A 60948-nucleotide genomic window follows, 5' to 3' on the forward strand; every position below is an offset into this window, starting at 1 on the left:
ACACCCACCAGACACCCACTAGACACCCACTAGACACCCACTAGACACCCACCAACACCCACCAGACACCCACCAACTCCCACCAGACACCCACCAACACCCACCAGACACCCACCAGACACCCACTAGACACCCACTAGACACCCACCAACACCCACCAGACACCCACCAGACACCCACCAGACACCCACTAGACACCCACCAGACACCCACCAACACCCACCAGACACCCACCAACTCCCACCAGACACCCACCAACACCCACCAGACACCCACCAACTCCCACCAGACACCCACCAGACACCCACCAGACACCCACTAGACACCCACTAGACACCCACCAACACCCACCAGACACCCACCAACACCCACCAGACACCCACCAACACCCACCAGACACCCACCAACACCCACCAACACCCACCAACACCCACCAGACACCCACAAGACACCCACCAACACCCACCAGACACCCACCAACACCCACCAACACCCACCAACACCCACCAGACACCCACCAACACCCACCAACACCCACCAACACCCACCAGACTCCAACCAACACCCACTAGACACCCACCAGACACCCACCAGACACCCACCAACACCCACAAACACCCACCAGACACCCACCAGACACCCACTAGACACCCACCAACACCCACCAGACACCCACTAACTCCCACCAGACACCCACCAACACCCACCAGACACCCACCAACACCCACCAACACCCACCAACACCCACCAGACACCCACCAGACACCCACCAACACCCACCAGACACCCACCAGACACCCACCAGACACCCACCAGACACCCACCAGACACCCACTAGACACCCACCAACACCCAGCAACACCCACCAGACACCCACCAACTCCCACCAACTCCCACCAGACACCCACCAACACCCACCAGACACCCACCAACACCCACCAACACCCACCAACACCCACCAGACACCCACCAGACACCCACCAACACCAACCAGACACCCACCAGACACCCACCAGACACCCACCAGACACCCACCAGACACCCACTAGACACCCACCAACACCCACCAACACCCACCAGACTCCAACCAACCCCCACCAGACACCCACCAGACACCCACCAACCCCTACCAGACACCCACCAGACACCCACCAGACACCCACCAACACCCACCAGACACCCACCAACACTCACGAGACACCCACCAACACCCACCAACACCCACCAGACACCCACCAGACACCCACCAACACCCACCAGACACCCACCAGACACCCACCAGACACCCACCAACACCCACCAACACCCACCAGACACCCACCAACACCCACCAGACACCCACCAACCCCACCAGACACCCACCAGACACCCACCAGACACCCACCAACACCCACCAACACCCACCAGACACCCACCAGACACCCACCAGACTCCCACCAACACCCACCAGACACCCACCAACACCCACCAACACCCACCAGACACCCACCAGACACCCACCAGACACCCACCAGACACCCACCAACACCCACCAACACCCACCAGACTCCCACCAGACACCCACCAGACACCCACCAACTCCCACCAGACACTCACCAGACACCCACCAACACCCACCAACACCCACCAAACACCCACCAACACCCACCAACACCCACCAGACACCCACCAACCCCTACCAGACACCCACCAGACACCCACCAGACACCCACCAGACACCCACCAACCCCCACCAGACACCCACAAGACACCCACAAGACACCCACCAACCCCTACCAGACACCCACCAGACACCCACCAACACCCACCAACACCCACCAACACCCACCAGACACCCACCAACACCCACCAGACACCCACCAGACACCCACCAACACCCACCAGACACCCACCAACACCCACCAGACACCCACCAACACCCACCAACACCCACCAACACCCACCAACACCCACCAGACACCCACCAACACCCACCAACACCCACCAACACCCTCCAGACACCCACCAGACACCCACCAGACACCCACCAGACACCCACTAGACACCCACTAGACACCCACCAACACCCACCAACACCCACCAGACACCCACCAACTCCCACCAGACACCCACCAACACCCACCAGACACCCACCAGACACCCACCAACTCCCACCAGACACCCACCAACACCCACCAGACACCCACCAACACCCACCAGACACCCACCAACACCCACCAGACACCCACCAGACACCCACCAGACACCCACTAGACACCCACTAGACACCCACCAACACCCACCAACACCCACCAGACACCCACCAACTCCCACCAGACACCCACCAACACCCACCAGACACCCACCAGACACCCACTAGACACCCACCAACACCCACCAGACACCCACCAGACACCCACTAGACACCCACCAACACCCACCAGACACCCACCAACTCCCACCAGACACCCACCAACACCCACCAGACACCCACCAACTCCCACCAGACACCCACCAGACACCCACCAGACACCCACCAGACACCCACTAGACACCCACTAGACACCCACCAACACCCACCAACACCCACCAGACACCCACCAACACCCACCAGACACCCACCAACACCCACCAGACACCCACCAACACCCACCAACACCCACCAACACCCACCAACACCCACCAGACACCCACAAGACACCCACCAACACCCACCAACACCCACCAGACACCCACCAACACCCACCAACACCCACCAACACCCACCAACACCCACCAACACCCACCAGACACCCACCAACACCCACCAACACCCACCAGACTCCAACCAACACCCACTAGACACCCACCAGACACCCACCAGACACCCACCAACACCCACCAACACCCACCAACACCCACCAGACACCCACCAGACACCCACCAACACCCACCAACACCCACCAGACACCCACTAACTCCCACCAGACACCCACCAACACCCACCAGACACCCACCAACACCCACCAACACCCACCAGACACCCACCAGACACCCACCAACACCCACCAGACACCCACCAGACACCCACCAGACACCCACCAGACACCCACCAGACACCCACCAGACACCCACCAGACACCCACCAGACACCCACCAGACACCCACTAGACACCCACCAACACCCACCAACACCCACCAGACACCCACCAACTCCCACCAGACACCCACCAACACCCACCAGACACCCACCAACACCCACCAACACCCACCAACACCCACCAGACACCCACCAGACACCCACCAACACCCACCAGACACCCACCAGACACCCACCAGACACCCACCAGACACCCACCAGACACCCACCAGACTCCAACCAACCCCCACCAGACACCCACCAGACACCCACCAACCCCTACCAGACACCCACCAGACACCCACCAGACACCCACCAACACCCACCAGACACCCACCAACACCCACCAGACACCCACCAGACACCCACCAGACACCCACCAACACCCACCAACACCCACCAGACACCCACCAGACTCCCACCAGACTCCAACCAGATACCCACCAACACCCAACAACACCCACCAACACCCACCAACACCCACCAGACACACACCAACACCCACCAGACACCCACCAACACCCACCAACACCCACCAACACCCACCAGACTCCCACCAGACACACACCAACACCGACCAGACACCCACCAAACTCCCACCAGACACCCACCAACACCCACCAACACCCACCAACACCCACCAGACTCCCACCAGACTCCCACCAGACACCCACCAGACACCCACCAGACACCCACCAGACACCCACCAACACCCACCAACACCCACCAGACTCCCACCAGACACCCACCAGACACCCACCAGACTCCCACCAACACCCACCAACACCCACCAACACCCACCAACACCCACCAGACACCCACCAGACTCCCACCAGACACCCACCAGACACCCACCAACACCCACCAACACCCACCAACACCCACCAGACACCCACCAGACTCCCACCAGACACACACCAACACCCACCAGACACCCACCAACACCCACCAACACCCACCAGACACCCACCAGACTCCCACCAGACACACACCAACACCCACCAGACACCCACCAACACCCACCAACACCCACCAGACACCCACCAGACACCCACCAGACTCCAACCAGACACCCACCAGACACCCACCAACACCCACCAGACACCCACCAGACACCCACCAGACACCCACCAACACCCACCAGACACCCACCAGACACCCACCAGACACCCACCAACTCCCACCAACACCCACCAGACACCCACCAACACCCACCAGACACCCACCAACCCCACCAGACACCCACCAGACACCCACCAGACACCCACCAACACCCACCAGACACCCACCAGACACCCACCAGACTCCCACCAACACCCACCAACACCCACCAGACACCCACCAGACACCCACCAACACCCACCAACACCCACCAGACACCCACCAGACACCCACCAGACACCCACCAACTCCCACCAGACACTCACCAGACACCCACCAACACCCACCAACACCCACCACTCCCACCAGATACCCACCAACCCCCACCAGACACCCACCAGACACCCACCAGACACCCACCAGACACCCACCAACCCCCACCAGACACCCACCAGACACCCACCAGACACCCACCAACCCCTACCAGACACCCACCAGACACCCACCAGACACCCACCAACACCCACCAACACCCACCAACACCCACCAGACACCCACCAGACACCCACCAACACCCACCAGACACCCACTAACTCCCCCCAGACACCCACCAACACCCACCAACACCCACCAGACACCCACCAGACACCCACCAACACCCACCAACACCCACCAACACCCACCAACTCCCACCAGACACCCACCAACACCCACCAGACACCCACCAACACCCACCAACACCCACCAGACACCCACCAGACTCCAACCAACCCCCACCAGACACCCACCAGACACCCACCAGACACCCACCAGACACCCACCAACACCCACCAGACACCCACCAACCCCTACCAGACACCCACCAGACACCCACCAGACACCCACCAGACACCCACCAGACACCCACCAGACACCCACCAACACCCACCAGACACCCACCAGACACCCACCAACACCCACCAGACACCCACCAGACACCCACCAGACACCCACCAACCCCCACCAGACACCCACCAGACACCCACCAACCCCTACCAGACACCCACCAGACACCCATCAGACACCCACCAGACACCCACCAGACACCCACCAACACCCACCAACACCCACCAACACCCACCAGACACCCACCAACCCCCACCAGACACCCACCAGACACCCACCAACCCCCACCAGACACCCACCAACCCCCACCAGACACCCACCAACACCCACCAGACACCCACCAACACCCACCAACACCCACCAACACCCACCAGACACCCACCAACACCCACCAGACACCCACCAGACACCCACCAACACCCACCAGACACCCACCAACTCCCACCAGACACCCACCAACACCCACCAGACTCCCACCAACCCCCACCAGACACCCACCAGACACCCACCAGACACCCACCAACACCCACCAACACCCACCAGACACCCACCAACACCCACCAACACCCACCAGACTCCCACCAACCCCCACCAGACACCCACCAACACCCACCAACACCCACCAGACACCCACCAGACACCCACCAGACACCCACCAACTCCCACCAACACCCACCAACACCCACCAACACCCACCAACACCCACCAGACTCCCACCAACCCCCACCAGACACCCACCAACACCCACCAGACACCCACCAACCCCTACCAGACACCCACCAGACACCCACCAGACACCCACCAACACCCACCAGACACCCACCAGACACCCACCAACACCCACCAACACCCACCAGACACCCACCAGACACCCACCAGACACCCACCAACCCCTACCAGACACCCACCAGACACCCACCAGACACCCACCAGACACCCACCAGACACCCACCAACACCCACCAGACACCCACCAGACACCCACCAACCCCCACCAGACACCCACCAGACACCCACCAACCCCCACCAGACACCCACCAACCCCCACCAGACACCCACCAGACACCCACCAACACCCACCAGACACCCACCAGACACCCACCAACCCCCACCAGACACCCACCAGACACCCACCAGACACCCACCAACACCCACCAGACACCCACCAACCCCACCAGACACCCACCAGACACCCACCAACACCCACCAGACACCCACCAACCCCCACCAGACACCCACCAGACACCCACCAGACACCCACCAGACACCTACCAGACACCCACCAACACCCACCAGACACCCACCAGCCCCCACCAGACACCCACCAGACACCCACCAGACACCCACCAGACACCCACCAACACCCACCAGACACCCACCAGCCCCCACCAGACACCCACCAGACACCCACCAGACACCCACCAGACTCCCACCAGACACCCACCAACACCCACCAACCCCTACCAGACACCCACCAGACACCCACCAACACCCACCAGACACCCACCAACATCCACCAGACACCCACCAGACCCCACCCCCACCCACCCTTGACATGGCCTTAGTTGCGTTCGACTTCATTGAGAACGAGTGCGGATCGCTGAAAATCGGTGAGGATTGGCGAGTATCGGGTGAGGATCGGTGAGGATTGCCGAGGATTAGCGAGGGCCGGTGCGGTTAGGTGACGATTGGTTAGAATTATCGCGGATTGGTGAGCATTAGGAGGCGACACGGTGGCTAGGAGATGTTAACTACCTCGCCTGGTGTGCAGGAGGTCGTGGGTTCGATCCCAACCCTGACGCCTGCTGCTGTATATTTGGAGTCTGCGTGTCTCTCTCATCATCATCATCACGGTGGCTAGGAGATGTTAACTACCTCGCCTGGTGTGCATGTGGCCCTGGGTTCGATCCCGACCCCGATACCTGCGTATATTTGGCGTTTGCGGTGTCCCTCTCCCCGCGGTCGCGCGGATTTCCCCCCGGGCCCTCTGGTTTTTGCCCCCCACACATTTAGAACCAACGTGCGTTCAGATTGTATGGCTGCTGCTATAAATGTCCACGTGATAAGCCGCTTGCTGGGCCGTTCTCATTGCTGGCCAGCTCAGTGGGGCACTTACCTGGTAGAATAAAAATAAGTATAACCCGTAAAAACAAAGTTTTTCACTATAAATCCTTTATATGCGTGGCAGCGAACTTAATATAAAGGATTTAAAAAAAATATTCGCCTGTGGAGGACGCGGGGATCGATCCCGCGACCTTTGGCATGGGAAGCGAGGGCACTACCAACTGCGCTACTCCGCCAGGGCCTGTGGAGGGGTTACGCTCTGGGCTCCTACACTGTGACGTTCAGCCAAAGCCATGAATGAGTTCTATTTGAATATATATAAAATTAAATTTTTTTGCCTAAAAAGTGTAAAATTTTGGGAATTTTTTTTCACGAACATTAATTGTCTCGCACAACGAGTCTGTGTGGAAAATGTCAGCTCGATTGGATCACGGGAAGTGGGTTAAAAAACGACCGAAAGATTTGCACGGTCGTAAGCAAGCAAGCAAGCACGCAAGTAAGCAAGCACGCAAGTAAGCAAGCACGCAAGCAAGCAAGCAAGCACGCAAGCAAGCGAACTTAATATAAAGGATTTAAAAATGGTTTGGTTTAGTTTGGTGCGTTTCAGTGCGGGTCGCCCCACTCACCGAAGCCGGGCGGCTTCGGTCCAAAACGTCTGCCATGGCCTCCGCTGGAAGACACGACAGAGACGCGGATCAACGGGTGACACGGCCTCCCAACGTCCCTCATCTCCAAACTCCAAGATGAACAAGTATAACCAGTAAAAACAAAGTTTTTCACTATAAATCCTTTATATGCGTGGCGGCTAGAGTCCTCTCGTCCTCTGGGTTGAGATGGCTGCCACCTATGGGTCAGATGATTGCGTTGCACCATTAAGCAATTGGTAATTAAATATAATATTTTTGTCCTAAAAAGTGTAACATTTTGGAAAAAAAATTTCACGAACATTAATTGTCACGCACAACGAGTCTGTGTGGAAAATGTCAGCTCGATTGGATCACGGGAAATGGGTTAAAAAACGACCGAAAGATTTGCACGGTCCTAAGCAAGCAAGCAAGTGAACTTAATATAAAGGATTTTAAAAAAGCCACCGACACCTGCGAACCGGACCAACGCTGCCCCGATCCCTCCGCTGGCTCCGTCTGATCTCAGATCGCACGCAGCTTGGCCTACATTGTTCACCCTGCCTGCCTCTCCCCTCACTCTACTCCCCTCCACACACTCTCCTACCTCTCCCCTCTCATCTCACTCTACTCCCCTCCACGCACTCTCCTGCCTCTCCCCTCTCATCTCACTCCACTCCCCTCCACGCACTCTCCTGCCTCTCCCCTCTCATCTCACTCCACCCCCCTCCACACACTCTCCTGCCTCTCCCCTCTCATCTCACTCCACTCCCCTCCACGCACTCTCCTGCCTCTCCCCTCTCATCTCACTCCACTCCCCTCCACGCACTCTCCTGCCTCTCCCCTCTCATCTCACTCCACCCCCCTCCACACACTCTCCTGCCTCTCCCCTCTCATCTCACTCCACTCCCCTCCACGCACTCTCCTGCCTCTCCCCTCTCATCTCACTCCACCCCCCTCCACACACTCTCCTGCCTCTCCCCTCTCATCTCACTCCACTCCCCTCCACACACTCTCCTGCCTCTCCCCTCTCATCTCACTCTACTCCCCTCCACGCACTCTCCTGCCTCTCCCCTTTCATCTCACTCCACTCCACACACTCTCCTGCCTCTCCCCTCTCATCTCACTCTACTCCCCTCCACACACTCTCCTGCCTCTCTCCTCTCATCTCACTCTACTCCCCTCCACGCACTCTCCTACCTCCCATCTCACTCTACTCCCCTCCACGCACTCTCCTGCCTCTCCCCTCTCATCTCACTCTACTCCCCTCCACGCACTCTCCTGCCTCTCCCCTCTCATCTCACTCTACTCCCCTCCACGCACTCTCCTGCCTCTCCCCTCACTCTACTCCCCTCCACGCACTCTCCTGCCTCTCCCCTCTCATCTCACTCCACCCCCCCTCCACGCACTCTCCTGCCTCTCCCCTCTCATCTCACTCTACTCCCCTCCACGCACTCTCCTGCCTCTCCCCTTTCATCTCACTCCACTCCCCTCTGACTTTGAATCGGCTCCAACCGTCAACAAACTTTCTCTTAGCGGGAGTTCGCTCATTCTCCTCTGCTGCCCTCAATGTCTGAAACTCCCTTCCCCCAGCCCCCTCTCCCTCCTGTCGTCCGTGCTGCCGACGCCCTGTTCAAGGGGCAGGCTGCAGGCAGTCTTCCACTTTGCTCTGTGCTCGCACAGAGACTGCGTCAAGGGGCAGGCTGCAGGCAGTCTTCCACTTGCTCTGCTGCCTACGAGATGACCCCGGGGCCGCTGAACTCGACTGCGTCTCTGTGCGGGCACCGTGAGGTGCGGGGCCGGGAAGACGCTCGCACAGAGACGGCGAGTCGGCGGAGACGGGGAGAGACGCAGAGACAGGGAGACACAGAGACAGGGAGACAGAGAGACAGAGAGACAGGGAGACACAGAGACATGGAGACACACAGGGAGACACAGAGACATGGAGACACAGAGACATGGAGACACACAGGGAGACACAGAGACATGGAGACACAGAGACATGGAGACACACAGGGAGACACAGAGACATGGAGACACAGAGACAGAGATACACACAGGGAGACACAGAGACATGGAGACACAGAGACATGGAGACACAGAGACAGAGAGACACACAAGGAGACACAGAGACATGGAGACACACAGGGAGACACAGAGACATGGAGACACAGAGACATGGAGACACACAGGGAGACACAGAGACATGGAGACACAGAGACATGGAGACACAGAGACAGAGAGACACACAAGGAGACACAGAGACATGGAGACACAGAGACATGGAGACACAGAGACAGAGAGACACACAAGGAGACACAGAGACATGGAGACACAGAGACATGGAGACACACAGGGAGACACAGAGACATGGAGACACAGAGACATGGAGACACAGAGACAGAGAGACACACAAGGAGACACAGAGACATGGAGACACAGAGACATGGAGACACAGAGACAGAGAGACACACAAGGAGACACAGAGACATGGAGACACAGAGACATGGAGACACACAGGGAGACACAGAGACATGGAGACACAGAGACATGGAGACACAGAGACAGAGATACACACAGGGAGACACAGAGACATGGAGACACAGAGACATGGAGACACAGAGACAGAGAGACACACAAGGAGACACAGAGACAGAGAGACACACAAGGAGACACAGAGACATGGAGACACACAAGGAGACACAGAGACATGGAGACACAGAGACATGGAGACACACAGGGAGACACAGAGACATGGAGACACAGAGACATGGAGACACAGAGACATGGAGACACAGAGACACACAAGGAGACACAGAGACATGGAGACACAGAGACATGGAGACACAGAGACAGAGAGACACACAAGGAGACACAGAGACATGGAGACACAGAGACATGGAGACACAGAGACATGGAGACACAGAGACATGGAGACACAGAGACATGGAGACACAGAGACATGGAGACACAGAGACATGGAGACACACAAGGAGACACAGAGACATGGAGACACAGATACACACAGGGAGACACAGAGACACAGAGACAGGGAGACACACAGGGAGACACTGAGACAGGGAGACACACAGGGAGACACAGACACACACAGACACGCAGGGACACACACACACACAGAGAGAGAGAGTCTAAACGAACCGCTAATGATTATTCCACCGGGCAAGGAGACGAGGAGACGTGCACCCACCGGACACTGCAGCCCGGCACGCTGCCGCCGCTGCTACTGCTGCTGCTACCGGGGTGAGGCTGGGGGGGGGGGCCCTGAGCCCCTTACTCGAAGCGCGCCAACGTTGGCGGGAGACACGGCAGCGGCGGCGTCTTCGTCGGCGTCAGGGAGCGACAGGCAGGGAGGCAGGCAGGGAGGGAGGGATGGAGGCAGGGAGGGAGGGAGGACGCCTCCGCCCTCTGTGCCGGCTCCCCGGGTAACGACGCCGAGTCGGGGGGAGGGAGCGAGGAGGGGGCGTGCCACGTGACTCCCGGCCGCGACGTCGGACGTGCGGCGGCCACCTTGGGTAGGGGTGTGGGGAGGCCGCTTTGAGGGCGCTGGGTGCGTGGTGACGTCATCGCTCGCGCGCGCCGCGTCGATGACGAGCTCCGTGCGTGGTGACGTCGTCGCGCGCGCTCCCCGTGCGGCTCGGGTGCGTGTCGACGTCATCGCTCGCGAGCGCCGCGATGACGTCATGTCGCGCGATGACGTCATGTCGCGCGGCGAAGCCGGCGCGCGAGTTTGGTCGGGAGCGGGCCCGGAGCGAGAAGCGGAGGTGAGCGAATAGAGGGGAACGTGAATAGGGGGGGGCACACGGGGGGGGAGGGGGGGCACACGGGGGGGGAGGGGGGGCACACGGAAGGGGGAGGGGGGGCACACGGAAGGGGGAGGGGGGGCACACGGGGGGGAGAGGGGGGGCACACGGGGGGGAGAGGGGGGGCACACGGGGGGGAGAGGGGGGGCACACGGGGGGGAGAGGGGGGGCACACGGGGGGGAGAGGGGGGGCACACGGGGGGGGGAGGGGGGGCACACGGGGGGGGGGGGGGGGGCACACGGGGGGGGAGGGGGGGCACACGGGGGGGGAGGGGGGGCACACGGGGGGGGAGGGGGGGCACACGGGGGTGGGAGGGGGGCACACGGGGGTGGGAGGGGGGCACACGGGGGGGGGCACACGGGGTGGAGGCGGGCACACGGGGGGGGCACACGGGGTGGAGGGGGGCACACGGGGGGGGAGAGGGGGGCACACGGGGGGGGAGAGGGGTGCACACGGGGGGGGAGGGGGGCACACGAAGGGGGGGAGGGGGGCACACGGGGGGGGGGGGAGGGGGGCACACGGGGGGGGAGAGGGGTGCACACGGGGGGGGAGGGGGGCACACGAAGGGGGGGAGGGGGGCACACGGGGGGGGGGGAGGGGGGCACACGGGGGGGGAGGGGGGGCACACGGGGGTGGGAGGGGGGCACACGGGGGTGGGAGGGGGGCACACGGGGGGGGGCACACGGGGTGGAGGCGGGCACACGGGGGGGGGCACACGGGGTGGAGGGGGGCACACGGGGGGGGAGAGGGGGGCACACGGGGGGGGAGAGGGGTGCACACGGGGGGGGAGGGGGGCACACGAAGGGGGGGAGGGGGGCACACGGGGGGGGGGGGAGGGGGGCACACGGGGGGGGAGAGGGGTGCACACGGGGGGGGAGGGGGGCACACGAAGGGGGGGAGGGGGGCACACGGGGGGGGGGGGAGGGGGGCACACGGGGGGGGGGGAGGGGGGCACACGGGGGGGGGGAGGGGGGCACACGGGGGGGGGGGACGTGAATAGAGGGGGGCACACGCTCTTGGGGAGCGGTGGCTTGTCACGAACCCAGCAACCCGAGTTCGGGCATTACCCTAGGTTGACTCAGCCAAAAATGAGTACCTGGTGCGGTGCGTAAACATCACCACTGGGGATACAAAGACGGCCGGGCACCGTGCTGGCCACCCACCCCCACCCACCCCTCGTGTGCCGTGCCGGCCTTCATAGGTGCTCGCTAACAGCACTTGCCCCTACAGTCTGTTGGAGGCTACACGGGGGATCTTTGTCTTTGTGTGTCGTGCAGCCACCAGCCACCTCGTTAACCCTCAGCACCTGGGTCTGTCACGTGACCTCCTGCCACGTGATGCCCTTGCAGTGCACCTAGCCTGGCACAACCGCTGTGGTGAATGGTGGTGAGTGGTGGTGGTTGTTGTTGTGTGGGTGATACGCAAAGATGCAATGATCCCCCGTGTAGCCTTCACAGGCTGAAGGGGCAAGTGCTTGTTAGCGAGCAGCACCTATAAGGGCCGGCACTGCACACGAGGGGTGGGTGGCCAGCACCACGCCCGGCCGCCTTTGTCTCCCCAGCGGCGATATTGACACACCGCACCAGGTACTCGTTTGAAGCTGAGTCGACCTAGGGGAGGCCCGTGACCGGTTCAGATAATCGTCACTGGTGAGCGGGAATTGGACCCTGGTCGTCAGGTTCCTAGCGCGGCGCGCTACGCACACGCGTGACACACACACACGTGGCACACACACACGCGTGACGCACATGCGTGACACACGCGTGACGCACACACACGCGTGACACACACGCATGACACACGCATGACACACGCGTGACACACGCGTGACACACACGCATGACACACGCATGACACACGCGTGACACACACGCGTGACACACGCGTGACACACACACGCATGACACACGCGCGACACACACACACGCTACGCACACGCACGACACACGTGACACACACACGTGCGACACACACGCTTGACACACATGCATGACACACGCTTGACACATGCGTGACACACACGCATGATACACGCGTGACACACACACGTGACACACACACGCGCGACACACACGCGTGACACACACACGCATGACACACGCTTGACACATGCGTGACACACGCGTGACACACACGTGACACACACGCGCGCGACACACGCGTGACACACGCATGACACACGCTTGACACATGCGTGACACACACACGCATGACACACGCGTGACACACACACGTGACACACGCGCGCGACACGCACACGCGTGACGCACACACGTGACGCACACACGTGACGCACACACGCGACACACACACACGTGGCACACACACACGTGACACACGTGTGACACAGACACGCTACGCACACACGTGACACACACACGCGTGACACACACACGCGTGACACGTTCAGGGAGCGGTTAGCGCGACGACGCAAGTGACCCCGTGTGTCCGATTCTCTCGCCGCCAACATCGGTGACGAATATTTGAACCGTTCCCGGGCTCTCTGCTGGGTCGACTGGCCGAGCATGCTGCTGCCATCAACACCACCGCCTTCTATAGATGCTAGCCAACAGCTCTTGCCCCAACGCTCTGCGGAGGCTACACGGTGGCTCTTTGCTTGTAACGTGCGCGCGTGTAATCAAATCCGCTTCTCGCTTTCAGGTGAAACGTGGAGCCTTGTGAAGACACCTATTACAGCGCACGCGCTCTTGCTGACTACACAAGACGGCTGGGGGTTATCGCGTGTACGTCACACGCGCACACGTACGTACGTACACAGACAAAGACAAAGATCCCCCGTACAGCCTTAACAGACTGTTGGGGCAAGTGCTGTTAGCGAGTAGCACCTATGAAGGCCAGAACGGCACACGAGGGGGTGGGAGGCCAGCACCACGCCCGACCGCATTTGTCTCCCCAGTGGCGATGTTGACACACCGCCCCAGGTGCTCATTTCAGGCTGAGTAGACCTAGGGGAGACCCAGGACCACTTCATTGTCACTGGTGTTGGCCGTGTGAGCGGGAATCGAACTCGGGTCTCTGGGTTCGTAGCGTGGTGCGCTAACCACTACACGACTGTCCCCCCCAAAAAAAAATTGTAAATGTTGTGGTTTCACGCTTCAACACACCGGTGGGGCTAAAGCAGTGATCTATTTTGTCTTTTGTCAACGTGACACTTTTTTATTGATTGGCCGTGTCGGGTGGTGGAAGGTTACGACACATTTATAAATAATGCGACCTAAACCCAAAAACGTTGATTATGAATTATGAATCAAAGACACGCCGCACACGTTTGCACGTAGACTCGGATAGACTAACACACACACACACCGACTCATCTAGAGCCTGGTGGGAAACCCTCCTCCTCCCCCCACTCCTCCTGCCCTCCCCACTCCTCCACAGGTTCAACGACCCCCCCACCTCCGCCCCCCCCCCTCCCCGTTCCCTCTCGGGCTCCGCGCTCCGTGACGATGATCTCCGACGAGGCGTGGCGCTTCTCCCTTCATCGCCATGCCTCTCTGCCCGGGCACGGACGTGGACGTGGACGACGCTCGTAGACCGGGCGCCCACCGCCCCGGTTCCCCCACGCGTCGCACGACGGCGCCGCTCCACCAGCCGCCCCGGCCCGACCGGTGACGTCTCCGCCGGCGTTATTTCCCGTAACCGTAGCCGGGGGCCGCCGCGATGGAATGCGAGCCGCGGCACGCCTCGGGCAAGGACCCCGCCCCCCTCGGTAACGGCGGCAGCCTTGCCGACACGGCGGCGTGCCGGCCGCTCCCTCCCGGCGAGCGCCCGGCACGGTCGCGCCGCGGCGCCGGGGATACGGACGTCGCTGGCGTGGCGTGCGGGGAGATGCCGGCGGCCCCGCCGAGGGACGGGCTCGGCGGTGCCGGCGGGCACGGCGGCGCGGTGAGGAGCGCGGTGAGCGAGGAGGGGAAGGAAGAGGATGCGGCCGAGATACAGGAAGCCGTGCCGAGCGGAGGTGCGGTGAGGGGAGGAGACGTGGGTGGCGATGACCTCCCTGCACGGGGCTCCACGGTGCAGCGGCAGCAACAGCAGCAGCAGGAAGAGGAGGAGCGAGATAAGCAGCAGCAGATACAGCCGGAACAGCAGCACCAACAGCAGCAGCAGGAACAGCAGGAACAGCAGCACCAAGAGCAGCAGCAGGAACAGCAGGAACAGCAGCACCAAGAGCAGCAGCAGGAACAGCAGCAGCAGCAGCAGCAGGAACAGCAGCAGCAGCAGCAGCAGGAACAGCAGGAACAGCAGCAGCAGAAGCAGCACCAACAGCAGCAGCAGGAACAGCAGCACCAACAGCAGCAGCAGCAGCAACAGCAGCAGACACAGCAGCACCAACAGCAGCAGCAACAGCAGCACCAACAACAACAACAGCAGCAGCAGCAGCAGACACAGCAGCACCAACAGCAGCAGGAACAGCAGCACCAACAGCAGCAGGAACAGCAGCACCACACAGCAGCAGCAGCAGCAGCAGGCAGCCCCGCTGATGAGATTTTGCCCACGGCCTCCGCTGGAGCCGAAGCCGGCAAGGGCCACCTCCGATTCCGAGGACGCTGCCAACCGGAGCTGGCGGCGCAAGACCCGCGGCGTGGCCAGCAAGCTGCGCGCCATGGCCGAGCTGCGAGCCGCAGCGGCCTCCGCCACCACCACCACCACCACCACCGCCACCACCGGCAACACCGCCAACACCGCCACCACCGCCACCGGCAACACCGACAACACCGACAACACCGCCCCGAGCAACGGCGGCGTTTGCGCGGCCTCGCCGACCGTCCCGGGCCTCACGTTCGGCCGCGCGAGGGTGATGGTGGCGGCGGCATCGCGCCTCCGCGTTCTGCCGCGCCGGGGCTCCGAGTCATGCCTGGCCTCGGAGCCCGGGGTGGATGGAGTCTTCCGGCTCGGTCGGCACAACTCCCGGCCGAGCCTGGGCTGCCACGCCGAAGCCGAGTCGCTGCCGCCGCTTGCCGCCACGCCGACGCCGGCCTCTCCGCCGGGCCCCCGTGGGCCGGGCCCCCCCCCGACGGCGTCGCGCTGGGCCGGCGTGGCCTCCGACTCGCGGCTGCTGGTTCAGCTGCGTGGCAGCCGGGCCTGGGCGGCGCCCGCCTCGCTCCCTTGCAGCCCGGCGGCGCCCGGCGCGCTGCCACCCATCCCCACGCAGCGGGCACGCAGCAGGTGCGGGTGAGCGGGAGGTCGTGGGTGAGCGGCAGTTGTGGGTGAGCGTCAGTTGTGGGTGAGCGTCAGTTGTGGGTGAGCGTCAGTCGTGGGTGAGTGTCAGTCGTGGGTGAGTGTCAGTCGTGGGTGAGCAGCAGGTCGTGGTGAGCGTCAGTTGTGGGTGAGCGTCAGGTCGTGGGTGAGTGTCAGTCGTGGGTGAGCGGCAGGTCGTGGTGAGCGTCAGTTGTGGGTGAGCGTCAGGTCGTGGGTGAGCGTCAGGCGTGGGTGAGCGGCGGGTCGTGGGTGAGTGTCAGTCGTGGGTGAGCGGCAGGTCGTGGGTGAGCGTCAGTCGTGGGTGAGCGTCAGTCGTGGGTGAGTGTCAGTCGTGGGTGAGCGTCAGTCGTGGGTGAGCGTCAGTCGTGGGTGAGTGTCAGTCGTGGGTGAGCGGCAGGTCGTGGTGAGCGTCAGTTGTGGGTGAGCGTCAGGTCGTGGGTGAGCGTCAGTCGTGGGTGAGCGTCAGTTGTGGGTGAGCGTCAAGCGTGGGTGAGCGGCAGGTCGTGGGTGAGCGTCAGTCGTGGGTGAGCGTCAGTCGTGGGTGAGCGGCAGGTCGTGGGTGAGCGGCAGGTCGTGGGTGAGCGGCAGGTCGTGGGTGAGCGTCAGGGCGTGGGTGAGCGTCAGGTGGTGGGTGAGCATCAGGGCGTGGGTGAGCGACAGTCGTGGGTGAGCGTCAGTCGTGGGTGAGCGTCAGGTCGTGGGTGAGCGTCAAGCGTGGGTGAGCGGCAGGTCGTGGGTGAGCGTCAGTCGTGGGTGAGCGTCAGTTGTGGGTGAGCGTCAGGGCGTGGGTGAGCGGCAGGTCGTGGGTGAGCGGCAGGTCGTGGGTGAGCGTCAGGGCGTGGGTGAGCGTCAGGTGGTGGGTGAGCATCAGGGCGTGGGTGAGCGACAGTCGTGGGTGAGCGTCAGGGCGTGGGTGAGCGTCAGGGCGTGGGTGAGCGACAGTCGTGGGTGAGCATCAGGTCGTGGGTGAGCGTCAGGGCGTGGGTGAGCGGCAGGTCGTGGGTGAGCGGCAGGTCGTGGGTGAGCGTCAGGGCGTGGGTGAGCGTCAGGGCGTGGGTGAGCGACAGTCGTGGGTGAGCGTCAGGGCGTGGGTGAGCGGCAGTTGTGGGTGAGCGACAGTCGTGGGTGAGCGTCAGGGCGTGGGTGAGCGGCAGGTCGTGGGTGAGCGTCAGGGCGTGGGTGAGCGACAGTCGTGGGTGAGCGTCAGGGCGTGGGTGAGCGGCAGGTCGTGGGTGAGCGGCAGGTCGTGGGTGAGCGACAGTCGTGGGTGAGCGTCAGGTCGTGGGTGAGTGTCAGTTGTGGGTGAGCGTCAGTCGTGGGTGAGCGTCAGTCGTGGGTGAGCGGCAGTCGTGGGTGAGCGTCAGGGCGTGGGTGAGCGTCAGTCGTGGGTGAGCGGCAGTCGTGGGTGAGCGTCAGGGCGTGGGTGAGCGGCAGTTGTGGGTGAGCGTCAGTCGTGGGTGAGCGGCAGTTGTGGGTGAGCGGCAGTCGTGGGTGAGCGTCAAGCGTGGGTGAGCGGCAGGTCGTGGGTGAGCGTCAGTCGTGGGTGAGCGTCAGTTGTGGGTGAGCGTCAGGGCGTGGGTGAGCGACAGTCGTGGGTGAGCGTCAGTCGTGGGTGAGCGTCAGGTCGTGGGTGAGCGTCAAGCGTGGGTGAGCGGCAGGTCGTGGGTGAGCGTCAGTCGTGGGTGAGCGTCAGTTGTGGGTGAGCGTCAGGGCGTGGGTGAGCGACAGTCGTGGGTGAGCGGCAGGTCGTGGGTGAGCGTCAGGGCGTGGGTGAGCGTCAGGTGGTGGGTGAGCATCAGGGCGTGGGTGAGCGACAGTCGTGGGTGAGCGGCAGGTCGTGGGTGAGCGGCAGGTCGTGGGTGAGCGGCAGGTCGTGGGTGAGCGTCAGGGCGTGGGTGAGCGTCAGGTGGTGGGTGAGCATCAGGGCGTGGGTGAGCGACAGTCGTGGGTGAGCGTCAGGGCGTGGGTGAGCGTCAGGGCGTGGGTGAGCGACAGTCGTGGGTGAGCATCAGGTCGTGGGTGAGCGTCAGGGCGTGGGTGAGCGGCAGGTCGTGGGTGAGCGGCAGGTCGTGGGTGAGCGTCAGGGCGTGGGTGAGCGTCAGGGCGTGGGTGAGCGACAGTCGTGGGTGAGCGTCAGGGCGTGGGTGAGCGGCAGTTGTGGGTGAGCGACAGTCGTGGGTGAGCGTCAGGGCGTGGGTGAGCGGCAGGTCGTGGGTGAGCGGCAGGTCGTGGGTGAGCGACAGTCGTGGGTGAGCGTCAGGTCGTGGGTGAGTGTCAGTTGTGGGTGAGCGTCAGTCGTGGGTGAGCGGCAGTTGTGGGTGAGCGGCAGTCGTGGGTGAGCGTCAGGGCGTGGGTGAGCGGCAGGTCGTGGGTGAGCGGCAGGTCGTGGGTGAGCGACAGTCGTGGGTGAGCGTCAGGTCGTGGGTGAGTGTCAGTTGTGGGTGAGCGTCAGGCGTGGGTGAGCGTCAGTCGTGGGTGAGCGGCAGTCGTGGGTGAGCGTCAGGGCGTGGGTGAGCGGCAGTTGTGGGTGAGCGTCAGTCGTGGGTGAGCGTCAGTCGTGGGTGAGCGTCAGGTCGTGGGTGAGCGTCAGGTCGTGGGTGAGCGGGAGGTCGTGGGTGAGCGTCAGTTGTGGGTGAGCGGCAGGTCGTGGGGTGAGCGTCAGGCGTGGGTGAGCGGGAGGTCGTGGGTGAGCGTCAGTTGTGGGTGAGCGTCAGGTCGTGGGTGAGCGTCAGGCGTGGGTGAGCGGGAGGTCGTGGGTGAGCGTCAGTCGTGGGTGAGCGTCAGTCGTGGGTGAGCGTCAGGTCGTGGGTGAGTGTCAGTCGTGGGTGAGCGTCAGTCGTGGGTGAGCGTCAGTCGTGGGTGAGCGTCAGGTCGTGGGTGAGTGTCAGTCGTGGGTGAGCGTCAGGTCGTGGGTGAGCGTCAGGTCGTGGGTGAGCGGGAGGTCGTGGGTGAGCGTCAGTTGTGGGTGAGCGGCAGTTGTGGGTGAGCGGCAGTTGTGGGTGAGCGTCAGGCGTGGGTGAGCGTCAGGTCGTGGGTGAGTGTCAGTCGTGGGTGAGCGTCAGGTCGTGGGTGAGCGTCAGGTCGTGGGTGAGCGGGAGGTCGTGGGTGAGCGTCAGTTGTGGGTGAGCGGCAGTTGTGGGTGAGCGGCAGTCGTGGGTGAGCGTCAGGTCGTGGGTGAGCGTCAGGCGTGGGTGAGCGGGAGGTCGTGGGTGAGCGGCAAGTCCTGCGGCTCACCCACAACTTGAGCTGTACGCTCAGGTCACGATGTCGGGGGGTCGTCGTCACAGGTCAGCGTCGGAAACTGGGGTCGGGAGATGGATTCGCAGTTCTTGTGAAAGTCGTTCTCGGGGCCCAGGGTCGGTGCGGTTCGTGATCGGGGGTCAGGGTTGGATCGTCCTCAGGGTCAGGGTTGGGTCAACGCAGCCTCATTGCGTCGGAGTTTGTGCAGCATAGAGGGTGTGTCTGCAGTGCAGTGTGTTAATGTTGAGTGAAGGCTGCAGTGTGTTAATGCTGAGTGAAGGCTGCAGTGTGTTAATGCTGAAGGCTGCAGTGTGTTAATGTTGAGTGAAGGCTGCAGTGTGTTAATGCTGAAGGCTGCAGTGTGTTAATTGTTAATGTTGAGTGAAGGCTGCAGTGTGTTAATGCTGAGTGAAGGCTGTAGTGGCGTTTGGCTGCCCATCACTCGCTTTCGGATACCCTTCAGAGGCCGTCTGGAACGTTCTTCCTTCCGACATTACGAAGCCAGTGGAGCTGTGCGCTCGTAAATCATCATCATCATCATCTCGATTGATCAACTCATTTCATTGGAACTGCTTCTTGTGTTTTAGTTCGTTGTCCTGCCCCCCACACCTCCGATTAGCGCAGCTGGCTATGTACCGTGTGAAAGAAGTTCAACACGCACACGCGCACACGTACGTACAGGTGTTCTTGGGTCGGGTTACTGGCCTGCCTGGGCCGTAAGGGGATCTGGGGGTGGTGATGTAAGGGGATCGAGGAGGAGAGTATAGATGGGGAGGGGGCGGGGGGTGAGATTAGAGAGGGAGGAGGGAGAGGGATTATGGGGAGGTAGGAGAGAGACGGAGGAGATATACAGGGGGTGGGTTGAGAAGGGAGAGAGAGGTCGTGTCGTACAGAAATCTGTCGCAAACCGCGGGGGTCAGGTTCCTGAAAACCCCCTTTGGTTGGCAGAACCGTGTTTGGCACGACTAAAGCCTCGTGGAAAATAGGGGTTAGGTTCCTGAAGACCCTGTGGTTGGAAGAACCGTGGTTGACAAGGCTAAAGGATCGTGGAAAGTAGCGGCTTAGGTTCCTGAAAATCCCCGTGGTTGGCAAAACTATGCTTGGCAAGGCTAAAGGATCGTCGAAAATATGGGGTTAGGTTCGTGTAAAATAGGGGGTTAGGTTCCTGATGAACCCTGTGGTTGGAAGAACCGTGCTTGGCAAGACCTAAAGGTAAAGTCACGTAGAATGTAAATAATAAAATGAGAATTATCTTATAATGTTTTATTTTATTATTTCCATTCTACGTGACTTTACCGAAAGAACCAAGAAGATGAATCCCTGCAGTCACGAAAGCTTTAAATCGAAATTTAAGACCTAAAGGATCGTGGAAAAGAGGGGGTTAGGTTCCTGAAAACCCTGTGGTTGGAAGAACCGTGGTTAACAAGGCTAAAGGATCGTGGAAAATAGGGGGTTAGGTTTTTGAAAACCCCCGTAGTTGGAAGAACCGTGGTTGACAAGGCTAAAGGCTTGCGGAAAATAGGGGGTTAGGTTCTGTGGCCTCGGTTAACACTCCCATTGACGCCCAACTGCGCATCCCACGCATTCAGTAAACTTGAGAAATATCCACAGCGCAGTACCCCGCGCGAACAAAAAACAACCTTAAGAGATTAATCGCGAACAAAAATTACCTCGAATGACCTTTAATGGTGGCACCGTAGTGAAGTCCACGGGACGTTGACGACAACGATGGCGATGGTCAGGGAGAGAGGGGGGCGGGGGTGGAAGTGGTTCTTTTAGAAATACCAGGCGAGGTAGTTAACATCTCCTAGCCACCATGATGATGAGAGAGAGAGCGACACACAAACTCCAAATATACAGGAGCAGGCGTCAGGGTCGGGATCGCACCCACGACCTCCTGTACACCAGGCGAGGTAGTCAACATCTCCTAGCCACCATGATGATGATGAGAGAGAGAGAGAGACACGCAAACTCCAAATATACAGCAGCAGGTGTCAGTTTCGGGATCGAACCCACGACCTCCTGTACACCAGGCGAGGTAGTCAACATCTCCTAGCCACCGTGATGATGATGAGAGAGAGAGAGACACGCAAACTCCAAATATATACAGGAGCAGGCGTCAGGGTCGGGATCGAACCCACGACCTCCTGTACACCAGGCGAGGTAGTCAACATCTCCTAGCCACCGTGATGATGATGAGAGAGAGAGAGACACGCAAACTCCAAATATACAGCAGCAGGTGTCAGTTTCGGGATCGAACCCACGACCTCCTGTACACCAGGCGAGGTAGTCAACATCTCCTAGCCACCGTGATGATGATGAGAGAGAGAGAGACACGCAAACTCCAAATATATACAGGAGCAGGCGTCAGGGTCGGGATCGAACCCACGACCTCCTGTACACCAGGCGAGGTAGTTAACATCTCCTAGCCACCATGATGATGAGAGAGAGACACGCAAACTCCAAATATACAGCAGCAGGCGTCAGGGTCGGGATCAAACCCACGACCTCCTGTGCACCAGGCGAGGTAGTTAACATCTCGCCACTGCGGTGAGCGAGTGGCCGGCCTGCCTACGATCCGTCCTGCGGTAAATCGGACTGACTTGTGCCAGGAGCTCACAGGGCCTTAAGAGATCTGCTCACAATCCCCATCGTTGAGCTCCTCCCGACAGGTGACTGGGTCGTGTAGCCCACGTGCCCAGCCGCCGCTTGACCGGGTAGAGGTGGGTGAATGGGCACGCTGGGGGCTGGAGGAGACACGGAGCTGATGCGGTTACAGGAGGATGTGGAGCAGAGGTCGCAACCGGGTACCCGATACCCGTACCCTACCCGATACCCGGCTACCCGATACCCGGCCGGGTACGGGTACGGGTACCCGTTTGCGACCCTGGTGCGGCCGGGTACGGGTAGGCCGTGAGTCACTGGTGAGTCACCGTTTGTCACTCATTTCCCAACGTCTTGTCTCTTCTCACAATTAAAGTTCCTAGAATCAACCCACCCACGCCTGAAACATGGCTTCATCCCAGAGGTCGCAACCGGGTACCCGATACCCGTACCCTACCCGATACCCGGCCGGGTACGGGTAGCCGAGTATCGGGTAGGGTACGGGTACCCGTTTGCGACCCTGGTGCGGCCGGGTACGGGTACGGGTAAGGAATCAAAACCCGTTTGCGACCTCTGGTGTGGAGCTGAGTGGACTTGCCGGTGACCGGCGGTGTCAGGATGGGCCTCTGTGGAGGAGGTGGAGGAGGAGGTGGAGGAGTTGGAGGAGGCTCGTGAAGGACGCTACTGGGCAGTTGGGGGGGGGGCAGTCGTCCTGTGCGGTGAGCGAGTGAGTCGTTGTGATCTGCGCTGTGGTGACGGAGTGGGTTTAAGGAGAGGGACGAGAGAGAATTGCTAGAGAGAGATGCGGGGATGATGGGTGGAGGGAGGCGTGAGAGGGAGGGGTGAGAGGGAGGGAGGGGCAGAGGGAGGATGGAGGGAGGAGGAGTGAGAGAGGGAGGGAGGGAGAAAGAGGGAGGGAGGAGGAGGGAGGGAGGGAGGGGTTAGAGAGGGAGGGAGGGAGGGAGAAAGAGGGAGGGAGGAGGAGGGAGGGAGGGAGGGGTGAGAGAGGGAGGGAGGGAGAAAGAGGGAGGATGGAGGGAGGGAGGGAGGGGTGAGAGAGGGAGGGGGGGTGATGTGGCGTCTGTGCCATGGCGACCGCCAGCCACTCGGGCTCAGCAGCCGCTCCGACCAGAGACACCATGTAACTACAGCGCGTCCGAGTGGCAGTGTGTGTGTCTGTGTGTCAGTGTGTCTGTGTCTGTCAGTGTGTCAGTGTGTCTGTGTGTCTATCAGTGTGTCAGTGTGTCTGTGTGTCTATCAGTGTGTCAGTGTGTCTGTGTGTCTGTCAGTGTGTCTGTGTCTATCAGTGTGTCAGTGTGTCTGTGTGTCTGTCAGTGTGTCTGTGTGTCTGTCAGTGTGTCTGTGTCTATCAGTGTGTCGGTGTGTCTGTGTGTCTATCAGTGTGTCAGTGTGTCTGTGTGTCTGTCAGTGTGTCTGTGTATCTGTGTGTCTATCAGTGTGTCAGTGTGTCTATGTGTCTATCAGTGTGTCTGTGTGTCTATCAGTGTGTCAGTGTGTCTGTGTGTCTATCAGTGTGTCGGTGTGTCTATCAGTGTGTCAGTGTGTCTGTGTGTCTGTCAGTGTGTCGGTGTGTCTGTGTGTCTATCAGTGTGTCAGTGTGTCTGTGTGTCTATCAGTGTGTCGGTGTGTCTACCAGTGTGTCTGTGTGTCTATCAGTGTGTCTGTGTGTCTGTGTGTCTGTCAGTGTGTCTGTCAGTGTGTCTATCAGTGTGTCTGTCAGTGTGTCTGTGTGTCTGTATGTCTGTCAGTGTGTCTATCAATGTGTCTGTCAGTGTCTGTGTGTCTGTATGTCTGTTAGTGTGTCTATCAGTGTGTCTGTCTGTGTGTCTGTCAGTGTCAGTGTGTCTATCAGTGTGTCTATGTGTCTGTCAGTGTGTCTGTCAGTGTGTCTGTGAGTGTGTCAGTGTGTCTATCAGTGTGTCTGTGTGTCTGTATGTCTGTCAGTGTGTCTATCAGTGTGTTTGTCAGTGTGTCTGTGTGTCTGTATGTCTGTCAGTGTGTCTATCAGTGTGTCTGTCTGTGTGTCTATCAGTGTGTCAGTGTGTCTGTCAGTGTGTCAGTGTGTCTATCAGTGTGTCTATGTGTCTGTCAGTGTGTCTGTCAGTGTGTCTGTGAGTGTGTCAGTGTGTCTATCAGTGTGTCTGTGTGTCGGTGTGTCCGAGTGTCAGTGTGTCAGTGTGTCTGTGTGTCTGTCAGTGTGTCAGTGTATCAGTGTGTCTGTCAGTGTGTCTATCAGTGTGTCAGTGTGTCTATCAGTGTGTCTATCAGTGTGTCAGTGTGTCTATCAGTGTGTCTGTGTGTTTACGTGTCTTATCACTGTGTCTACCAGTGTGTCTGTCAGTGTGTCTGTCAGTGTGTCTATCAGTGTGTCTGTCAGTGTGTCAATGTGTCTGTGTCTACCAGTGTGTATGTCAGTGTGTCTGTGTGTCTATCAGTGTGTCTACCAGTGTGTATGTCAGTGTGTCTGTGTCTAATCAATGTGCCTGTCAGTGTGTCTGTCGGTGTGTCTGCCAGTGTGTCTGTCAGTGTGTCTCTCAGTTGTACTCTTAGGTTTATCGAAAAAACCTACGAGTATGAATCCTTGCAGTCACGAAAGCTTCAAATCTAGAATTCTCTCAGTTGTGTCTGTGAATGTCGTTCTTTCTGTGCGCGTGTGTCTGTGAGTCGATCCGTGTGTGTGGCTGTCATGTGCATGTGAGTGTGTTGGTAAGTGTGACTGTGAATGTCTGTGAATGTCTGTCATCGTGTCTCTCTGTCTGCGAGTGTGTCAGTGTCTCTGTATGCCTGTGTGTCTGTCAGTGGGTCTATGTGTCTGTGTGTGTGTTTGTGTATGGGGGAGCGGTAGTGTAGTGGTTATCGCGCTCTGAACCTGGCGACCCGGGTTTGATTCCCGCTCATGGCCAACACCACCAGTGACGATTATCTGAACGGGTCCCGGTCCTCCCCTAGGTCGACTCAGCCTCAAATGAGTACCTGGTGCGATCTGTAAACATCGCCACTGTGGAGACAAAGGCGGTCGGGCGTGGTGCTGGCCACCCACCCCCTCGTGTGCCGTGCCGGCCTTCACAGGTGCTCGCTAACAGCACTTGCCCCAACAGTCTGTTAAGGCTACACGGGGATCTTTGTTTTTGTGTCGTGTGTATTAGTGTTGGTGGTGAGCGGTGGTGCAGCGGTTAGCGCTACACTGCGCTACAAACCCAGTGACCCAAGTTCGATTCCTGCTCACGGCCAACACCGGTGACGATTATCTGACCCGGTCCTGGGCCTCCCGTAGGTCGACTCAGCCTCAAATGAGTACCTGGTGCGGTGTGTAAACATCACTACTAGGGAGACAAAGGCGGCCGGGCGTGGTGCTGGCCACCCACCTTCTCGTGCACCCGTGCCGGCCTTCATAGGTGCTGCTCTACGCTAACGGCACTTGCCCCAACAGACTTGTCAAGGATATACGGGGGATCTTTGTCTTTACATTGTTGTTTTGGCGAGCAGTCGCGCAGCAGTTTGCGCGCTGCGCTACGAACCCAGCAACCCAGGTTCGAGAAGCTTTCCGTGGCTGTACCGGAGGACTTTCCATCTGCTACAGATACAACGGGAGGCTGATCGATGCCCGAGTGTGGCCAAACGATGTCTCCCTTATTGGTCAACCGTGCTACGTGCGCTGATGATCCGGTGATTGCTGCTCACTCAGAGGAGGCGTTGGAAACTTCACTGCTGAAGCTGGAGCGTGCGACGAAGAGATGGGGCCTTACCGTTAGCCCCGCAGAGAACAAAGCATCCTGAGTTTTCAATCTAGATGATTTCTGTCGTCAAACACTCCACCACCCTCAGCTCCCCATGAGTGATGGATGGGGCGGTTGTGCAGAGAGTGAAGTCGTTTCTGTACCTGGGCAGTGTGCTTAGAAATGCTTGTATGATGAGCTTGTTTCGCACTGCTGTACGTAGCTGTTCGTGATAATCGGAGGTGCGGGGGAAGGACGCCAAACACAAAAAGCAGTTCTTCGTGGTTCTTTCGGTAAAGTCACGTAGAATGGAAATGATGAAATAATAAAAATAAAACATTATAAAATAATTCTCACGACGTTTCGGCCACCAACGCAAGCAGCCGTCCTCAGGTGAAGAACAGGTCTGTCGGAAAGACAGCGTCTGAAGGTGGCCGAAACGTCGTGAGAATTGTATTTTATTGTTTTATTTTTATTATTTTATTACTTCCCTTTTACGTGACTTTACCGAAAGAACCAAGAAGATGAATCCTTGCAGTCACGAAAGCTTTAAATCGAAACAAAAAGCAGTTCTAGAGAAATGAGTTTTCAATCTCGATGATTTAAAAGTGCGTAGCTGCAGTGGCTTCCTAATATCGGATAGAAGACCGTTCCAGAAGGCTGCATAAGTGCAACTGATGGGTAGCCAAAAGCCACCGCTGCTGCGAGGATGACCGGAGTTCGTGTGATGATGGTTTATTCTCCTTGAGATCAGCAGGAGAGGAATTATGAGCAGTTCCGCTTTGGCAGCAGAGGTCTCAATCTGAATCAAACGGCATTGTTTTTTTTTTAAATCAGCCACGTAATGCTGTGTGGAAGCTACCCGGCCAATTTCTCCACAGGAATCTTCGGGTCTTCTCGGCCACGGTAATGCCCTCCCTTCTCTATGCTTGCAAAACGTGGAGCCCTCTAATGGAACATCTGCATCTGTTTGAAACATGTAGGCTGTCCTGCCTATGATCCGTCCTAGGATTAATCGGACTGGATTGTGTGAGGAGCTCAAAATTCCTTGAAAGATCTGGGCACTGTCCTATCTGTGAGCTCCTCCGGCAGGCACGGCTGCCAACCCACCCACCGCATGCCCAAGTAGCTTTTGTTTGGCCGGATAGAGAGGGCTAAACGGGCGCTGCACGGGCTGGAGAAGTGATGGTTTGAAGCGGTACGGGAGGATGTGGAGCTGAGCGGACTTGCCGATGGCTGGTACCAGCGGTGTCACGATCGGCCTCTGTGGAAGAGGCTCGTGAAGGACGCTGCTACTGGGCAGTTGGAGGCAGTCGCCATCCAGCAACAACGGAGGGCGGAGGAGCGATGCTCGCAACAATGAGCAGAGCACCGGGTGGCTAAAACGCAGCGAGTTGGCACAGTGGGAAGCACAGCTGGTGCATCTGCTAATCATCTCAGTTGGTCAACTCATGGAGCCTGGGTCTGCTCCGTCATCTAACAGCGAGACTTCAACACTTCCCGTGGCCTCAAAGTGCACGTAGCCTGGCACAAGTGCCGTGGTGATGTCACCGCCGCTTCGTGGTGAATGGCGGTTGTCTGTGGTGGTGGTGTAGATAATGTTGGAGGTGGTGTTGATGGTAACGGTGGTGGGGTTGATGGTAATTGTGGTGTTGATGGTAACGGCGGTGTTGATGGTAACGGCGGCGGGGTTGATGGTAATTGTGGTGTTGATGGTAACGGTGGTGTTGATGGTAATTGTGGTGTTAATGGTAATTGTGGTGTTGATGGTAACGGCGGTGTTGATGGTAACGGCGGCGGGGTTGATGGTAATTGTGGTGTTGATGGTAACGGCGGCGTCGGCCTCGATGGTAACGGCGGTGTTGATGGTAACGGTGGTGTTGATGGTAACGGTGGCGGGGTTGATGGCAATTGTGGTGTTGATGGTAACGGTGGCGGGGTTGATGATAACGGTGGCGGGGTTGATGACAATTGTGGCGGCCTCGATGGTAACGGCGGTGGTCTCCGCACACGCGGCCTGCCCCTGCAGGAGCTTCCTGGACGGCTCGCTGCTGGCGGGCGGCTCTCTGCTGGGCGCCGACGAGCTGGAGCGGCACCTGCCGCAGCGGCGGCTGCGCCTCTTCGTGGGCACATGGAACATGCAGGGCCGGCGCTCGCTGCCCGCCAGCCTCGACGACTTCCTGCTGCCCGCCGAGGCGCCCTTCCTGCAGGACGCGTACGTGGTGGGCGTGCAGGAGGCCGCTCCGGACCGGTGCGTACCGCACACACACCACGCACACACCAGAGGTCGCAAACGGGTTTTGATTCCTTAGCCGTACCCGTACCCGGCCGCACCAGGGTCGCAAACGGGTACCCGGCCGTACCCGTACCCTACCCGTACCCGTACCCGGCCGTACACGGGTATCGGGTACCCGATTGCGACCTCTGGGATGAAGCCACGTTGCAGGCGCGGGTGGGTTGATTCTAGGAACTTGAATTGTGAGAAGAGACAAGACGTTGGGAAATGAGTGACAAACGGTGACTCACCAGTGACTCACGGCCTACCCGTACCCGGCCGCACCAGGGTCGCAAACAGTCGGGTATCGGGTAGGGTACGGTATCGGGTACCCGGTTGCGACCTCTGCCACACCCCCACCACCGCCCGTCAAAGTGCACCTAGCCTGGCGCAAGCGCTCGTTCCAACTTTTTGCCCCCCCCCCTCCCCCCGAGTTTTATAACAACTTTGCTCCGGGCATCGTGGGCCACGAGAGACGTTAACTTGCACAAGATGGCAGTGCAGGTCGGCCCTGCCGTCGGAGAACGCATCCGGAATGTGACGTTTTCATTGCGAGTCTCCGTCAGTAACCACGCTGAGCTTGACGCTCTGTGCATTGCCTGACCAGGTTGTAAGTCTCGCGGCCGGGATTTGGGCAAGTGAAGTCAATTAAATTTCGATTTAAAGCTTTCGTGACTGCAGGGATTCATCTTCTTGGTTCTTTCGGTAAAGTCACGTAGAAGGGAAGTGATAAAATAATAAAAATAAAACATAATAAAATTTCGATTTAAAGCTTTCGTGACTGCAGGGATTCATCTTCTTGGTTCTTTCGGTAAAGTCACGTAGAAGGGAAGTAATAAAATAATAAAAATAAAACACGATAAAATAATTCTCACGACGTTTCGGCCACAACGCAAGCAGCCGTCGTGATAATTATTTTATTGTGTTTTATTTTTATTATTTTATTACTTCCCTTCTACGTGACTTTACCGAAAGAACCAAGAAGATGAAGTGAATTAACTTAAATCTCGACTTAAAGCTTTCGTGACTGCAGGAATTCATTTTCTTTTTGGGGTCTTTCGGTAAAGCCGGTAAAGTCACGTGGATGGTTCGAAGAAAATAACAAAAAACGACGGCGTTTCGATCGCAACACGAGCGATCGTCGTCATCTTTGAACCATCTACCAGTGACTTTACGGAGAGACCCAAAGAAAAGAAATTAACTTACTTAACCCTTTCCCGTCCCCCGAGTCGGGGTGTTGGGGGTCCCATACCTGTCAACCCCTTATCAGTACCCCTACCTTATCACAAACCAATTCAGACCTTATTGGTCACCCCGTGCCTCTTATATATCTCAACGTTCATCCTACAGAGTCCCATCGCGTGAGAGGAACACAAACAAATAGACAAAAATAAGATTTTTCCCGCATTGAAAACGGCTGCATGAGAATGCGGGGTAAACCGTGATGGGTTGACCGCTATGGGGTCCCGTTCACCGGCGAATCTCAGAGCGCACGAGCGGCGATTGGCGTTCAGCCTACTTAGGAGAGGCTTAGCGGCGCCTAATTGGAGGTGCGGGGGGAAAGGACAACAAACTAAACACGACAATCAGTTCTAAAGAAATGAGTTTGTCAATCTAGATGATGATGATGATTGAAAAGTGCACGGCTCCAGTGGCTTCATAATATCGGAAGGAAGAGCGTTCCAGACGGCCGCAGCGCCTGTGTGTGAGCGGTGGGGTAGCGGTTAGCGCGCCGCGCTACGAACCTGGCGACCCGAGTTCGATTCCCGCTCACGGCCAATACCGGTGACGATTATCTGAACCGGTCCTGGCCCTCCCCTAGGTCGACTCAGCCTCAAATGAGTACCTGGTGCGGTGTGTAACCATCGCCACTGGGGAGACAAAGGCGGCTGGGTGTGGTGCTCGCCACCCACCCCCTCGTGTGCCGTGCCGGCCTTCATAGGTGCTGCTCGCTAACAGCACTTGCCCCTACAGTCTGTTGAGGCTACACGTCGTTGTGCGTGCGTGCCTGTGCGTGTGTGTGCGTGTGCCTGTGTGTGTGCCTGTGTGTGTGCGTGTGTGCGTGTGTGTGCGTGTGCCTGTGCCTGTGTGTGTGCGTGTGTGTGTGCCTGTGTGTGTGCGTGTGTGTGTGCCTGTGTGTGTGCGTGTGTGCCTGTGTGTGTGCGTGTGTGCGTGTGTGTGCGTGTGCCTGTGCCTGTGTGTGTGCGTGTGCGTGTGCCTGTGTGTGTGCGCGTGTGTGTGTGCCTGTGTGTGTGCCTGTGTGTGTGCGTGTGTGTGCGTGCGTGTGTGTGTGCGTGTGCCTGTGCGTGTGCGTGTGTGCGTGTGTGTGTGCCTGTGTGTGTGCGTGTGTGCGCGTGTGTGTGCGCGTGTGTGTGCGTGTGTGTGTGCCTGTGTGTGTGCGTGTGTGTGCGTGTGCGTGTGTGCGTGTGTGTGTGTGCGTGTGTGCGTGTGTGTGTGTGTGTGTGTGCCTGTGTGTGTGCGTGTGTGTGCGTGTGTGTGTGCCTGTGTGTGTGCGTGTGTGTGCGTGTGCGTGTGTGCGTGTGTGTGTGTGCGTGTGTGCGTGTGTGTGTGCGCGCGTCAGGCGTGAGTGGGAGGTGCGCCTGCAGGAGACGCTGGGCCCGTCCCACGTGCTGCTCTACTCGGCGGTGCACGGCGTGCTGCACCTCGCCGTGCTGCTGCGCCGAGACCTCATCTGGTTCTGCTCAGGTGACCGCCGCGTGCGTGTGCGTGTTTGTTCACGCGTGTGTGTGCGTGTGTGTTCACGCATGTGCGTGCGCATGTTTGTTCACGCGTGTGTGTGCGTGTGTGTTCACGCGTGTGTGTGCGTGTGTGTTCACGCATGTGCGCGCGCGTGTGTGTTCACGCTTGTGCGCGCGTGTGTGTTCACGCGTGTGTGTGCGTGTGTGTTCACGCATGTGCGCGCGCGTGTGTGTTCACGCTTGTGCGCGCGTGTGTGTTCACGCGTGTGTGTGCGTGTGTGTTCACGCATGTGCGCGCGCGTGTGTGTTCACGCTTGTGCGCGCGTGTGTGTTCACGCGTGTGTGTGCGTGTGTGTTCACGCATGTGCGCGCGCGTGTGTTCACGCGTGTGTGTGCGTGTGTGTTCACGCGTGTGTGTGCGTGTGTTCACGCGTGTGTGTGCGTGTGTGTTCACGCATGTGCGCGCGTGTGTGTTCACGCGTGTGTGTGCGTGTGTGTTCACGCGTGTGTGTGCGTGTGTGTTCACGCTTGTGCGCGCGTGTGTGTTCACGCTTGTGCGCGCGTGTGTGTTCACGCTTGTGCGTGCGTGTGTGTTCACGCGTGTGTGTGCGTGTTCACGCGTGTGCGTGCGTGTGTGTTCACGCGTGTGTGTGCGTGTGTGTTCACGCTTGTGTGTGCGTGTGTGTTCACGCGTGTGCGTGCGTGTGTGTTCACGCGCGTGCGTGCGTGTGTGTTCACGCGTGTGTGTGCGTGTGTGTTCACGCTTGTGCGCGCGTGTGTGTTCACGCATGTGCGCGCGCGTGTGTGTTCACGCTTGTGCGCGCGTGTGTGTTCACGCGTGTGTGTGCGTGTTCACGCGTGTGTGTGCGTGTGTGTTCACGCGTGCGTGCACGTGTGTGTTCACGCGTGTGCGTGCGTGTGTGTTCACGCGTGTGTGTGCGTGTGTGTTCACGCGTGCGTGTGCGTGTGTGTTCACGCGTGCGTGCGCGTGTGTGTTCACGCGTGTGTGTGCGTGTGTGTTCACGCGTGTGTGTGCGTGTGTGTTCACGCGTGCGTGCACGTGTGTGTTCACGCGTGCGCGCACGTGTGTGTTCAGACGTGCGCGCACGTGTGTGTTCACGCGCGTGCGCGCGTGTGTTCACGCGTGTGCGCGCGTGTGTTCACGCGTGTGTTCACGTGTGTGTTCACGCGTGCGTGCACGTGTGTGTTCACGCGTGCGCGCACGTGTGTGTTCACGCGTGTGTGCGCGTGTGTGCGCGTGTGTGTTCACGCGTGCGCGCGCGTGTGTGTTCACGCGTGCATGCACGTGTGTGTTCACGCGTGCGCGCACGTGTGTGTTCACGCGTGTGTTCACGCGTGTGTGCGCGTGTGTGGTCACGCGTGTGTGCGCGTGTTTGTTCACGCGTGTGTTCACGCGTGTGTGCGCGTGTTTGTTCACGCGTGCGTGCACGTGTGTGTTCACGCGTGCGTGCATGTGTTTGTTCACGCGTGCGTGCACGTGTGTGTTCACGCGTGTGCGCGCGTGTGTGTTTACGCGTGTGTTCACGTGTGTGTTCACGTGTGTGTTCACGCGTGTGTGCGCGTGTTTGTTCACGCGTGTGTTCACGCGTGTGTGTTCAACGTGCCCCCTACTGTGCCCCCTACTGGTACAGTAGGGGCACAGGTGGTGCATCAGCCAGTCATCTCGGTCATCTCGGTCAGTCGACCCGTGGCACCTGCTGGGTCTGCCCCGTGACCTCCTACCAGCGGGCGTTCGACACTTCACGTGGTAGCCTCAAGGTGCACTTGGCCTGGCACAAGCGTCGTGGTGACGTCACCGCCACTTAGTGCGAATGGCGGTTGTTGTTGTTGTTGTTCATCGTGCGCTTGTGTGTGTTTTGTTTACATGCGTGTTCGCGCATGTGTGTGTGTCGGGCTAGGAGATGTTGACTACCTCGCCTGGTGTGCAGGAGGTCGTGGGTTCGATCCCGACCCTGACGCCTGCTGCTGTATATTTGGAGTTTGCGTGTCTCTCTCTCTCTCATCATCATCATCAGGGTGGCTAGGAGATGTTAACTACCTCGCCTGGTGTACAGGAGGTCGCGGGTTCGATCCCGACCCTGACGCCTGCAGCTGTATATTTGGAGTTTGTGTGTCTCTCTCTCATCATCATCACGGTGGCTAGGAGATGTTCTCTACCTCGCCTGGTGTACAGGAGGTCGTGGGTTCGATCCCGACCCTGACGCCTGCTGCTGCTGTATATGTGGAGTTTGCGTGTCTCTCTCCCCGTGGTCTCGGGGATTTTTCTCCGGTTCCTCCGGTTTTCTCCTCCACATTTAGAATCGACATCGACACGCGTTGAGAGGATTTGGCCCCTGCTAGAAATGTCCACGTGGCGATGACGAGCCACTCCGTTGAGCGACCATTTGTGGGCAGGTTCAATTAAGTTATGATAATTGTTATTTTACCCTTTTATCTGGCAACATTACTGACACCTTTTTTACAAGGAGTCATGTTTGCATAGATCACAATACCTGCGGTCGTAATGCAAACAAAAAACATAACTCTGATAATATATGCACTGTCCTTGAAGTTGATTGGTCCACACCCGAGACAGCTTTCCTTAGAGCCTAGTCTCACATGGTGTTGGACCAGATGACGCCAAAAGGCGCACAACTCAAAGACAATGCACCATCAGAGTGTGAGAGCTCGGGGTTAAGCATTTACACCATTGGAACCTGCTTTGCCAGTAAAAAATATGATATATGATTTAAAAAAGATGTCAGTTTTATTGCCAAATAAAAGAGTAAAAAAACAATTATCATTTTTTACTGACAAATGAGGTTCCAATGGTGTAAACTAAGTTCGTTGTGATTATCGCGTGTGCAGTGTGTGTTAGCGCGTGCGTGCCTGTTAACACGCGCCTGCAGCGGTTAGCGCGCCGCGCTAAGAACCCGGCAACCTCACTTGGAATTCCCGCTCACGGCCACCGACACCGCTGACGATTACCTGAACCTGGGCCTCCCCTAGGTCGACTCGGCCTCAAACGAGTACACGGTGCTCGTGCGTCAAAAAAAAGTCGTCAGCGATTTTTCTGACGGATATTGCGATTTGATTTGCGATTACATTTTTTTAAGTCAGGCTTCAGTTCAATAGTCACTGTGTAATAGATTTAAAACATGCGATGGAGCATTACCACGTGATACCATCACAATATGAACTGCTCTATATACATTCTAATGCAAGTATGAGAACTTAAAAGATATGAATTGCTTCCAACATGCATTTATTTAAATGTTTTGTATTGAAATAGAACAATCAAATAAAGAACAATTGTTAAGTTAAATAAATAAAGTTATACTAATATATATTTTTTAACAATTCCAATAAGAAAGTTGATATGCAAATTCCTTTGTCAAGGCGCTCTTCCCCCCCTAACCCAGCTTAAATATACGCTGCCAAGCTTGGCGGTGTTCATTCAGACGCTGTCTTTCCGACAGCCCTGATTTGAAAACGAACAAAACAATGCAAGTGTGGAACGATCCAATATTCAGGGGGGTCGCCTGGCTCTGTGAAGGATGCACTTTCACGTTGCGGTTTGAGACGGCGCTTTTGAGAGATGTTACGTCTCCCCCAGCCTGGCACGTAAGGGTACCGGTGGGTTCGAACCCGAACCCCGACGATGCATGTTGTATATTTGGAGTGTGCGTCTCCTCCCCCCGTTCTGCAGAGTGCGAGCGTGAGCGAGTGAGTGGAGTCCGCACTCTGCCTGTTCTCCACGGCGTTAAAGCGAGTGTTGAGTTTCGATTTAAAGCTTTCGTGACTGCAGGGATTCATCTTCTTGGTTCTTTCGGTAAAGTCACGTAGAAGGGAAATAATAAAATAATAAAAATAAACATTATAAAATACAATTCTCACGACGTCTTTCCGACAGTCCTGTTCTTCACCTGAGGACGGCTGCTTGAGTTGTGGCCGAAACGTCGTGAGAATTGTATAATTTTATTATGTTTTATTTTTATTAGTTTATTACTTCCCTTCTACGTGACTTTACCGAAAGAACCAAGAAGATGAATCCCTGCAGTCACGAAAGCTTTAAATCGAAAAAGTAATAGGACTTTTCAAATCGCAAAAAAATCGCAGCCTTTGCAATTCGCTCACCGCATCGTTTCAAATCCCGATTTCGACTTGAAATCGATTCGTCGTTCAGCCCTGGCGGCGAGACGGCGCCGGCCTCCGCAGGCACTCGCCCCGGCGGCGCGTCGAGGCTACGCGGGGGACCTTTGTCTTTGTAGAGGTGGAGCACGCCACGGTGACGACGCGCGCCGTCTCCCAGATCAAGACCAAGGGGGCCGTGGCCGTCGCCTTCACCTTCTTCGGCACCTCCTTCCTCTTCGTCACCTCGCACCTCACCTGTGAGACCACGCTGACGATGACGCTCATGATGATGACGCTGCTGCTGATGATGATGCTCTCACCTGTGAGACGCTGACGCTCATGATGATGATGCTGCTGCTGATGCTCTCACCTGTGAGATGACGCTCACTATGACGCTCATGATGATGATGCTCATGATGATGCTGCTGATGCTGATGCTGCTGCCCCCTCACCTGTGAGACGACGCTCATGATGATGCTGCTGATGATGCTGCTGCTACTGCCCCCTCACCTGTGAGACGCTGACGATGATGATGACGCTGCTCATGATGATGCTGCTGCTGCTGCTCTCACCTGTGAGACGCTGCTGCTGATGCTGCTGCTGCCCCCTCACCTGTGAGATGACGCTGATGATGATGCTCATGATGATGATGCTCATGATGATGATGCTGATGCTGATGATGATGCTGCTACTGCTGATGCTGCTGCTACTGCCCCCTCACCTGTGAGACTCTGCTGATGCTGCTGCCCTCACCTGTGAGACTCTGCTGATGCTGCTGCCCTCACCTGTGAGACTCTGCTGATGCTGCTGCCCTCACCTGTGAGACTCTGCTGATGCTGCTGCCCTCACCTGTGAGACTCTGCTGTTGCTGCCCCTCTCACCTGTGAGACTCTGCTGATGCTGCTGCCCTCACCTGTGAGACTCTGCTGATGCTGCTGCCCTCACCTGTGAGACTCTGCTGATGCTGCTGCCCTCACCTGTGAGACTCTGCTGATGCTGCTGCCCTCACCTGTGAGACTCTGCTGCTGCTGCCCTCACCTGTGAGACTCTGCTGATGCTGCTGCCCTCACCTGTGAGACTCTGCTGCTGCTACTGCCCCCTCACCTGTGAGACTCTGCTGATGCTGCTGCCCTCACCTGTGAGACTCTGCTGATGCTGCTGCCCTCACCTGTGAGACTCTGCTGATGCTGCTGCCCTCACCTGTGAGACTCTGCTGATGCTGCTGCCCTCACCTGTGAGACTCTGCTGATGCTGCTGCCCTCACCTGTGAGACTCTGCTGATGCTGCTGCCCTCACCTGTGAGACTCTGCTGTTGCTGCCCCTCTCACCTGTGAGACTCTGCTGATGCTGCTGCCCTCACCTGTGAGACTCTGCTGATGCTGCTGCCCTCACCTGTGAGACTCTGCTGCTGCTACTGCCCCCTCACCTGTGAGACTCTGCTGATGCTGCTGCCCTCACCTGTGAGACTCTGCTGATGCTACTGCCCCCTCACCTGTGAGACTCTGCTGATGCTGCTGCCCTCACCTGTGAGACTCTGCTGATGCTGCTGCCCTCACCTGTGAGACTCTGCTGCTGCTACTGCCCCCTCACCTGTGAGACTCTGCTGATGCTGCTGCCCTCACCTGTGAGACTCTGCTGATGCTGCCCCTCTCACCTGTGAGACTCTGCTGCTGCTGCCCCTCTCACCTGTGAGACTCTGCTGATGCTGCTGCCCTCACCTGTGAGACTCTGCTGTTGCTGCCCCTCTCACCTGTGAGACTCTGCTGCTGCTGCTGCCCTCTAACCTGTGAGACTCTGCTGCTGCTGCTACTGCCCCCTCACCTGTGAGCTGATGCTGCTACTGCCCCCTCACCTGTGAGACTCTGCTGCTGCTGCCCTCTCACCTGTGAGACTCTGCTGATGCTGCTGCCCTCACCTGTGAGACTCTGCTGATGCTGCTGCCCTCACCTGTGAGACTCTGCTGCTCCTGCTACTGCCTCCTCACCTGTTGTGGTGGTTGTTGATGGTCGTGGTGGTTGGTGGTGGTGGTTGTGGTAATTGATGGTGGTGATTGTGGTCGTGGTGGTTGACGGTGGTGGTGGTGGTGTTGATTGTGGTTGATGGTGATTGTGGTGGTGGTGTTGATGGTGGTGGTGTTGGTGGTGGTGTTGGTGGTGGTGATGGTGTTGATTGTGGTTGATAGTGATTGTGGTGGTGGTGTTGATGGTGGTGGTGTTGATGGTGGTGGTGTTGATTGTGGTTGATTGTGGTTGATGGTGGTTGTGGTGTTGATGGTGGTGGTTGTGGTGATTGTGGTGGTGGTTGTGGTTGATGGTTGTGGTGGTTGTGGTTGTGGTGGTTGCAGCTGGAGACAGCAAGGTGATGGAGCGAATCCTCGACTACAACAAGATCATCGAGTCCCTTCCCCTCCCTCGCGTCGTCCCTCTCACCAACGCCTACCAGCAGGACAGCGGTACAGCTACAGCTACACACAGCTACAGCTACACACAGCTACACAGCTACAGCTACACACAGCTACAGCTACACACAGCTACACACAGCTACAGCTACACACAGCTACAGCTACACACAGCTACACACAGCTACAGCTACACACAGCTACACACAGCTACAGCTACACACAGCTACAGCTACACACAGCTACACACAGCTACACACAGCTACAGCTACACACAGCTACAGCTACACACAGCTACACACAGCTACAGCTACACACAGCTACACACAACTACAGCTACACACAGCTACAGCTACACACAGCTACAGCTACACACAGCTACACACAGCTACACACAGCTACAGCTACACACAGCTACACACAGCTACAGCTACACACAGCTACACACAGCTACACACAGCTACAGCTACACACAGCTACAGCTACACACAGCTACACACAGCTACAGCTACACACAGCTACACACAACTACAGCTACACACAGCTACAGCTACACACAGCTACAGCTACACACAGCTACACATAGTTACAGCTACACACAGCTACAGCTACACACAGCTACACACAGTTACAGCTACACACAGCTACAGCTACACACAGCTACACACAGCTACACACAGCTACAGCTACACACAGCTACACACAGCTACAGCTACACACAGCTACAGCTACACACAGCTACAGCTACACACAGCTACACACAGCTACAGCTACACACAGCTACAGCTACACACAGCTACAGCTACACACAGCTACACACAGTTACAGCTACACACAGCTACACACAGCTACAGCTACACACAGCTACAGCTACACACAGCTACACACAGTTACAGCTACACACAGCTACACACAGCTACAGCTACACACAGCTACACACAGCTACAGCTACACACAGCTACACACAGCTACAGCTACACACAGCTACACACAGCTACACACAGCTACAGCTACACACAGCTACAGCTACACACAGCTACAGCTACACACAGCTACAGCTAAACACAGCTACAGCTACACACAGCTACACACAGTTACAGCTACACACAGCTACACACAGCTACAGCTACACACAGCTACACACAGCTACACACAGCTACAGCTACACACAGCTACAGCTACAGCACACCCCTGTATGTTGAACTTCTTTCGCGCCGTACTTAGCCAACCGCGCTAATTGGAGGTGCGGTGGACGGACGACGAATCTAAAACACAAACAGCGGTTCCAGAGGCGCGAGTTTGTCAATCGAGATGATGATTTCAAACGGCGTAGCTCCAGTGGCTTCCTAATATCGGAAGGAAGGAGCGTTCCAGACGGCCACAGTGCCTGTGTGCGTGCGTGTGTGTACGTGGGGTAGGGGTAGTGTCGCGGTTAGCGCTACGCTGTGCTGCAAAGCCAGCGGCCCGAGTTCGATTCCCGCTCGCGGCCAACACCGGTGACGATTATCTGAACCGGTCCCAGGCCTCCCCTAGGTCGACTCAGCCTAAAATGAGTACCCGGTGCGGTGCGTAGTAAACATCGCCATGGGTGCTGCTCGCTAACAGCACTTGCCCCTACAGTCTGTTGAGGCTACGCGGGGGATCTTTGTCTCGACGATGTCTCCCGCCCAGCGGACGTGACGAGCCGCTTTGACGTCGTCTTCTGGTGCGGGGACCTCAACTTCCGCCTGGACCTGGAGCGCGCCGAGGCCGAGGCGCTGGCGCAGAGCGGCGCCCACGGCGACCTCGACCGGCTGCTCGCACACGACCAGCTCACGCCCAAGCTGCGCGACGGTGCGTGAGCCACACGGCGCCGCAGCCGACAACGCCACCACAGCCACCACCACAGCCACCACCGCCGTCACCACAGATACCACCACCACCATCACCACCACCGCCACCACCACTACCACAGCCATCACCACCACTACCACAGCCACCACCATCACCACCACAGATACCACCACCATGGCGATCAACACCAGCATCACCACCATATCACCACCACCACCACCGTCAACAGCCACCATCACCACCAGCATTGCCACCAGATCACCACACCGTCACCACCACCACCGCCACCACCACCAGCATTGCCACCACATCACCACACCGTCACCACCACCAACGCCACCACCACCAGCATCGCCACCACGTCACCACCAGCATCGCCACCACATCACCACACCGTCACCACCACCACCGCGGCCAGCGCGTGAGTGCAAGTGGTCTCTGTCCCAGCTGACTTCCTCTCATGCCCCCCCCCCTCTCTCTCTCCTTGCCCCCCTCTCTTCCCCTGCCCCCCCCTCCCCCCCCTGCCCCCCCCTCCCCCCTCTATCCCCCCCCCTCCCCCCCCTCTGTCTCTCCCCCCCCCACCCTCCCCCCGAACGCGGCCCTCACCCCCCCCCCCCCCCCAGGCTCCGTGTTCCGTGGCTTCAGCGAGGCGCTCATCTTGTTCCCGCCCACCTACAAGTACGACGTGGGAGCCGACACCTTCGACAGCTCCGCCAAGAAGCGCGTCCCCTCCTACACGGTCAGTGGGTCTGGGTGGTGGTTCAGGCTGGGGGTCACGGGGGGTCACGGTGGTTCAGGTCGTGGGTCACGAGGGGTCATGGTGGTTCAGGTCGGGGGTCACGGGGGGTCACGGTGGTTCAGGTCGTGAGTCACGGGGGGTCTGGGTGGTTCAGGTCGTGGGTCACGGGGGGTCACGGTGGTTCAGGTCGTGGGTCACGGGGGGTCTGGGTGGTTCAGGTCGTGAGTCACGGGGGGTCACGGTGGTTCAGGTCGTGGGTCACGGGGGGTCTGGGTGGTTCAGGTCGTGGGTTTCGGGGGGTCAGGTCGTAGGTCACGGTGGTTCAGGTCGTGGGTCACGGTGGGTCACGGTGGTTCAGGTCGTGGGTCACGGGGGGTCACGGTGGTTCAGGTCGTGGGTCACGGTGGTTCAGGTCATGGGTCACGGTGGTTCAGGTCGTGGGTTACGGTGGTTCAGGTCGTGGGTCACGGTGGTTCAGGTCGTGGGTCACGGTGGTTCAGGTCGTGGGTCACGGTGGGTCACGGTGGTTCAGGTCGTGGGTCACGGGGGGTCACGGTGGTTCAGGTCGTGGGTCACGGTGGTTCAGGTCGTGGGTCACGGTGGTTCAGGTCGTGGGTCACGGTGGGTCACGGTGGTTCAGGTCGTGGGTCACGGTGGTTCAGGTCGTGGGTAATGGTGGTTCAGGTCGTGGGTCACGGTGAGTCACGGTGGTTCAGGTCGTGGGTCACGGGGGGTCACGGTGGTTCAGGTCGTGGGTCACGGGGGTCTGGGTGGTTCAGGTCGTGGGTCACAGTGGGTCTGGGTGGTTCAGGTCGTGGGTCACGGTGGTTCAGGTCGTGGGTCACGGTGGTTCAGGTCGTGGGTCACGGGGGGGTCACGGTGGTTCAGGTCATGGGTCACGGGGGTCTGGGTGGTTCAGGCTATGGGTCACGGGGGGTCAGGCTGTGAGTCACTGTGGTTCAGGCTCTGAGTCACGGTGGTTCAGGCTATGGGTCACGGTGGTTCAGGCTATGAGTCACGGTGGTTCAGGCTGTGGGTCACGGTGGTTCAGGCTATGGGTCACGGTGGTTCAGGCTGTGAGTCACGGTGGTTCAGGTTGTAGGTCACGGTGGTTCAGGCAATGAGTCACGGTGGTTCAGGTTGTGGGTCACGGTGGTTCAGGCTGTGAGTCACGGTGGTTCAGGCTTTGAGTCACGGTGGTTCAGGCTGTGAGTCACGGTGGTTCAGGCTGTGAGTCATGGTGGTTCAGGCTGTGGGTCACGGTGGTTCAGGCTGTGAGTCACGGTGGTTCAGGCTGTGAGTCACGGTGGTTCAGGCTATGGGTCACGGTGGTTCAGGCTGTGAGTCACGGTGGTTCAGGCTGGGGGTCACGGTGGTTCAGGCTGTGAGTCACGGTGGTTCAGGATGTGAGTCACGGTGGTTCAGGCTGTGGGTCACGGTGGTTCAGGCTGTGAGTCACGGTGGTTCAGGCTGTGAGTCACGGTGGTTCAGGATGTGAGTCACGGTGGTTCAGGATGTGAGTCACGGTGGTTCAGGATGTGAGTCACGGTGGTTCAGGCTGTGAGTCACGGTGGTTCAGGCTGTGAGTCACGGTGGTTCAGGATGTGAGTCACGGTGGTTCAGGCTATGAGTCACGGTGGTTCAGGCTCTGAGTCACGGTGGTTCAGGCTGTGAGTCACGGTGGTTCAGGTTGTGAGTCACGGTGGTTCAGGCTATGGGTCACGGTGGTTCAGGCTATGAGTCACGGTGGTTCAGGCTGTGAGTCACGGTGGTTCAGGTTGTGGGTCACGGTAGTTCAGGTTGTGAGTCACGGTGGTTCAGGCTATGAGTCACGGTGGTTCAGGCTGTGAGTCACGGTGGTTCAGGATGTGAGTCACGGTGGTTCAGGCTGTGAGTCACGGTGGTTCAGGCTGAGGGTCACGGTGGTTCAGGCTATGGGTCACGGTGGCTCAGGCTATGAGTCACGGTGGTTCAGGCTGTGGGTCACGGTGGTTCAGGATGTGGGTCACGGTGGTTCAGGCTGTGAGTCACGGTGGTTCAGGCTATGGGTCACGGTGGTTCAGGCTCTGGGTCACGGTGGTTCAGGCTGTGAGTCACGGTGGTTCAGGCTCTGGGTCACGGTGGTTCAGGCTGTGAGTCACGGTGGTTCAGGCTGTGGGTCACGGTGGTTCAGGCTCTGGGTCACGGTAGTTCAGGTTGTGAGTCACGGTGGTTCAGGCTATGGGTCACGGTGGTTCAGGCTGTGGCTCACGGTGGTTCAGGCAAGGGGTCACGGTAGTTCAGGCTGTGGGTCACGGTAGTTCAGGTTGTGAGTCACGGTGGTTCAGGTTGTGAGTGACGTTAGTTCAGGTTGTGAGTCACGGTGGTTCAGGCTGTGGGTCACGGTAGTTCAGGCTGTGGGTCACGGTAGTTCAGGTTGTGAGTCACGGTAGTTCAGGTTGTGAGTCACGGTGGTTCAGGCTGTGAGTCACGGTGGTTCAGGCTATTGGTCACGGTAGTTCAGGCTATGGGTCACGGTAGTTCATGTTGTGAGTCACGGTGGTTCAGGCTATGGGTCACGGTGGTTCAGGTTGTGAGTCACGGTAGTTCAGGCTGTGGGTCACGGTGGTTCAGGCTGTGGGTCACGGTAGTTCAGGCGGTGGGTCACGGTAGTTCAGGTTGTGAGTCACGGTAGTTCAGGTTGTGAGTCACGGTGGTTCAGGCTGTGAGTCACGGTGGTTCAGGCTCTGGGTCACGGTAGTTCAGGCTATGGGTCACGGTAGTTCAGGTTGTGAGTCACGGTGGTTCAGGCTGTGGGTCACGGTGGTTCAGGCTAAGAGTCACGATGGTTCAGGTTGTGAGTCACGGTGGTTCAGGCTGTGGGTCACGGTGGTTCAGGCTGTGCGTCACGGTGGTTCAGGCTAAGAGTCACGGTGGTTCAGGTTGTGAGTCACGGTGGTTCAGGCTATGGGTCACGGTGGTTCAGGCTGTGGGTCACGGTGGTTCAGGCTAAGAGTCACGGTGGTTCAGGTTGTGAGTCACGGTGGTTCAGGCTGTGGGTCACGGTGGTTCAGTCTGGGGTCACGGTGTGTGCGGCTGGGCGTGGCGGTGCAGGACCGCGTGCTGTGCCGGGCGCGCGTGCCGGGCGAGGTGAACTCGCTGCTCTACACCTCCTGCCGCTCCATCCGCACGTCCGACCACCGTCCCGTCTTCGCACTGTACAGCGTCAAGCTGAGGCCCGGCCGAGATAAGTGAGTCCGTGTGTGTGGTGTGTGCGTGCGTGTGTGTGTGCCTACGATCCATCCTGAGTTTAACCTGCAGGCTGGATTGTGTGAGGAGCTCACAAATCCTTGAAAGATCTGGGCAAAGTCCCATCGGTGAGCTCCTCCGGCAGGCAAGGCTGCGTTGGCTGGGTCATGTAGCCCGCATGCCCAGCCACCGCATGCCTCAACAGCTTTTGTTCGGCCGGATCGAGGGGGCTAAACGGGCGCGGCACGGGCTAGAGAAGAGATGGAGTGATGTGGTACAGGAGGATGTGGAGCTGAGTGGACTTGCCGATGACTGGCACCAGCGGTGTCAAGATCGGCCTCTGTGGAGGAGGCTCGTGAAGGACGCTACTGGGCAGTTGGAGGCAGTCGCCCTCCAACAATAACGGAGGGCGGAGGAGCGACGCTCACAACAACGAGTGGAGTGCCGGGTGGCTAAAACACAGCACGTTGGCACAGTAGGGGGCACAGGAGGTGCATCAGCCAGTAGGGGGCACAGGTGGTGCATCAGCCAGTTCATCTCAGTCATCTCAGTCAGTCGACCCGTCGCACCTGGGTCTGCCCTGTGACCTCCTGCCAGCGGGCGTTCGACACTTCACGTGGCCTCAAGGTGCACATGGCCTGGCACAAGCGTCGTGGTGACGTCACCGCCACTTTGTGGCGAATGGCAGGTGTCGGTATTGGTGTGTGTGTTGAAATTCTTTCGCATCGTACGTAGGCAACCGTGCTCATCGGAGCACCCGGTGCGGTGTGGAGTAAACATCGCCACTGGGGAGACAAAGGCGGCCGGGTATGGTGTTGGCCACCCATCCCCTCGTGTGCCGTGCCGGTCCTTTATAGGTGCTCGCTAACAGCACTTTCCCCAACAGCATTTTACGGGGGATCTTTGTCTTGTGTGCCATCAAGTGTATGCGCGTGCAAGCGTGCGTGTGTGTGCTTGTGCGAGTGCGCACGTGTGTGTGTGCGTGTGCGCGTGTGTGTGCTTGTACGAGCGCGCACGTGTGTGTGTGAGTGTGCGCGTGTGTGTGCTTGTACGAGCGCGCACGTGTGCGTGTGTGTGCTTGTGCACCTGTCGGGTCTCGTCTCCGTGCGGACCCCCGCTCCAGCGCCCCACCCCGCCGCCACGGCCCCACCAACCCCCCCCCCGAACCCCTCTGCCCCCCCCCCCTCTCTCCCCTGCAGCATCCCCCTGTCGGCCGGCAAGTTCGTCCGCGACGTTTACCTGGAGGCCAACCGCCGGCGGGTCCAGAGGTCTCAGCGCGAGCTGAGGCCCAGCACCGTGTGCTCCTTGAGCTGAGAGCGGTGAGGGGGGGGGGGCCGGGGGGGGGCGGGGGGGGGCGTGCGGCCCCAGCCCCCCCCCACGGCTCCTGGCCCCCCGCCACTGGGGGCTGGAGTCGCCACCGCTGCGATTGAACGGAGGAGGAGGAAGCCGGGAGCAGGGGGGCCCACGTGCCGGGAGGCAATTGGGCGCTCGCCCATCGGTTCCGTGCCTCTCTGTCAGGGGAGCGCTGGGCCCCCTGGGGAGCAACAGAGCCGTGGCGTTTCCCCCACATGCCGGCAACGACGGCCTGAACCACGACGGCCTGAACCACGACGGCCTGAACCGCGCTCTCGGACCCGAACCCCGCTCCCTCCCATTCCGGGCGGCATCTCGTTTGTATTGGGCGTAAGAATGTAATTTAAATTCGTCGTCGCTCGCCGTCTCGTTTGTGTTGTGGTGTGCAAGTCTTCCTGTCTCTCTGCCTCATCTGCGGTACCGTCTGCAGTGAATCCGCACCGTGTTGTCAGTAATTCCTCGTCCCTGTTGGGCACCGTCGCATCTGCCCCGTCTACCTCGGCTGTTTCCTCTGTGCCTCCCCCTTGTGCTCGTTTTGGTTCCAACCCGTGAGCCTCAGTGGAACGTGTGCTCACACGCAATTAGGAGCGGATCGCATACGCACGCACGCACACACACACACACGATTCCACGCACGCACACACACACGACTCCACGCACACACAACTATACGCACACACAACTATACGCACACACACACGACTCCACGCACGCACACACACACGACTCCACGCACACACAACTATACGCACACACACACGACTCCACGCACACACAACTCCAAGCACGCACACACGACTCCACGCACACACACACACACACGACTCCACGCACGCACACACACACGACTCCACGCACACACACACACACACGACTCCACGCACACACACACACACACGACTCCACGCACGCACACACACACACGACTCCACACACACACACACACGACTCCACGCACGCACACACACACGACTCCACGCACACACACACACGACTCCACGCACACACACACACACACGACTCCACATACACACACACACGACTCCACGCACACACACACACACGACTCCACACACACACACGACTCCACGCACACACACACGACTCCACGCACACACACACACGACTCCACGCACACACACACACACACGACCCCACGCACGCACACACACACGACTCCACGCACACACACACACACACGACTCCACGCACACACAACTCCAAGCACGCACACACGACTCCACGCACAACTCCATGCACGTACACACAACTCCACACACACACAACTCCACGCACGTTTCCTCCATCTTCACACCTCCTGTTTTAGTGACTGCAAGGGTAAGGCCTCTTCTTATTTTTTCATCATTTTGATACTAGCAACAACAAAAGAAATCCCACAGAGACGCTGTCTGCAATGAGACCACGTTACCCCTGCAGCCGCTTAGAAACTAAACTATTTTGTATCTTAGCAGGTGAAACCCACTGATCCATTGGCTCTTGTTGTTCAGAGGCGACCTGAGCCACGAGTATTGATAGCTCATCATCGCGGTGGCTGATATCACCGTCGTCATCGTCACGCGTTGGGAATTCATAGCATCAGCCAAATACCGTCTGAACGCGCGTTTTGTTTCTAAATGTGGAGGGGAAAAATCCGGAGGAACCCGGAGAACAAGCCACTCGACCACCGCGGGGAGGACACGCTCGCTCCACTCACTCGCACACACAAAAAGACAAAGATCACCCGTATAGCCTCAGCAGACTGTAGGGGCAAGTTTTGTTAGCGAGCACCTATGAAGGCCGGAATGGTACACGAGGGGGTGGGTGGCCAGCACCACGCCCGACCGCCTTTGGCTCCCCAGTTGCGATGTTTACACACTGCACCAGGCACTCATTTGAGGCTGAGTCGACCTAGGGGTTCAGATAATCGTCGCTGGTGTTGGCCGTGAGCGGGAATCGAACTCTGGTGGCCGGGTTCATAGCGCAGCGTAGCGCTAACCGCTACCACCACCGCTCTCCACACACACACACAGACTAACACTCACTCACACCGATTAACACTCACAGATTAACACTCACACACACAAACACTGACTGCAGAACAGGAGAAGAACACGTACTCACACTCTCACGCAGACTCACACTCACTAACTCAATCGCACACATGAACTCACACAGACTCACACTCTCACTCGCATATCAACACTCACACAAATGAACTCACACTGACACGGACTAACACTCACTCACACATTAACACTCGTCTTCTTGGTTCTTTCGGTAAAGTCACGTAGAAGGGAAATAATAAAATAATAAAAATAAAACATTAAATAATGCTCACGACGTTTCGGCCACAACGCAAGCAGCCGTCCTCAGGTGAAGAACAGGTCTGTCGGAAAGACAGCGTCTGAATTATTTTAATATGTTTTCTTTTTATTATTTTATTGTTTCCCTTCTACGTGACTTTACCGAAAGAACCAAGAAGATGAATCCCTGCAGTCACGAAAGCTTTAAATCGAAACGCAACACTCGCTTTAACGCCGTGGAGAACAGGCAGAGTGCATGCGGACTCCACTCACTCGCTCACGCTCGCACTCTGCAGAACGAGGGGAGGAGACGCACACTCCAAATATACAACATGCATCGTCGGGGTTCGGGTTCGAACCCACCGGTACCCTTACGTGCCAGGCTGGGGGAGACGTAACATCTCTCAAAAGCGCCGTCTCAAACCGCAACGTGAAAGTGCATCCTTCACAGAGCCAGGCGACCCCCCTGAATATTGGATCGTTCCACACTTGCATTGTTTAGTTCGTTTTCAAATCTACCCTCGTTGTTGCAAATTAAACCGAATTCTTTGGCGATGCTGCTACGGCGAGTGGCACGTGCATCACTCATGAAGACCCCGTGTGCTCTTTAAAAGGACCAATTTATTACGGCCACTGGAGCTTCGTAAAAATGTAATAAGGAAGGTCCATTGCCCAGGGTGTATATTTTTAGGCCGCCGTGTTATTGACGGACGTGCCGAGCGGTTTCTTTAAGTTATAAACTAAAAATAAACTTGTTTATTATTTTACCAGGTAAGGCCCCGCTGAGCTGCGTGTCGCTTGTTTTCTTCAGAAGCGAAGTGGCTGTTCATCACGTGGGCATCTCTAGCAGCCAAAATACTCCAAACGCGGTGTTTGTGGCATGCGGAGGGAAAAACCACGCGACCACGGGGAGAGAGAGACACGCAAACTCCACATATACAGCAGCAGGCGTCGGGGTCTGGACGGAACCCACGACCTCCTGTATACCAGGCGAGGGAGTTAACATCTCCTAGCCACCGTGATGATGATGAGAGAGAGAGACACGCAAACTTAAAATATACAGCAGCAGGCGAGGGAGTTAACATCTAGCCACTGTAATGATGATGAGAGAGAGACACGCAAACTCCAAATATACAGCAGCAGGCGTCGAAGTCTGGATCGAACCCACGACCTCCTGTATACCAGGCGAGGTAGTTAACATCTAGCCACCGTGATGATGATGAGAGAGAGAAAGACACGCAAACTCCAAATATACAGCAGCAGGCGTCAGGGTCTGGATCGAACCCACGACCTCCTATATACCAGGCGAGGTAGTTAACATCTTTTAGCCACTGCGATGATGATGAGAGACACGCAAACTCCAAATATACAACAGGCATCGTCAGTGTCGGGATCAAACCCACGACCTCCTGTATACCAGGCGAGGTAGTTAACATCTAACCAACGCGATGATGATGAGAGAGAGACGCAAACTCCAAATATACAGCAGGCATCGTCAGGGTCTGGATCGAACCCACGACCTCCTGTATACCAGGCGAGGTAGTTAACATTTCCTAGCCACCGTGATGATGATGAGAGAGAGACACGCAAACTCCAAATATACAGCAGCAGGTGTCGGGGTCTGGATCGAACCCACGACCTCCTGTACACCAGGCGAGGTAGTCAACATCTCCTAGCCACCAGACCGCGTGTTGTCTGTAACGAGTTCGCGTCATGAGCACAAACACGGCAGGTTGACGAAGCACAAGGAGGTGGGAGTTGTTGAGGACGGACGGCGGTTACTCAGGGGTCTGTTGGATAGACGTGGCATTTGGAAACTCAGGGCAGTGTTTAAACCGGTGAAGCCTCTCTTGAGATGGAATGCCATGAATCGGTCGCAAACGCGTTTCCTTTTCTTCAGAGTTTAAACACTTGAAGCATTAAATGTTACTGTTGCAAGATCGCTGGTCATTGTTTTTTTAGACTTTCAGATGGTCAACTTCGCTGTCTCGAGCACTGAACCCTCCGGATGCCGTCTGGCGGTAAGCAGTCAAGAGCACGTGGCGTCCGATGAACACATTGTCTTGCGGAGGGAGCTGGTAGGAACGTTGGGTTGCTCGGTCAATGGCCAGGGTCAACGGCGGCGTGGTGTATTCCGCAAATATGCCGGACTGAGGGCGGGCACACGCCGGCGTGAGTAGGTTAAACGTTGAGTTTTATAAGGGCACCACGGGGTGACCAGCCCTACCCCTCCCACCCCCAACCCAGCCCCACCCAGCCCCTCCCCACCCTCCCCTCCCCACCCAGCCCCTCCCCACCCTCCTCTCTCCACCCAGCCCCACCCCTCCCATTTTTGGATGCACGACGGACGGACACAATAATCCCCTGTGGGCTGGTGGAGCCAGGTGGTCCCTACCAGTAATAACGTTTATATTTAGTTTGTTCCATGGATGATGTTCCCGTCTAGCCAGTTGTCTTAACGAGGGAGGGATCCGTGTTGTGTGAGCACAGCAGCAACAAATAATATAAAAAATAAACCTTTTTTAAAAACACGCTTTAATGGAATGTACCGTATTAGTGATGGCAGAACTCCACGACTCCAGGAAGTGGCCCCGAAGATTGCCATAACGTACGGGACCGTGGTGATTTACAGCCAACGTCAGTTGAGCGTGGACAATTAGAGCCAAGGCGGAACAACATGTAAAAAGATGGTTGAAATTATTTTTTATGATATAATATAGTATTGTCATCAGTATGACATAAGTATACCAAGTTTGAAGTCGATACCACATTGGGAAGTGGGTTAAAATTGAGTTACAATATTTGAGGATACAACAACAACAACAGACAGAAGTGAGTTAATAGAAAGCGTGTAATAAAAATAAAAAGGAACAAAACGAAATCATCGACGTCGCAGAGAACGAGTGCAGGGTCCTTCATGAATTTCGCACAGCGAACGGACGAGGTTCGTGACGAGCGAGTCAATAACTTTGCACGTGTAACATGAAAAATGTCGGCACGTGTGCAAGTAAGCTCGACACAGATTGAGCAATGAGCCTGCAAAGGCGGTGGTCACCGCCGCGTCGCGCAGCATCTGCGGCCGTCTGGAACGCTCTTCCCTCCCGATGTCAGGAAGCCACTGGAGGAGCTACGCAACTGTCAAATCATCGTCGTCCAGATTGACAAACGCATTTGTGTGTGCGTTAGTTTGTTGTCCTGACCCCCCCCCCCGGGCCTCCAATCATCGCCTTTAGCAAACGTGCGGTGCGGAAGAAGTTCATCGTGCACGCGGACACGAACATGCGCCAATCGACAAAAAATTAACCCGTAAGAACAAAGTTTTTCACTATAAATCCTTTATATGCGTGTTCAATGGGCCACAACCCAGCCCACATTGGTCTTTGAAACGGGCGGCGAGAGTCCTCTCGTCCTCTGGCTTGAGATGGCTGCCACCTATGGGTCAGATGATTGCCTGCCACCATTAAGCAATTGGTAATTAAATCAAAAAATTTTTTCCTAAAAAGTGTACAATTTTGGAAAAAAAAATTCACGAAAATACATTGTCACGCACAACGAGTCTGTGTGCAAAATGTCAGCTCGATTGGATCACGGGAAGTGGGTTTAAAAACGACCGAAAGATTTGCACGGTCGTAAGCGCGCAAGCAAGTGAACTTGATATAAAGGATTTAAAAAGACGACACACACACACACATCCCCCGTGTAGCCTGTAACAGACTGTATGGATAAGTGCTGTTAGCGAGCACCCATGAAGGCCAGAACGATACACGAGGGAGTGGGTGGCCAGCACCACGCCCGACCGCCTTTGTCTCCCCAGTGGCAATGTTTACAGATCGCACCAGGTACTCATTTGAGGCTGAGTCGACCTAGGGGAGGCCCAGGATCGGTTCAGATAATCGTCACCGGTGCTGGCCGTGAGCGGGAATCGAACCTGGGTCGCCAGGTTTATAGCACAGCGCGCTAACCGCTACACCACCGCTACACCACCGCTCCCCCTACACACACACGTGCACACACATATGTAGTAGGTTCGAATTAGGTGCACACACACGCAGCTTGGAGGCAACACTATTTATTAACGGTAAGTAATATAACACTGTACATGAGGTGGCGACCACCTTCCTCAACTCACTAACACTCTGGAACACGACACAGACTGGACCAGGCAGGCAACGGCCTGCCTGGTCCAGGACGACGACTCGGGACTTGACGACCGATGATGTCTTCTCTTTGGAGTACAGTACAACAGCCTTGCTCTCCGTTCACACCACGCTTATATCCGCTCTGGCGTGGCCGGCTCCGCCCAGGCGTGGCTGGCTCTCTCCAGGCCACGCCTCCCTTCCCAGGACACGCCTCACTTCCCCCACCTCTGGGAAGGTCCGGATCCCTCCAGCACGTGACCCCCCAGGCACCCCCTTGGGGCCCCCAGCCCTCGTACGGGCCAACACAGCAGTGACCGTTCTATGTCACTACACACACACACACGTGTGTATGCCCACAGCAGGCGCCAGACAGACGAGGGCTAGGTACAGGTTGTCAAGTGACACATTCCTGCGTAGGGAGCTGGTAGGAACGTTGGGTTGCTCGGTCAATGGCAAGCGTTAACGGCGGCATGGTGTATTCCGCAAATATGCCCGACTGTGAGTGCGGGCACAAGCCGGCGTGAGTAGGTTAAGCGTTGAGTTTTATAAGGGCACCACGGGGTGACCAGCCCCTTCCCACCCAGCTCCTCCCCACCCTCCCCACCCAGCCCCTCCCCACCCTCCCCCCCAGCCCCTCCCTCCCCACCCAGCCCCTCCCCTCCCCACCCTCCCCACCCAGCCCCTCCCCACCCTCCCCTCCCCACCCAGCCCCTCCCCACCCAGCCCCTCCCTGCACGACGGACGCAATAATCCCCTGTGGGCTGGTGTAACCAGGAGGTTCCTACTAGTAAAGGCGCCGTGATTTTGGTTGTAGCCACGGGGTAAACGTTGTGGGGGGTGGGGGCGGGCAGTCAAGCCGTCGACGAGTGGCTTGGGGGATTACAGGGAATCTTTGAGCAGCCACGCCACGGAGAGTTCTAAAGTTATAGACGGATGGGGTTTGTTATTATTTGTGACGAACGGAAATTATCTCGTCGCCTGCCCAGCGCCCCCCCAACCTGCTCTCTTGTCAATGGCACAGCGCAATCAAGTTTATAGTCGGGGCTGTAACCGAACCCGTCTCAGCTCCTTAGAGGAAATGGCTACGATAATAATTACATTCGTGAACACAATTTCCATAATGCTGCACTTGTATACCGCCGTCATCATCGCCCTCCAACAATCATCATCATCACTGTCATATTCCTGCCCATTACCACCACCATCGTGCCATCACCACCACCATCGTGCCATCATCACCACCATCGTGCCATCATCACCACCATCGTGCCATCATCACCACCATCGTGCCATCATGACCCCCACCGTGCCATCATCACCACCATCATCACCACCATCGTGCCATCATCACCACCATCATCACACCCACCGTGCCATCACCACCATCATCACGTGCCCGCGAGACGTGCGAAGCATCTCGTGCACCCCATGCCACCTGTAAAACGTTTTAACGCCTCCACTCACCAATGTCAAAGGTTGTTGAGGACACTTTGTGATCCCTCGTGGGTGAAATTGGGGCGTAAAAGTCACCACCTCGTACAAACGTCTCGGGGACTTTCGTCCCTTCCCCTCCCTCCTCTCCCCTCGCTTCTGTCACCAGCCCCCCGGTGTTGGTTCGGGACGAGGAAATGTGCGAGACGGGATCACGATATAAGAGCGAAGCTCCACGCGAGGTCTGTGCCCTGCGGGACAGCCTCCACCACTCATAGCGATTACACCATCTCTACTACAACTACCACCACCAACACCCATACAGACCACATCCACCATCTCTACTACAACTACCTACACCCATACAGACCACATCCACCAGTTCTACTACAACTACCACCACCTACACCCATACAGACCACATCCACCATCTCTACTACAACTACCACCACCAACACCCATACAGACCACATCCACCATCTCTACTACAACTACCACCACCAACACTCATACAGACCACATCCACCAGCTCTATTACCACCACCACCACCTACACCCATACATACCACATCCACCAGCTCTCCTATTACCACCACGACCACCACCCTTGCATTTCTAATCCTTCCTTCCTATCGTCATTTATTGATTGCAGAACGAAACCGCGATCATTCTCAGCACCACCACCATCAGCAGCAGGCAGAAACAGTTCATCACCACCAGCATCACCACCACCAACAGCAACGATATTATCCGGCGATAGCAGCACCATTTGAACCATCACTGCCAGCGTCATCATCACGTTCATCAGAACCTTCACCTAATCCCGCCTCCTTTATCATCAACTGAACTACCACCACCATCAACCGGTCTCATCACCACCACAACATCATCCACAATCACCTCCACCACCGTCCAAGCACCATGGACACCTCCTCCTCCTTCACGCGCAAGATGAACAGCTGGGCCACCCTGCCCGCAGTGATGGCCGGCACAGTCGTAGGGGTCATGGCCCTGCAGTTTATCTTCACGTTCACGACCGAGTGTCCCTGCTACTACTCGGACGCCTTCAGCGACATCTCCTTCACGGGGCCTCCGGTGCTCCTCTCCCTGTGGAGCGGAAAGTTCCTCCAAAGGATGAGACGCAGCTCGACCGTCGAGGAGAAGGAGTTTAATCTGAGAGGCGCGTCTGTGCTCATGGTGGCTGGCTTCACGTGGTCCGTGGTGGCTCTGCTCAACGGGGAGCTGCTGTGCTGCATGATGAAGGATGACGAAGCATGCTTGGATCCGGATGTTGGCGACAACCTCATCTGTACATCCTTGTCGCAGGCAAGTGGCTTCAACACACACACACACACGCACGCTTAGGGGGCCGTGCATAAATGACATCACGCGATTTTGGACGATTTTTGACCCCCTTCGCCTCGTCACACGGCGTCACAAAAAGTCAGACCCCCCTCAAATATGACGTCACAAAGCTCTGCCCCCCCCCACTCCCCCCAAAAATATAAAACATGCTTCAAATCGCTTTAAACTATTGTCATTGTAGTGCGTATTTAATGTGCCGCTGCACTCTGATGTTGTAGGAGAAAACATTTATCAAAAAGTCGATTTAATTAAGTGGAACGTGTTGTCTATATTTATTTAAAGTGGCGCATTTTGATGTGTTCTGCCTCACGGCAGGAGTGGGGGTGTGTGTACACAGGAATTTCCTGTTTTGATGCCGAGTTTGGTCGCATTACCAGGAAATTACGATTTAAGATTCCCCCTCAACCACGCGGGTGTCCGCCATTACACAGAGTACAAAATGGAGGCACAAATAACGTCTCAGTGAAGGCAGCTGCATCTGTTCATTGTGGGAGTTTAAGAAGCATTGTCTGTAAGTTCGTTTATGTTCTTATAATACTGGGAATGCTGTTATAATGTTAGAATGACCGTTATAATGCTGTAAATGCCTTTATAATGCTGTTAAATTGTTATGATAAATATGAGGCCTAGTTAACAACGAAGCCTGCCCCTTGCCTTATTGTGAATGTTACTTGTAATTTAATAAGTCGAGTCAGACTTGTGCCCAAGTAACTATATTGCGATCTTGAGAGCAAGGATGATGAAATATCTCATCCATAGTTCAGTGTTATGTGTAGTGATGTACATTTAGGCTGTAGTATGGTGATCACACGATGTGCCCTTACTTAACACAGTAGCTTATTCTCTTGTATAGCTATTCAGTACAAATGTCGGTGCCTGGTCCATCCAGGATCTATTGTTGAGTTTCATGTTATCTACGACAATGTTATGATGCTGTAGTGTTCATTCATTGTATTGATATTACCAAGTATTAACAGATGCTGTATTTGTGCTGTGTTTTTCCATCAGTTTTACCTCGTTCAATTCATTAAATACGTTTGGAGTTGGATGTTCACCTTGGCTCTGAAGGTTTATTGGATGCGAGGTTATCTACTCGGATAGTGGTGCAACGCAGCGCAAAGCGAGGCCGAGACATGATGTGACGTCACATTTCCCAAACCCCCCCTCGTCACACATGGCGGTGATGGTGGTGGATGGTGGCTGTGATATATAAGTTGGCACAGTAGGGAGCACAGGTGGTGCATCAGCCAGTCATCTCAGTCAGTCGACCCATGGCACCTGCTAGGTCTGCCCCGTGACCTCCTGCCGGTGGGCATTCGACACTTCACGTGGCCTCAACGTGCACCTAGCCTGGCACAAGCGGCGTGGTGACGCCACCGCCACTTAATGGCGAATGGCGGTTATTGGGATTGGCTGTCTCTGATAAACACGCAAACTCCACCTCTGAGAGAGCGATATGGAAAGTGTGTGTGTGTCGATGATGGTGATAGCTCAATGTCTGTTAGGAACAGCAGATTGGGGTAAACATGAGATTGTTTGAACGTCAAGATGCTATCTGAACCGGTCATGGGCCTCCCCTTGGTCGACTCAGCCTTAAATGAGTACCTGGCACGGTGTGTATACATCGTCAGTGGGGAGACAAAGGCGGCCGGGCGTGGTGCTGGTACCTCCGATTGGCACGGATGGCTACGTACGGTGCGACAGAAGTTCAACATACATACAACATTCCCTACTCATGCACACAAAGACAATACAACGATCCCCCGTATAGCCTGAACAATCTCTGCTCTTCAGCAAACAACTGCCACGCTATAGGAGAAGAGACTGCCTCTCTACATTTTACTTGAAAGGCTATCTTCACCGGTATGAAAAATAATGTGTTTTACCCTTTCTGTTAATGAAACAGGTGTTAAGATGTTTAAACAACAAATAGATACCTCTTTACAAGGAATCAAATTCGCATTAACCACACATGGCTCTCATCATAATTTGAAACGAATTGGCCCACACCAGAGGCAGCCTTCTTCATGGCCTAGTCTCACCACCAGTGTCAGAACAGAGAATGCCAAAAGGCGAACAGGACAAGGGCAATGCGCGTGTCATCGTAGCATTTATCGCTGTATCAGCTCGGGGTGTGAAGCGATATCATGTTTACCTTGTTGCCAGTATCTTCACCTGCATGGCTGCATGTTGTTTACGTCGTTTATTGTGAAAATTCGGTCACAGTTCCTATGATCACTGTTTCATTGCTTTTATGGCTTTATTTTGGTGATTTTTGAAAAGTTTTTCGGTTTGGCCATGTTTGTTTGTTGTAGTACAGAGTTAGACTGATGGCCTTAATCTAAGTTGTCTTGTGGTTGTTGTTGTTTGACTTGCATCCCATTGGGATTTTTGCACACAGTGTTGGTGTACAGTGCTTTTTCTGCAATATTTTGCTGTCTTTTCTTGGATTTTCTGTTTTCACATAGTCACTTTAAGATGTTTTCTTGTTCATGTTTTAGTTTTTTTGTTTGTTGCGGTTGCACCCGATTCAAGAGCCGAATGGCTCACAGGGCTATACCTAATTAATGCAACTTGAAACTTCACCAGGTTGACGTCAAAGCGCTCCTGTCGTAGGGCTGAATGATTAATCGAATCCAAATCCAAATCGCAATTTGAAACTATGCGATTAGAAAAATCGCAAAGGCTGCAATTTTTGGCGATTTGTAAAGTCCAATTACATTCCTATTGGAATAGTTTTCGTTTTTATTTCACTTTATTTAACTTAACAATTGTTCTATGTTTGATTGTTCTATTTCAATGAAAACATTTTAATAAATACATGTTGGACGCAAATTCATATCTTTTAAGTTCTTATCCTTGCATTATAATATATATATAGAGCAGTTGATATTTTGATGGTATCATGTGGCGATGCTCCGTCACATGTTTTAAATCTATTACACAGTGAATATTGAACTGAAGCTTGACTTCAAAATTTGCAATAGCAAATCAAATCGCAATGTCAGAAAAATCGGAAATTAGGCATTTCCTCCAAATCGTTCAGCCCTACCCCGTAGGTTCAATTGTTCCTCACCTGGTAAATTGACTCTCTCCGACTCTGGTTCTTTGGCCTCTCTCACCATCTGTCTCTCTCTCTCACCGTCACACAGACCTTTGGAGTGATACTAATGGTGATTGCCACCATCATCATCTTCCTGATGCTCAACGTCTGCTGCGACTGCTGCTGCGCCTGCTGCTGCGGGTGCTGCTGCGCCGCCGGGCAGAGCCGCGACCAGGTCGAAGAGGGGATGCCCAGATTTCCCAACACCAACTGGGCCTCGCACGTCAACATTGCGTTCCAATTCGATTAAGCATAGGCTGAATACTAGGGGCGTTATCGCCTCCTTCACGGTGGCTAGGAGATGTTCACGAGCTCGCCCGGTATACAGGAGGTTGTGGGTGCGATCCCGACCCCTGACGCCTGCTGCTGTATATTTGGAGTTTGCGTGTCTCTCTCATCATCATGGTGGCTAGGAGATGTTAACTACCTCGCCTGGTCTACAGGAGGTCGTGGGTTCGATCCCGACCCTGACGCCTGCTGCTGTATATTTGAAGTCTGCATGTCTCCCTCTCTTTCATCATCACCACGGTGGCTAGGAGATGTTAAGTACCTTGCCTGGTATACAGGAGGTAATGGGTTTAATCCAAACTCTTGACGCCTGCTGCTGTATATTTGTTGTTTGCGTGTCTCTCTCCCCGTGGTCGCGTGGATTTCTCTCCAGATCCTCCGATATTCCCCTCCACATTTCGATTCAACATCGCGCGTTCAGAATATTTGGCAGCCGCTATAAATTTCCACGTGATGATGATGATGATAAGCCACTTTGTTGAGCTATCATTTGTGGCCACATCGCTTCTGAGAAAGAGCCACATCGTAGCTCGGTGGGGCCTTACCTGGTAAAATAAAAAAAGTTACAACAATAACCTCAAAGCAGCCGAGGATGAATTACACATGTTGTGTTATGAATAACAGATTAATAAACTCCTTTAAGGCACACACTGTTTATTTGTCTTTCTTACAACACGGTCACTACACAGAGAGGGATATACGGTTCCCTCACCTGTAGCCTGAGGAGGTACAGCCTCCGTACCTGGCGGGACCTAAACACGAGTCTGGCTGCTAGCCCAGGCAGGTACAGCCTCCGAACTAGCGGGAGCTACATGCAGTCTACCCGCTACCCTAGCGTCCATTTGTAGTAACACCATGTGTAGTAGCTACATTTGTAGGAGCTACATTTGTAGTAGCTACAGTGAGGGGAAAAAAGTATTTGATCCCCTGCTGATTTTGTACGTTTGCCCACTGGCAAAGAAATTATCAGTCTATAATTTTAATGGTAGGTTTATTTGAACAGTGAGAGACAGAATAACAAGAAAAAAATCCAGAAAAACGCATGTCAAAAATGTTATAAATTGATTTGCATTTTAATGAGGGAAATAAGTATTTGACTCCCTCTCAATCAGAAAGATTTCTGGCTCCCAGGTGTCTTTTATACAGGTGACGAGCTGAGATTAGGAGCACACTCTTAAAGGGAGTGCTCCTAATCTCAGCTTGTTACCTGTATAAAAGACACATGTTCACAGAAGCAATCAATCAGATTCCAAACTCTCCACCATGGCCAAAACCAAAGAGCTCTCCAAGGATGTCAGGGACAAGATTGTAGACCTGCACAAGGCTGGAATGGGCTACAAGACCATCGCCAAGCAGCCTGGTGAGAAGGTGACAACAGTTGGTGCGATTATTCGCAAATGGAAGAAACACAAAATAACTGTCAATCACCCTCGGCCTGGGGCTCCATGCAAGTTCTCACCTCATGGAGTTGCAATGATCATGAGAACGGTGAGGAATGAGCCCAGAACTACACAGGAGGTTCTTGTCAATGATCTCAAGGCAGCTGGGACCATAGTCACCAATAAAACAGTTGGTAACACACTACGCGTGAAGGTCTGAAATCCTGCAGCGACCGCAAGGTCCCCCTGCTCAAGAAAGCACATATACATGCCCGTCTGAAGTTTGCCAATGAACATCTGAATGATTCAGAGGACAACTGGGTGAAAGTGTTGTGGTCAGATTAGACCAAAATGGAGCTCTTTGGCATCAACTCAACTCGCCGTGTTTGGAGGAGGAATGCTGCCTATGACCCCAAGAACACCATCCCCACCGTCAAACATGGAGGTGGAAACATTATGCTTTGGGGGTGTTTTTTCTGCTAAAGGGACAGGACAACTTCACTGCATCAAAGGGACGATGGACGGGGCCATGTGAAGTATTCGGAATGACGGCGGGAAACCACTTGACGGGTAGCACACTTTATTATCACTTGTCTTTCCACAATAACACGTGTGGTCACTATTTCTCACACTACACACTCCACTTGACACGTGTGGTTACTACGGCTCACGCTACACGCTCACGCTACACGCTCACGCTACACGCTCACGGTACACGCTCACGGGCACTCCAGCTCCGTAGCGTCCGTGGAGCCTACAGACCCACCCCAGCTTGGGCGTGGGTCACGACCTCTGGGTCCCGCGGCCCAGCCCTCACACGGACGTCCGGCCCCGGGTCCCAAGGTCCCGCCTCTGAGCCACACAGGGCCCCGGTCCCCACAAGGACAGCGGGACTAGGTGTCTCAGGGCCCTATCTCTTCCTCCTCCGTCTTCTGTCTTCACTGGTCACCAACTCCCCGTGCGCCTGTGCGCACCGCCTTATATAGCCTCCGCTCCCGGGAGACGGAGCGTATGCGGACCGCGACGTGAGCACCCCCTTAGTTGACCAATCCCCACGCGCTTCCACACGATCCCTTCGCTGTCAGCGCGCGTCACCGATACCCAGCCAATCACCGCCTCACAACCCATGACCCCGCGCTGACCTATGATCCTTCACCGTCAGCGCGCGTCACCAACACACACAGCCAATCAATACGCGCTGCCACACGATCCTTACCCCAGCGCGTATCACCACTACATAACCCCCTCCCACATAGCTCGCAGCCGGCCCGGCTGCTAAACAACACAACAACAACAACAATAACAACAACAAAATCCCCACCCTCCAGTGTGCCCCGTAACACAACAACAAACAACACAATGACACAACACCAGACAATAACCTATGTACAAACCGACGAACAATACAATAAAAAGTCAACAACAACATACAACACCAGACAACAACCTATGTACAAACCGACGAACAATACAATAAAAGTAATTCCGAGAAAAAAACGTGTCCAGTGTCTCTGTAACTATCGATCCCCCCCTCCGCTCGCTCCTCAACCGGGGTGATAGAGCGGTCGAGCGGATGGGGAACGCAGTGACGAGACGCTCCGGCCGCATCGGCCCCTCATTCAGTTGGTCAGGAAAAGTTGCGCGACTTAGCGCGAGTCCGCCTGGCCGGTCCATCGTACGGGACGGGACGCTGACGACCGTCTGGTGGCTCCGGTAGCCCCGGAAGGCACGGATCGGGCCTGGAAGGACCGGCCGTGTCGCGGGGATCCGGCCGCCGGTGGTCGGCAGCTGTCAGTTCCGAGACACCTGGGAGCGGATCAGGCGGAGACATGTGAGGATCAGGCGGAGACATTTCCCTCCTCGGGTCGTCGGTCACGTCACATGCTCGG

General features: G+C 56.7%; 2 protein-coding genes across 2 annotated transcripts; both read left to right on the forward strand.

Moving 5' to 3' along the window:
• Window positions 1–15498: 15498 nt before the first annotated feature.
• On the forward strand, window positions 15499–45022 carry LOC144736522 (uncharacterized). The gene is made up of 9 exons (XM_078619070.1): window positions 15499–16778; window positions 28422–28643; window positions 31249–31373; window positions 35638–35757; window positions 37845–37952; window positions 39570–39731; window positions 40355–40470; window positions 43564–43700; window positions 44898–45022. Exons 1-9 carry the CDS (start codon window positions 15601–15603, stop codon window positions 45010–45012), a joined length of 2283 nt encoding a protein of 760 aa, XP_078475196.1. The 5' UTR covers window positions 15499–15600; the 3' UTR covers window positions 45013–45022.
• Window positions 45023–53109: 8087 nt separating this feature from the next.
• Window positions 53110–58326, forward strand: LOC144736560 (uncharacterized). The gene is made up of 2 exons (XM_078619111.1): window positions 53110–54250; window positions 57442–58326. Exons 1-2 carry the CDS (start codon window positions 53846–53848, stop codon window positions 57640–57642), a joined length of 606 nt encoding a protein of 201 aa, XP_078475237.1. The 5' UTR covers window positions 53110–53845; the 3' UTR covers window positions 57643–58326.
• Window positions 58327–60948: the final 2622 nt, after the last annotated feature.

The sequence above is a fragment of the Lampetra planeri genome, chromosome 61 (genome assembly GCF_965212315.1).
Source record: "Lampetra planeri chromosome 61, kcLamPlan1.2.h2, whole genome shotgun sequence".
Classification (NCBI taxonomy): Eukaryota; Metazoa; Chordata; class Hyperoartia; order Petromyzontiformes; family Petromyzontidae; genus Lampetra; species Lampetra planeri.

What these genes read in the sequence shown, in the direction of transcription:
- LOC144736560 (XM_078619111.1), top strand. Translation starts at nt 53,846, where the DNA reads ATGGACACCTCCTCCTCCTTCACGCGCAAGATGAACAGCTGGGCCACC. An exon ending in TCTGTACATCCTTGTCGCAG is followed by an intron (nt 54,251 to 57,441) that starts GCAAGTGGCTTC and finishes ACCGTCACACAG; the next exon opens with ACCTTTGGAGTGATACTAAT.
- LOC144736522 (XM_078619070.1), top strand. Translation starts at nt 15,601, where the DNA reads ATGACCTCCCTGCACGGGGCTCCACGGTGCAGCGGCAGCAACAGCAGC. An exon ending in CGCCTACCAGCAGGACAGCG is followed by an intron (nt 37,953 to 39,569) that starts GTACAGCTACAG and finishes TCTCCCGCCCAG; the next exon opens with CGGACGTGACGAGCCGCTTT. An exon ending in CTGAGGCCCGGCCGAGATAA is followed by an intron (nt 43,701 to 44,897) that starts GTGAGTCCGTGT and finishes TCTCCCCTGCAG; the next exon opens with CATCCCCCTGTCGGCCGGCA.